A 52420-nucleotide genomic window follows, 5' to 3' on the forward strand; every position below is an offset into this window, starting at 1 on the left:
TCCTCCTCCTCCTCCTCCTCCTCCCCTTCCTGAGGCTCACCCAGTCCTCTCTGGCCTTGTTGGAGCTGGTTTGATTCCTCCACACAAGGTGCCAGGCCTGGGCAGGATGGGGCAGGATGTGGTGGCAGCTGGAAGAGCAAAGAGAAGGAGGGGCCTCCACTGTGTGACCCTGGGCAAGTCACTTGACCCCCACTGCCTACCCTTACCACTCTTCCACCTATAAGTCAATACACAGAAGTTAAGGGTTAAAAATAAAAAAATAAAAATAAAAAGAGGGGCCTCCATCTTGGACTGGCTCCTCATCCCAGGCCTGGCAGGGAATCCTCCCCCCAGTCTGGCACTCTGGCTAGCACCAAGGCCAGCGCCACAGCTCCTCTCCCCTGTTGTTACAAAGTCACANATCCTTAGTTCTGAAGTCCAGACCCAGAAACTTGTTGCCCTCAGCTCAGGGAAAGGAACAGAGATGTCGTCCTCCTCCTCCTCCTCCTCCTCCTCCTCCTCCTCCTCCTCCTCCTCCTCCCCTTCCTGAGGCTCACCCAGTCCTCTCTGGCCTTGTTGGAGCTGGTTTGATTCCTCCACACAAGGTGCCAGGCCTGGGCAGGATGGGGCAGGATGTGGTGGCAGCTGGAAGAGCAAAGAGAAGGAGGGGCCTCCACTGTGTGACCCTGGGCAAGTCACTTGACCCCCACTGCCTACCCTTACCACTCTTCCACCTATAAGTCAATACACAGAAGTTAAGGGTTAAAAATAAAAAAATAAAAATAAAAAGAGGGGCCTCCATCTTGGACTGGCTCCTCATCCCAGGCCTGGCAGGGAATCCTCCCCCCAGTCTGGCACTCTGGCTAGCACCAAGGCCAGCGCCACAGCTCCTCTCCCCTGTTGTTACAAAGTCACATTGGCCAAGTGGTTTCCCCAAAACATTTTTATTTGTTCTTTATTGATCCTCAGAAGAAACAAGTGATTTTGTGCACGTAAAGGTACAGGAATGTGGCTCAGGCTTTACTTAGACAGGGCCCCCTTGACGGCCTGCACGATGGCGTCCTTGTCGATTCCAAACATCTTCAGCAGCTCCGCTGGCTTCCCACTTCTTGGCACGTTGCTGACCGCCAAGCGAGTGACGGTGACGCCCGGCTCGCCCACGACAGCGGCAGCCACGGCTTCTCCTATGCCACCTGGGGAGAACAGGAGGAGGACATGAGCCTAGGTCAGCCAAACAGAACCTGGCAGTCTAGCCACTGCACCACCTAGCGGCAAGGGGCAAGGGGCGAGGACCACCAATTCCGCCTGGCCCCAAAGCTTCTTCTGGCCTTCATTCCTTGCCGCCTCCAGACCCCCACAGAGTGCCCCAGCCTTACCCTCGTAGTAGTGGTCCTCCACGGTCAGAATTCGGCCGTTGGTCGCCCGAGCGCTTTCCAGGATGAGTTTCTTATCCAGGGGCTTGATGGTGAAGGGGTCGACCACCCGGATGCAGATCTTTTCTAGAAACAGACAACCCAAGCAGGTGAATAGTCGCCGGGCACTGCCGCCCCTCTCCCCAGCACCCCCATCCATCCAATCGGCAATCCCAGAAGCCCAGGGAGTGAAGAAGAGCAATCGGGCTGGGGAGGACTGTGTTTCCTTAGAGCCTAGCCAGGAGCCGCCCCAGAAAAGAAGTTTAATGAGTGCTCCTTGGAAGGCCCTGAGGGTACAAGTAGGGCATCTTCCTTCGTGGCATTTCAGGGAGTGCGAGGGATAGGACTGGACTTGAACGCCCCGAGATCAAGTTCTGCCACACACTTAGTAGCTGGACAACCCTGGGCAAGAGTTTCTGTGAGGATCAAATGAGATTATGTATATGGTCTGTATCCCTGCCCAGGGTCTGCCCCAGAGGTGATTAATAGATGCTCACTGGCTGACTTTCCCGCCATCATGAATGCTCACAGAAGTGGAGCTGGTTTGCCCAATACTGTCCTTAGCTGGGAGATCTGTCAGAGCACTGCCATGCCACAGTACCAGGGCTCTGCCCCTGCCCACACCCTTCATTGGCCATATGCAGCCCTGGCCCCAAAAGTCTCAACTCCTCACACTGACACGGGGAAGAGAGGAGGGCACAGGACCAGACAAGGGTTCGAATCCATCCACCGACTAGCAGTGAACTTGAACCTGGGTTCAAGTCAGCTTCTGAGGCCCACTGAGGACCTGGAGCCTCAAGTTAGGAGCTGGTCATACAGCTATTAGTGAGGGACAAACCCGGGCCCTGTACAGTTCCTTCTAATAATTTATTATTTATTTGTTTGCGAGCACGTCTGCGAGGCAATGTATGCTACCACACCATCTTCCACTGATCCTTGTCACCCAGTCCTCTGGTGGGGCTCCTGGCCTGGTCTGACACTCCTGGCTTTGGCCAGGCTCAGTCCTCCAAGCTCAGTTCCCAGTCCCAGCACCTGGCACCCCATTGCTCTTGGAGATGTGAGCTTTCTCCCAGATGCCTTCAAAACTGGGGATCCTCCCAATGTGTTCACCATCCAGGCCCTTAGCTTGTGCTGCCTTGCCTTGGGCACTAGCCGTGGGGGGAGCATCTATGATAGGCCAAAGCTAGAGAATGGCTTCCAGAGAGGGCCCTGGGGCATTCTTACCTTTCTTCAGCTGTTCCGCAGCTGCCAAAGCTTCGTGGAGGGTCACTCCAGCTCCGATGACAGTCACCTGGTCATCCTTGCTCTTCAGGACCACCTGGGAAGCAAGACAATGTCAGGACGAATGTCTGGGGGAGAGGAGGGGGTCAGTTAGAGGCCTCGAGGGGCCTCACTTAGCCACTCCTCGCCATCCCGAGCTCACAGGGCAGGGACTCGGCACTCACCTTGGCTTGGCCAACCTTGAAGTCTTCGTTGTTGTTGTAAATGACTGCATTCTCGGGGCGGCTGGTCCTTATGAAACAGATGCCCTGAGTTGGGGACAAAGAAAGCCTGTCAGAAGGTTGGATTGGCCTGGGCGGTGGGACCCCTGGGGCCTTGGTCCTTCCAGTCTGTGTAACTCTGAGCCCTCACTATAAAATGGGGTGACCAGGACAAAGCGATCTACCCATTGGGCAGAGATGTCTAGAGATATAGAAAGGCATGAAGATCATTGCGGGGTGTCCTCGACTCTGCACCCTGCTTTTCCAATACTCTCCAGGCTAGTTCTGAGAAGCCCCTTTCTGAGGAGGAACCCCTGCATTAACGACAGGTTCCCAAGCTCCCATGGGCTAATCGATGGCCAACCTTGGTGTTAGCAGCCAACTCCACTGCTTTCTCGGTAGACACAGCATCACTTGGGTAAAAGACTGTCCCGTTGGGAATGCTCCGGAACATGGCGAGGTCTTCAAGGGCCATCTGAGAAGGACCATCTTCACCTGGGAAGGAAATGAGGTGCAGTTGGCCCCTGATCCCATTACCCATGCTTAACCATTGTGTGTGTGTGTGTGTGGGGGGGGAAGATGGAAAAATTTCAGAAGATCCTAAATAGTGCCTAAGTTTTTTGTTTTTTTTTCTTTAAACTCTTCACTTCTGTCTTGGAGTCAATACTGTGTTTTGGCTCCAAGGCAGAAGAGTGATAAAAAGGTGGGCAACGGGGGTCAAGTGACTTGCCCAGGGTCACATGGCTGGGAAGTGTCTGAGGCCGGATTCGAACCCAGTCCTGGCTCTCAATCCACTGAGCTACCCAGCTGCCCCCAGTAGCTAAGTTTCAAACTGTCCCCCAAGCAAAGGCTTGGTATAACATGAAGTGTGCCAGAGCAGTATGTGACTCAAACTGTGTCCATGCCATGCTCCCATGTGGAATTTTCCTCCAGTCTGCCTCTACTGATGGGAGCATTATTATAGTGCCCTTGTTTTAAAAAGGCCATATTTACAGGGGCAGCTGGGTGGCTCAGGGGATAGACTCAGACTAGAGACGGAAGGTCCTGGGTTCAAATTTGATCTACAACACTTGCTAGTTATGTGACCCTGGGCAAGTCACATAACACCCCACTGCCACCCCTTATCTTTCTTCTGCCTTGGAACAAAATACACAGAACAAAGTACACAGAAGGTAACAGTTTAGGTAAAAGAAACAAAGACAACCACAAAGGCACAGGACAACCCAGGCTAGCGGCTTACCGATGGACACACCACAGTGGGAGCCACACAGGTTGATGTTGCTTTCTGAAATTGCTGCCATCCGGATCTGGTCAAAGGCCCTGGTGAAGAAGGCAGCAAAGGTACTGCAGAATGGCACGGTCCTGTCCCGGGTGGCGCAGCCCACAGCGATGCTCACCTGGAGGACAGGAGACAAAAGAGCATTCAGTCTACCCCGGCCTACAGAGAACCGGGTGCAGATTCAGCATCCAGCCCCCTTCTCTACCAACTGATCCAGCCAGAAGAATGGACCACACAAGTAGGAGACAAAAGCAGGATTAGACCTCAGGGGTTCTTTACACTGTACCACACTGCCTGGCACAGGAGGGAGAGCAGGGCTATTGGCAAATACCCTTCCCCATTAGGTGTTCCAGGTTCAATTCACCTCAGAACAGCAGGGCAAAGGCTTTGACCTTATTGGGGAGGATGTACTAACACAAAATCTCAAGTCACTGGGAAGTCTAAGCCCCAACCCCAGGGCCAAGCAGCCAAGAAAGATGCTTGAATCATCCAGGCTTTGTGACGGGCTTTAACCGTCCTCCACAGCAAGCCTGGATCTCACTAGAAGGTCACTTCTTTTCTTTCGTTGACTAAGAAATAGATATACTAAAAAACGTAGAAATAAATGGGGCCTTCCCTTCTCTTAAAAAAAAAAAAAAATCAAATCCATACCTTCTGTATGTAATGATCAGATCCAAAGCAAAATAGAGGCAAGGGCTAGGCAGTGAGAGTTAAGTGACTTTGCCCAGGCTCACACAACTAGTAAGTACCCAGAGAACAGATTTGAACCCAGGCCTGGCACTCTATCTACTGTGCTACCCAGCTGCCCCCTACACTTTTCTTCTTAAACTTTTCCAAGGTCTCCCCAAAAGTCATTAGAGTTCATTGAAGTTATCTTAAACAGAATATCATAGAAATGGATGATTCGATATGTATGTACACATGTTCATACATACAAAATGCATACTGTGTCATTTAAAATCACTTGGGATACTTGGAACTACATTTCCCATGATCCCCAATAGGTTTCCTGTTTTGGATGACGTATTCAAGGTGAGGGACTGTTTTAAAATAGGGGGAAGTGACTTGGAATTTCTTCTTTAGCTACCTGAGCGCTCGGGGAGAGAAAAAGGTAAATGGCTGAGGTGAGGTTGGAATAGGTTTCTTACAGGCGCGTGGTCAGTTTATCTCTATCAGCATGGCTTTTATTAAAATACTATTCTTCCTTTTGATCTCGGCCCTCATCATTTTTTGATCATAACAATACATGTATTACTTATGTAGGTTCAAATCCTGGCTCTCTATTTCTTGGGTCATCTGTTTCCCATTCTATAAAAGAATGTGTGTGTATGGGGGGGACGGGGGGAGACACGGCAGCAGCAAGACTAGATATATTTTTCTCTGCCTCATCCAAAGTGATGTTGCCAGTGTCCTCTGATGTTTCTTTTCTTTTTTTAACTCCCTCCCTTCCGTCTTAGAATCAATACAGCATATTGGTGCCTAGGCAGAAGAGGGCCACATTTCTTTTCTTCAGATCATGTCTACACCCTGCTGCTACTCTAATACTGAGGAACCCCCCACTTCCCATTAAGGGACTTACAAAATTCTACCTTTAGCAGGAAATGAGTTAGTGAAGCTCTAAAAGCCTGGCTTGGCTGCTGCTTCTCTCCTTCCCACCTCACTCACTCTGACTTTTCCTTCACCTCCAGCTATTCCTCAGTTTCCCAGACCTTCAGACTATGGAAGGCAACCCCCCCATTCCTCCATCCAATCTCTCCCACAGCCTTTCCCCAGACTTACCATGTTCTGCTCCGCAATGAAACATTCAATGAAGCGGTTAGGATGTTCCTTCTTGAAGAGTTCTGAAAAGGTGGAGTTCTTGGTGTCCCCATCCAGGGCAATCACTTGGTCACTGGCATGCCCCAGTTTGGCTAGGGCCACACCATAGGCTTTACGGGTGGCCATCTGATAGAAGAGAAAGAATCCACAGCGGATTATTGTCATTTAGCCATTCACTATTGGATCTGTTCATGGACACCCACTTTTGGTAACAGAAAAATGTCAAATAGGATGAAAAATGATGCCAGTGTACGTTTCTCCAGCTTGCCTACTGCTTCCTTTGTCTCTGAGATGCTCACAATCAAAAAGGACTCTCAAGACACTAGGAATGGTGATACTAGGCGTTTACATTTGGGTCACATGGCATCTATGAGAGGCAGATGATGGCAGGGACAATTGTTCCCATTGTACATGAAGTCAGGTATAGAAGTGACAACTTGTTGGTGTCCAGTTTTATCCTCTGCTAGACTCCCAGCTTCTAACATTTGTGTCTCCCAAGTGCCTAGCTCAGTGCTAGGGGGGCCTTCCACTATTCATCCATTCATCATTTAAGTGGACACATGGTAGGTAGGAGCCAGCATGCAGGGCCAGGTCTCCTGATGCCAAATTCAGGGTCCTTCCCAATCTCCCAACACGTCCTAGTGCTTCAGTTTCCTTGTTTGGTCAAATGGATAAAATGTCTGTCCTGCCCACATCAGAGGGGTGCAGGTGAGGATCAAGAGAGAAGAAAAGAAAAAGAAGAAAAGACGGAAATGGCAGCTACATCATTCTTCTAAGATCATGACTTACTGTCGTAGGAGAATGAAAACTCCCTAAGGGCAAGGAATATTTCAAGTCTCCAACTGGCACAGAATCAGAGCTTTATCAACAATGACTTGAATTGCCAGTGTCTTTAGCCCTCCTATACTGGGTAATTGTGCCATAGCCACTCTATCTCTAGAAGATGAATGTGTAGATTCGAACCCTGGATTCCCCTCCCGTGAATGAAGCTCCCACTCATACCTTGTCTCCAAGTTTGTAATTTGGAGGAGACGGCATCCGGATGTTGGCGATGTTAACTGCGGGAGCATCTTCTTTGGGGAGTGTTGCTGGAATCTTCTTCTTGCTTTGGATTTGGCTATGGATTTCCTCGATGACCTGTTCCGCCACGTTTTTGGGAAGGGGCTTCCCATGCCAAGATTCCTTGTCTTCCACGCCTGTGGTTATAAAGCCAAGATGAGAGGAACCAGTGAGACAAAGCACAGTGGAGGGTGGGAAGGCTATCAATCTGCCCCCTCCAAGCTCATGGTGAGCGAAGGCAAGCTAAGTAAGTAGCTTGGGTAGACTAACAAGAGCACTGCATTTGGAGGTGTGAGACCTCAACTCTGCTCTTACCAGCCACGTGGCTGGTCAGGACAGGACGGTGGGTCCTGCCTAAGTCAATTCAGCCGAGTTTCAGTTTATCTGTAAAATGGGGGTATTCTTTATGCCTCTTTTGCCAGAATGGGACTTTGTACTGTAAAGCCCCACAGAAAAGTGGGCCATTGTCATCGCCATCCACCAAAACCATCGTTTTTCACTATGGGATCCCAGAGTCAGGAATTTGATGGATGAGAGAGCATTCCACCAGTGCCAGGGGAGGAAGAAGAGATGTAGGTCACAAAGAGCCCTGAGTGCCTGCCTCAGAGAGCCTCCAGAAGGACCAAGGAACCCTCAGACAGACCCACGTGGAGAAGAAGACAGCCCATGACACAGCCAGTCCCCCAAACGGGGCTGCCTTGGGGGCAGCGAAGACAAAAATGAAACATTCTGGGGAGGACCAAGAAAGGCCTCGAACCAGCGAAGGGCTTCATTACTTGAGAAATGAGACCCAACCAAAGATGGGCTTCGATCCACGTGCGACGTGCTCACCAGTGGATGGTGGTGCCACCATGAATGGCAGCCATCCGAAATCATTTTTTAAAATGAGAAAAGAGGATGATGCCATAGGCGTAGCTGCCATAAGGAGCAGAGAATGCAGCCTCCAACTTCCTGGCAGCCAGAGGCCAGGGCAGCTAGGTAGTGCGACGGATAGAGCGCCAGACCAGGAGACAGGAGGACCTGGGTTCCAATCTGGTTTCAAGAGACTCCCTTAGTTGTATAACTCTGGACAAGTCACTTAAACCCATTTGCCTTGTCCTGTTTCTAAGACAGAAAGTAAAGGTTCAAAAAGAAAACTAGAAGAGACCCAAGAGATCAAGGCGTCTCTCCACCCTCATTTTACAAGCATGTGGAGACCAGCAAGGTGACTTGCTCAAGGTCACACAGAGAGTCCACATTGGAACCCAGGTCTTCAGACTCCCAAGCCAGTGTTCCTTCCCAGACTTCCCAGCTCCCACCTGTCCCCACCTGTCCCCACCCCCCCAACAGAACTGGAGAGCTTCCCAAAGGCCATCAACAAACAGTTCATCAAGGAAAAGGCTTCCTTCCGTTGGAAGGGCCATTTTCTTGGTGGAAAATAAAGCCATTTGTCCCAGGTTCCCACAACCTGGCCAGAGATGCCAGCCCAGGGCTGAGCAGGCAAAGTGGGTCCCAGGAAGTCTGGCAGGGCCTGGGAAGCCCAGATGGTACCGATTTCCTAGAGAAGGCCTGGGAAGCTTCAGAAATTGGACAAAGAATGGAAGGAAGGATTGGACGGCTGGAACCCCCCACTGACCTCACCTCTGCCCCCATTCGGCCACCATAGGCAGTCTCTCCCCCCAAAATGTTATCATGGGGGGGGAGGGCGGCCCAGCCTCCAAACCAAGAACTCCCAGCCTGACACATGAAGATGGACCATCTGAATGGATTCAAAGTTCTTGGAGAAAAATCGATCCCCTTATAAAAAGAATAGGGTGACGGGGCAGCTGGGTAGCTCAATGGAGTGAGAGTCAGGCCTAGAGATGGGAGGTCCTAGGTTCAAACCCGGCCTCAGACACTTCCCAGCTGTGTGACCCTGGGCAAGTCACTTGACCCCCATTGCCCACCCTGACCACTCTTCCACCTATAAGACAATACACCGAAGTACAAGGGTTAAAAAAAAAAAAAAAAAAAAAAAAGAATAGGGTGTATGGGTGGGGGGAGGAAACGTGGAGCCCCTTCTCGGTGCCATGGGCTCTGCTGGGGGCGGGGGTGGATGCTGCCCCCAAAAATGCTCTCACAAATGAGAAAGGGAAATGATGTTAGAGCTGTAGCCAAGGAGTCTCAGCTCAGGAATGGCACCTCAGGGCAGGACACTCCCTGCTGGCAAAGGAGCCATTCTCCGACTGACCTTCCTTTTTTAACTCTTACCTAGTCTTAACATCAATCTGAAGACAGGGGAATGGTGAGGTTGCTATGCAACTGGGGTTAAGTGACTTGCCCAGGGTCACACAGCTAGGCAGACTCTTGAGGCTAGATTTGAACCCAAGACCTCCATACACTGAGCCACCTAACTAGCCCTGGGCCTTCACTTTCAAAATTTCCTCCAACCCCTTCACTTTTTTTTTTAACCCTTACCTTCCATCTTGGAGTCAATACTGTGTCTGAGGTCAGATTTGAACCTAGGACCTCCCTCGATCTGAGTTTCTAACAGTCTGTCATCTCATGTCTCTAGGCCTGGCTCTCCATCCACTGAGCTACCCAGTTGCCCCCCCCCCCAAACCCTTCATTTCACAGAAGGAAAACTCCAGATTGGAGGGAAAGCCACAGTCCCACGGCCATTAGCGAGAGTTCAGAGCAGAACTCCAGGGCTCCCGACGCCCAGCCTAGTGCTAGGATGACTCCAGGACGCGTGGCAGCAGTATGTCTGCCCCACAGGAAGCCAGCGCCCAGAGGAACCGCGGCTTCCTGCGGACACCAGGGTGGGCAGAAGGGCGAGACGCTGTCGTCCCTCACCTGAGATCCCTCTGCCCTTGTACGTCTTTGCGATGATAGCCAGCGGCTTATGCTTGCCCTGGTCGAAGGCTTTGCAGAGCTCCTCCACGCTGTGCCCGTCCACCACGATGGCATTCCACCTGAAGGAGCACAAGAGGGCAGAGCCATGATGCCAATCTGGCTGAGTCAGGGCCCCCGACGGAAGCTGGAAGATCAACCTTCTTCCCTCCCTAGAAGCTGCTCAGGGCACTGTCTACTGGAGGGGCCACGCTGAGGCATGTGGGACCAGCTGCCAGCGACTATTCATTCTCTTCTGGCCCCACGAGGGCTTCGAACATCACCACATTGTAAAAGTGAAATTTGGGAAATGTATCAAACTACATTTCCCGCTTCCGGTTCTTTGGGCGTGGGGAGGCCTACGTCGACGCAGAGAGGAGTTTATAATCTCCAGGTTAGGAGGGAGTGGTCTCTTGGCCAGCAGACTCAGGAGGAGAGAGGTAACAAAATGGAGGCGGCAGTTTTGAATGCTTACAAGCGCGTGGTCTAATTATCTATCAGCATGGCTTTAATTAAAATACTAATTTATATTAATATAGCAGCCTTTATCATTTTTAATATTTATAATTTGGCAACCACAGCAGTGGAGAGGAACCTCAGACTAGGGGCTCTCTCAGGGCCTGAGCCCCCCCCTCCATGTTGTCCTCCCTCTAGAGCAGGGTTTTGGCCTACCGCCCCCTTTCCAGAAAAAATAAGACAGCCCCCTGGAAATTAATGCCCCTGTGGCCATCACTGCCCTCCTGGATCGCTGCAGCACCCACCAGGGGGCGATGGCGCCCACTTTGGGAATCACTGCTCTAGACTCGCCAGGGTCCAGAAGGCTCAAATAGGAGGGCCGGACCATGGTAGGGGTGAGGAAAATGGCTCCTAGGAAAGTGGCAGCGAATGTAAAACCTGTACCAGATTGTTGGCCCTCTAGGGAGACAGGGAATCGGTTCCAATTTTTTCTTAAATGCTGGAATCTTTTTACATGTAATTGGAGAAAAATTAAAATTTTCTCAACAGGAAAGTGATGGAATCTATGCCATCTTCCTGAGTTCTCTACAGCCAGCCATGGAAAAGGGGAGGGGGAGGCCCTGGAACATCCTAGCTTCCCGCCCCACAGCCATGCTTCGTCCTTCTCCCAGGAAGTTGGCATGATGACAGCTTCTAAGGGTCAGGCCTTGCCTCTCTCCATGCCCATCATCCCTCTTCCTGAATACCAGACCATCTCTTTGGAGGCTTGGAGTGTTTGAATTGTGACTCGGAGAACCTGCCCCCGCCCCCCAACCCCCAGCAGATGACCCCACGCACCCAAAGGCTTCACATCGCTTCTGGTACACTTCCACTTGGTGCTGCAGTGGGGCAGGGTCGCTCTGGCCCAGCCTGTTAACGTCAAAGATGGCCACCAGGTTGTCCAACTTGTAGAAACCAGCGAAGGCCATGGCTTCCCACACGGAGCCTTCAGACACCTCTCCATCGCCCAGCATGCAGTAGACCCGGTAGCTGAAAAACAAAAGAAGGGGTCCATCATGGGCCCATGTCCAGGGGGAAAAGGAGAAAGAGGATTCCTTTGCGGGTCAATGGAGCCTTCCCCCTCGGAGCCACTCTCGGCCAGGACCGAGCCTTTCATCGCACTTTCCCCACTGAAATCGGAAGTCAGAGGCACGGAACGCTGGCACTCAAAGGGACTCACTAGCCAGAAGAAATCTGGTTCGGATTGTCGAACCCTAGACAGTCTGGTCCTCAGGGACTCTTATCTTGCTGAGGAGGTTATATACCATGGAAGTGGCCAAATACCTATGGAAGACCACAAAGGAGCGGGGAGGGTTGACAGACTTCTAGTGTCTGGAAGAGGGGAGGAGACTGAATAACTGGAAGGGAATCCAGCCATGAGCAGACAAAAGCATGGCGGTGGGAAAGCCCAATGATGTGTGCCTCAGTGTCCAGCTCTATCTCAAACTCATCTCATTTCATAGGTAAGCAGGGCAACAGGTCCCCCAGAGTGGTAAGTAGCCGAATCAAGATTGGACCTCAAGTCCAGTGCCCTTTCTCGAGCAGCACCTGGCCTCATGGGAACTAAGATCGGAGCTCCCAGGGGCCCACGTCTCAAAGGAGGGCACTAGGCTGGATGAGTCTGGGGAGGAGGATCTTCCAGGGGAGAAGCAATGAGAGTTCAATTCAAAGGAACTAAAGCTAGACTCTTCCTTCTGCCCTTGAGGCAACCGAGGAATTGATGGTATGTCTGGCCAGGAACGGGAGGCAGCTCAGCTATTTCCTTCATTCCATGAAGGCCCAAGGACTTAAAGAGGCCCCTTTTCTCCTGCACTCAGCCTGAGACACAATCCTGAGGTCCCCTGCCCAGGGCCACACAATATGGCTCAGATGCAGAACTCAAACCCGGATCTTTGTGGCGCCAAGCCTTTTCTCTAACCACTGGCCAACACTGTTTCTAACAGGCTTGCCAGTAACCAGAAAGAACAAGTCCATTCAGTTTTTCTCCTATTTCTAATACCCAGAACCGGAAGTGCCAGGAGGGGCCTCAGGAGCCTAGGATCGTCCCATCTCCTCATTTTATAGAGGCAGAAACTGAGGCCAAGAAAAACTTGTCTGTGATCAAAAAGTATGTGGAAGAGTGAGGATTGGAACCCAGGCCCCAGGCAAAGGAGCCCTGCTTTGACACTAGCTGGGCACAGCCCATGCTAAGACATAGCCCTTCTAACAGTCACGGTGATTCAGCAACATTGCCAGGCCAGGGTCAGGGACCAGTTTCCTCTTGGGCGTGTTCCTCATTCGAGGGAACTTCAGGGCTCCCATCAGCACTTTCTCTTTTCTCAGTCGCCTGGATCCAGGCTGCAGGCACAAGCCTGAACAGGCAGGAAAAGCCTCTAATCCCCACCAGTGGCCCAGTTGCTACAGGAAACCCTGGGCAACAGCTTGACCTCACTTATCTGGAAGGGCCTCAATTATCCCCAGTCCATTTCCCAAGAATCCTCTTATCTGAAATCAGTTTTCATGCCAACAGCCCATCTCTTGCCTAACAGTGAGTGGCCTTGTCAGTAAGCAGTGAGTGTTTTCAGGGTGAAGAGGGGCTGAAGGAGGACAAGCCTGGCTCTGTCCCTGCTGGGACACCCTGCAGACAGCTGCCAATGCCTCCCCCCACCCCCACCCCAAGGGACCTGGCTCATCCCTGAGGGAGGGCAGACAAAGACAAAGTAGCCTTATGGGGCCTCAGTGACCCTGAAATGCTGTGTGGAACACAGCTTGGCCAGCAGCCCACTGGGCCCCCCTAAATTGGCACTAAAGGGCCCCCTTGAGGAGAAGCCAGCCGGGACTCTCCGAGCTTCTGCTCAATCTAACTCCTGGGCCCGAGTGCCCTCTCCACACGGGCCAGCGGCCCCCACCACCTTCCTTTGAGGCACTCATTCACCCATGGAGTCTAGAAGTGATTCCCAGAGACAGAGCCCGCCCGGGGCAGTTGGCAAGGGTCAAGATGTTCTGTGAAGAGCTCCTGTCTGAACTGAGTCAGCCTCTGGGCCCAGGGGCGATCTCCCATCTGGCCGCTGGCCGCCATTTTGTGCTTGAGAATCAGTGGGCAGACAGGCACACCTTTCTTTCACAGCAGCAGCAGGAGCCCCCAGCCCGATCAGGCCGCCATCTGGCCTCCAGAAGGTCACTCTTCTAGCAGTGGATCAGCGGAGAAGAGCGGCTCACATGCCCAAATCCAGCTGCCAGGTTCTTCGAGTTCCCCTGAACGGACTCAGTTTACATTTATGTTCATTACCGTTCATTGAGCACCTACTATGTGGTGTCCACAGTACTTGCCATGCCCATACACATGGTCCACTACGTTCCCAAACGCAGACACCATTTTTTAGGGTTTGTTAGTTCAGTGGTTGGGACACTCCAGCTTGGCTGACTAAGAAAAGTGCTGAACAGGGAGGGAGTAAGAGATCCCAGGCCTCTGGCCTCTCTAGTTGCTACTTTGGGCAACATCACCATCATCACCATCTCTCCATGCCTCAGTTTCTACACTGGTAAAATATGAAGGGAAGAGAACCAGAGGATGGGTAAGGTCCCTTCCAGCTCCAGTCTTACTATGTACCAAGGATACAAATGCCAAGAATGGAGCAGTGTCCTCCCCCCAAAGAGCTAAAATCCTCACAATCGAGGGCGAGGTCTAATGGTTCATCCTCAAGTTTAATCTCCATTTTTTCCCATAAGCAACCACTCCAGTTAGTCACCTTGCCAAGGATGCCATTGGACAAGAAGAACTCCAGGAGAGTCAAGTGTACCCTGGAAGGATAGGTGGAGCCCAAACACTAGTGAAATAAAACAGCTCCCCAACGGCTGGTGGGAGGGCAGTGGCATCATCATTCAGGAGGCCACATTTTATTGGAAAGTCATTCATCCTCCAATGGAGATGGGAATCTTGGGAGAGTTGCCTGGGGCAGGGAGAAATTCCCTTCCTAGAAATTCCTACACCCAACTAATGGCCCCAGAGGCAGGGCAGGAGCCCAGCTCTTCCTGATCACCCTAGACTGTTTACACTAGGCAGAGAGCATCATGACTCTGCAGTACTTTAAGGTACCTCTTGGTGGCTAGTCATCACTGAATGATCGTCTACTACTGGGAGCCTACACTATAAATGGGATGGCAGAGTCAGGAAGACTCAGGAAGACTCATTATCATTGTTGATGAGTTCAGATACTTCCTAGCTGTGTAAACCTGGGCCAGTCACTTCACCCAGTTTGCCTCAGTTTCCTCATCTGTAAATGAGCTGGACAAAGAGTATCTTTGCCAAGAAAACTGCAAATGGGCTCCTAAAGAATCAGACAGGACTGAACACTATATGCAAGGTTCTATAGGAGATACCTAACATTTCTGGGACTCAGTTTCCTTCTGTATAAGATGAAGGAGTTCGTTGGCTTTGATGGCCTTAAAGTTCCAGAGGGAAGGGACTTGACTTGACAAGTAGCAGAGCTAATATTTTTACAGAGTTCTCAGATTCCAGACATCCATTCCCAAAAGGATCAGTCAAAGGACCATGATAGGAAGTCTAGGATTTCTCTTATAGTTTTTGCTCTTTTGCAATTTGGTTCTAAAGAAGCCTTTCCCAGTGCACAGCCTAAGCAGAGAGACCCCTCCATTCCCTGAGAGTTCCCCAGGCTCTCAAGATGACTTTGGTTGAGACATGACACTGTCGCCAGCCCAGAGAAGGTGACTTTGCTTACTTCTGGCACTGCATCGGTCATGTGCCTCCACTTTTCCAAGGATACCATCCAATGGAAGTTTCCCAGTGACTCTTGTCAGACCGCCAGGGTCTTTACCTCTGGTCGGTCTACAAGCAGAGCCCCAAACAGTGAGGATCCCAGTGGAAAAGAAGAGCCCCCCCCCCCCCGGCATCCCCACCCAGGAGAGCCATCAGCTCTGAGCCTCCCTCTGGAGGGGGAGTCAGTGCTGTTGGCCACCAGGAGGCCACCAGGCTTCACTCGCTCACAGGACTCAGAAGTCTGGGAGCCTCAGGAGATGGGGAGAGAGAGAGGGTCGGAAATCATTTGGGCCTGTTTGCCCAGCAAAGAGACACTGAAGCATTACCTGGCTTTGTCAAAGTATTTGCCCGTGTAGGCCATTCCGCAAGCTGCGCCGAGCCCTTGTCCCAGGGAGCCAGTCGCCACATCGGTAAAGGCTTGTTTCTACAATTAGAAAAGGGAACAGGCAGGTTATCAGCAGGGGTGGCGGCAGTGAGCTGCCTGGGATGGGCTTTGGTTGGAAGTCTTGGCCTAGGAGATGGGTCCTGGCTCCCACCATAGCCAGCAGCTGAGGGAATCTCCTCTATCGCAGGATAAAGGGGCCCCCAAGCAGCGCCACAGGCTCCAAGATGTAGGCTGCTCCAAGGTGGCATTTGGCCTTTGTTTTGTCCAAACCCACGGAGGTAGGAGGAGACTCCCTTCTCCCACCTTCGTTGGACAGCATCTAGTCTGCAACTTGTAGTCCTCACTTCTGTGGGCAGGTCACGGGTGGGACTGGCAACCAAGGCCTCCACTATTCCTTCTTTCCACTCTTCCTTTCTACCTTTCCTTCCTCCCTTCCTTCCCTCCCTCACCTTCATCTTACAATAAACACTGTGGATGAGCTCCAAGACAGAAGAGTGGTAAGGGTAGGCAATGGGGATCAAGTGACTTGCCCAGGGTCACACAGCTGGGAAGTGTCTGAGGCCAGATTTGAACCCAGGACCTTCCGTCTCTAGGCCTGACTCTCAATCCACTGAAACAACCAGCTGCCCCTTAATCATTCTCAAAATGATCCGCCTGAGTTTGTGGGTTCTAAGCCCAAGCCAGCTTGCTTCACTCGTATCTTGGAAGGAGGCCAGAGTGCATCTTGGGAAATGGGGCATTTCACCAGAAGTCACCAGGTTACTCACCACCCACTCCATGCCCTCCTGCCCTACACACTCACTGGCACCGGGTGGCCATCCAGGATGGAGCTGATCTTCCTCAAGTTCAACAGCTCGGCCTCTGGCAGGAAGCCAGCCTCAGCCCAGACCGCGTAGAGGATGGGAGCCGCATGACCCTGGGAGGAACGAGAATGGATGAGCCAAGGAGTGGGAGGGGAGGGAGAGAGAAGGGGAGGAGGAAGAGGAGGGAGGAGGGCTACCCTGGTGGCCCTCCTTTCAGGGGCAGAAGCTCCCTGGGGCTCAGCTAAGGAAGGGCCACCAGGGAAGAGCCTCTTTCATCCCTCTGCACAGGCTGCCAGGGGAAGGCAAGGCCATCCTCAACCTCCAGAGCCTGGGATTTGAACCCCTCCCCATCCACAGAGGCCTCCAGGTCAGCCAAGGAATCACCGCTGGCCCAACAGTCACTGCTGCGTAGGGGAAAGGGGCAGAAAGGAGAATAAAGCCCCCCCTTCACTTGGGAGGGGGCCACAGGCCTCTGGTCCCACTGCATCTGCATCGGAGCGCCCATTGTGAAAATTCTACCCCCCAATGCGAATCAGTAACTCTTCTAGTCTTGAAAACTACCAGGGCTACCAATTTCAGTGACTTGCCCAAGGTCACACAAGCAGGCCATGGCAAGAGGCCAGCCTGAACTCGGGGCTTCCTGGGTCTATTTTCTAACCACAGACCAGAGTCACCTCCTGAGGGTAATGGCCACAGGCAAAGGGACGTGGGAGAGCATCAGACTATGGCGCGCTGCTCTTCAGGGGAGGGGAGGATTGGGGCAGGGTGGGGGGCGCAGAGGCCAAGGGCCAACATGTCAGACACATGGGCCTCGTGGGGCCGCTTCTCACCTTGGAGAGCACAAAGCGGTCATTGCTGGGGTCCCGGGGGTCCTGCGGTTTGTACTTCATGGTGTGGAAGAAGAGGACCGCCATGATCTCGGCCGCGCTGCAGCATGATGTGGGATGGCTGGGGACCGAGAAGGACACGGAGGTCATGGACCTGGCAGCGCTCCCAAGCCGCCCAGCCCAGGGCTGACCCCGACCCTGCCCCCCAGCTGTCCTTGGAAAGCTTTGACCTGGCCAGGATTTAGCTAAGGATGGTGGAGATCACCTGCCTGAGCGCATGGGGGGAGCCCCGGGGACCCTCCAAAGATGGCAGCTAAAGACAGCCCACTCTCAGGCCACCTCTGGGCCCAGAGCCCGGGCGCCCAGGAGGTGCCGTGGGCCGAGGGAAAAGGGGGGAAGCGACCCTACTTCACTCCTCTTTGCAGAGGTGGGGGACTCGGGGAAGAACGGTGTAGTATAGGCTCAGACTCAGTTAAGGCCTGGCTCTGGTGGGGGGACCAGAGTGGAAAATGAAGCCATTACACAGACAGGAGACAGCAGTGAAGAGGCAGAGAGGAGATTCTTACAGACTCCTGGGAGGAGGATGGGGAGGGAGGAGAGATTCAGAAAACCAAGGAAGATGGGGGCAGGATTCTGCCCCCTCCCCCAAGGGGCCAGTGGTCAGGCAGGATGGTGAGAGGCCCAGGGAAATGGGAGCATCTCCTCCCCACCACTACTGAACAACAATTCGATGCCACAACTTCTCCCCCCGGGGCTTGAAGGACATACTGCTGAGCCTGGCAGAACTGGGAGGGAGAACCTCGAAACAGATGAGGAGGATGGGCAAATCCAGGGTCCTCTTCCAGAACGTTCTAGATTTCCTTTCTAGGCTATCCCTCGCTTTGGAGGAGAGGAGGGGCGAGGGAAGGCGACCAGGAAGTAGTAACTTCAAGGGGAAAAAGGCACCATGAAGAGCCTGAGATCCTCCCCTCCCAGGTAGCCACCCTGGACCCAAAGGAGAACCAAGTCCAAGAGCCAGCCGAGGGATGGACAGCAGCAACCTGACCTGAAACAGGGCTTTTTTGTCCTCAGCATCATGCCGGTCTTGAGGATTCCACCAGCACTGCCTGACTCTAATAGAGTCTCCCCAACGTGCCCCCAGACTGCGGCCCATGCCGAGAAGAATCCAGTTTCCAGTATTTCTAACGCCTCTTAGAAGGGATTCTGAGGCCAGATCATTGCAGTTCTCGGGGGCTGTTCTTGGCTAAGACCCAAAGCCTTGTTAGCCACATGGGAATGAGCACGGCACACGGCACACAGGGAGGGCCCCCACTCTCCATGCGTGTTAGCGCTGGGCTGGCTGGCCCACTGGGGGAAATGGCGCTCATTTCCTCCTAAGAGCTTCCATATCTGGGGAAGCCACGTCCTTCCTCAGAACATGTGGAAGGACCTTCCTCTCTCTGGAGGCCCTTCCCCTGGTCTCCCCACAGAATCCCCAACAGCTCAAACAGGTTATTAGTGGGGTGACGCTGTCAACACCAAAGCACATGCGTGTTTAAGGCTGGCACTTCATACTTCACCATGTCCAGGAATTCCTGGTCTTGGGGGGGAAACACTTAACCTGAAAGAGTAAACGCGCATCCCAGTGAAATTCTGTGACTCTAAACTCTAAACCTCCCCCACAATGCACAGAGAACCAAGCAGGAGCCCCCCCACCCTGAGGGGCAAACAAAGTCCTCCATTCCAGGGAATTCCCGAACTTCAAACCAGGTCTAGAACCCTCAGAAATCCAACTCGGCCCACTGAGCTTTCCCTTCACACTGGGGTTTCCTGGAGAGAACAAGCCGGGATGGGGCAGCTGCCTTCAAGGGTTTGAAGCCCCCCTCCAGGATTCTCCTGGGCTCCAGAGGGCAGATCAGGAGCAATGGATGATGGGAGGAAAATCCAGGCTATCCCCAATTAGAACGGGCAGCCTCAGCAAGCAGTGCCGGGCCCCCTCGATGGCAGCCTTTAAGCAGAGACTGGGGGGAGGAGGGGAGAGTAGAAATGGGGCTACCCATCCCCCCAAGTACTTTTCTCCAGCTTTGAGGGTCTTTGTACTTGACATTCCACTGATGGGGAAAGTGTCAGATCCTGCCCATCTGCTTGCCTCCATCTTTCTCCTGGAAAGTCAGGAAGGCAGCAGGTGCGGAGTTCTCCGAGGGAAGGACCATCGATTAAGAGCTGAAAGGGCCTTCGGAGCCCCAAGACCAACCTCCCTCATTTTATAGATGAGGAAATTGGCATAAAGACTTATGGGGGGGGAGGTAGAACGGGGGGGGGGGACACACGACTCACCAAGTCCAGCAAATGTCGGAGGATTTGAATTCAGATCTCTCCTCCATCCACGTGCCTTCATGGAAGGCCTTGTCAAACCCCAGCCAAGAGAAAACCTCTACAAATAACCGGGTACAGGCCGGGACACCCACAATAAGCCCAGAAGGAAGAACGGGACGATATGAATTGTTTCGTGTCCCAGAAACATGAGGCTGAAGCGATGAGGGCGACCCGCGAGAGGGCACGCCTAGGCAGCAGGTTACAGATTTGAACATTTTAGTAGAGTTCTGAGATGGAAAGAAAGGAGCCCAATTCCTTGTTGCTGGACTGGCTCCCATCTCCAAGTCCGCTTCCTCCCTTCCCCAGACAGGAAGGCCTGGATGAACAACAGCCTCGCTCGGATATCTTCCAGATGGCTTTAATCCATCCTGGATTTCACTGGAAAGCTTGCTGAGGAAGGGCAGGCCGGCCGGCCCACTAGGAAGGAGACCCAAGAGCTCCTTCAAACTGGGGGGGGGGGGGAAGCAGAGGACCCAACAGCCGGAGGAAGGCCTAGAAGAAGCCTTGGAGAGCATCGAGTCAGATTCGGAAAGGGAGGCCTTGGCAGCAAAGGGACTCATCCAAGGACATTCAGCCAGCGGACGGCAGGCAGAAGGAACTATCGTATTACTTCATAAGCCGGGAGAGCTCGAAGGAGGAAACTGGGACCAGTTAGCCCACATATCACTTGCACAAGGTATTGCATTGGCATCTGTTCTGCAAATCCGACCCCATTCCCTTAAGCAAGAAAGTAATAGAGGAAACCCTGGGCCTGGCCCAGGGCTGGGGGTTGGGAGGGCCCCAGTAAACCACCCAAAAGAGGGCTATTGGGCTGCTCCCAGCCTGCTCTCTGCAGCTTTACCAAGAGGATCAGGACACAAAATGCAGCTCCTAATCCCCACCCAGCATCTCTCGTTCAAAGAAGGACCTTCGTGCCCCCAGAAGGCCAAGTATTCAAAAGCTAGGAAGGGGCCAGTCTGGGCAGGCAAGACCTTCTGACCCCAAATCCTGAGCACCCATCAGGGTCTCTGTCCGGGGAATGACTAGAACCATTCCCCAGCTGGAGATGATGTGCTCCCAGCAGCACTCCTCCTTCCTCCTCCTTCCTCCTCCTTCCTCCTGCAGTCCTGCTCCAGTCACACAAGGCGGCTGGGAGCTGAAGCTGAGGGCTCCTTTGGGCTCCTTTGGGCTCCACGCGTGACACTCATAAGGCCTCCGTGCTTCGTAGCCGGCCTTTCAGATGGGTTCATGCCAACTGTTCCTCCCAGTCCATTCCCTCGTACACCCTATTCAGATCACCACGGCGTGCTGATGGCTGTTTAAACAAGGCGGTCACTCTGGGGCAGCCACTCTGGGGCAGCCACTCTGGGGCAGCCACTCTGGGGCAGCGTGCTCCAGCCACACGCTCCAAAGGGGCCACCTTTCCCTCACTTGGAGATCCCAGGCTGGGAGCCTCAGGAGCGGCACAAGCTCAGCCACAGACTCACTGGAAGGGCCTCAGAAACCATCTGGCACAGCTCCCTTTATTGTACTTATCAGTAAACTGAGGCTCTCGGCCAGTGCAGTTTCCACAACTCCACCCTCCTCCCTAGCTAGCTAATGCAGGCTCCCAAAGGCAGCCGTAGAGCCAGAGCAGCATTGAACAGGACCCAAATTCGAGTGCTCTGCCTTGTTTAGGGCTCTCTGAGCAGCCTTCCATGGATCAAGACCCTCCTGCAGTTTCAAAGGGAGACAATTAGGCCAGAGGAAGCTGGAGACTCTAAGACACACAGTAAAGAGACCGACGGAGTGGGTTCTCCAGGAGGAGCTGGACAGGCCAGTTTTTTGACAGCGTTTAGAACCCAGCACAACCGGCTCTGAGGAGGTCCGGCCAAGCTTTGCAGAAAGTGAGCTGCTTAACTTCCACAACAGCAATTCTAGAAGGGGTGTGTGAGAGAGAGAAACAAGAGACAGAGACAAGAGAGACAGAGAGAGACAGAGACAAGAGAGACAGAGACAGAGAGACAGAGAGACAGAGACAAGAGACAAAGAGAGACAGAGACAGAGACAGAGAGAGAGACGAGAGAGACAGAGAGACAGAGACAAGAGACAAGAGAGACAGAGACAAGAGACAAGAGACAGAGAGACAGAGACAAGAGACAAGAGACAGAGAGACAGAGACAGAGAAACAGAGAGACAGAGACAAGAGAGACAGAGAGAGACAGAGATAAGAGAGACAGAGACAGAGACAAGAGACAGAAACAAGAGAGACAAGAGAGAGACAGAGACAGAGAGAGACAGAGACAGAGAGACAGAAAGACAGAAATAACTGAATGCTGCTCTTCATCCTCTGCTTCACACAAGTCCACAAACATTCTTGAATCTCACTGTGTCTCTGCCTCTGCCATGGGTGGGGAGCACCCGGGAAAGGATGAGCACATATTAGGCCCAGCCTCTGATGTGACCCTATTTCATCTCAAAAACTCCAAGCCAACAAACATGTACTATGTAGACGCTAAGTAAGAGACTGTGGCTGGGGGAAGAGTCTGGCCTCCACTCAAGAGGCTGGGAGGTCCCAGCCTATGGCTGGCCTCTCAGGACTACAGAAGCCCCCATGGAGTTTCTGCCTTCCACCCTAAAGTGCAAGGAGCCTGGGATACAATAATCCAGACACCCCCCCTCCAAAACAAAAGGCCCACCCTGAAGAAGACGATGGTCTGGTGGGAGGCAGGGAGGCCGCAGCCTTAGTAAACAAGGTAATCTGAGGGCAACAGGCCTATCACCTGGGAACAGGGAGAGCCCCTGGGTAAGGCAGCCCCGGAGCTAAGCTAAACCTCTAAGGTGAAGGTCTGAAGGGGCCGAGCCGGCGTCCTGCAGGCCTGGGGAGCAATTCCCCAAAGCACTGAGGAAGGGTCAGGCTCCCAGAAACAGGCCTCATTGGCTTGACCAAAACCTGTGCAAAGAGGCCAAACTGAACACTGTGTCTGGGCCACTACTGCTCTCACTGCTACTGTGGGGGCAGCTGGTTAGTGGACTTAAAGAGCTAGAAGGAAGCTTATAGGCCAGAGTCTGACCCTCAGGGCAACCGAGAGCCCCCAAAAACAAGAGGCAAAGGCTGGACTCAAAGCCTGGTCCCTCGGCTCCACCCCCGGCTCCTGAGCAGGTTGGCAACAGAACAGAATGGGGTAAACATGTGAAACCTAGAAATGCCATTTTCCCACCCTGAGGCTGGCCGAGCTAAAGCACTAAATGTTTAGTAGGTGCCCACCGCGTGCCCGGCGCGCAGAGGCTGCTCCCAAGCCAAGCCTCAGTGGCTCATCCCCAGGCCCAGCCCACTCGGTATTTGGGGACACTGTTAGCCTTCAGGGAAAGCCAAGAGAAGGATCGCACCACTCGTTGGCCACGTTAAATACAGACTCCAGAAATGGGCAGGGCGAGGCATGGCCCAGGCAGCCGTCCTTCCCTGGATGCAGGGAATTCAGGATGTAGTCCCTGAATGAGGGAGTCGGCCTCAGAGCCCGCCTAGGTGGGCACAACTGTAATGCATGTAACAGCTGGGGATCCCGAGGCTGGGCATTGGCTGCACCCAGATGCTGAGCCCTGCTTGGCACAGAACTCATTTCTCCCCACCCTCTCCCAGCATTTGATCCAAATCAGAGGGAGACGCGGCTACAGAGGGCTACAGAGGACGCCTCTCCATTCCTCTTTTGGGAAAAAAAAAAGCCTAACCCTAAATTCGTCCCGATTTCTAACCCTAACCCTAAATTCGTCCCTAACGTGTCTTACAACATTAGTGAGCAGCGCGGTACCAAGGCCCCTCTGCTCTGCAAAATTCCAAGGTGAGGGGGCAGCTGGGTAGCTCAGTGGATGGAGAGCCAGGCCTAGAGATGGGAGGTCCTGGGTTCAAATCTGGCTCAGACACTTCCCAGCTGTGTGACCCTGGGCAAGTCACTTGACCCCCATGGCCCACCCTGACCACACAGGATTGACTCCAAGAAGGAAGGTGAGGGTTTAAAAAATAATAATAAATTCCAAGGTGAGTTTCCACTCCCCTCAGAACCAGGGCTAGAATCAGGAGGAGCTGCGTTCAAGTGACTTCAGACACTTCCCAGCTGAGTGACCCTGGGCAAGTCACTTAACACCCCCCACCCCCACCCCCCCAGTCTAGCCTTTGCCATTCATTACTTAGTATCAAATCTAAAGTAAAGGCTTAAAAGGAGCTCCGCTTGCTGTCTGTTCTTTTGATTCTGGGCGATCTCGGCATTGGGGTTATTCATGCCAGTTAATAAATAATTATAAAATAAATTTTTACATGTACAAAAGTTATTACTCAAAAAGTTGTCATTAAGTAAATAAATAACGAATGGAATGGATGCCAGTAAACGTTCACTTCAGCACTACAAAACCCAGGCGTGGCTGGCCGAGGCGACAACCGCCCTGCGGTGGGAGTTTACTTTGTACTGACTGGCAGGCCCTCATGTGCCCCTGTTGGATCCCTTAGCAGAAGGGCCCACTGAGGGCAACAGTTTGTCCTCTCCGCAGGAGCCAGTAGAGCCAGGAAGACCCAGATTCAAAGCCTTCACTTCTTGGGGCCCCAGACTGGAGAATGCTGGAGGATCTGGGTTCAAATCCTAGTCCTGGGAGATCTCGGGCAGTGTTTGTAGGTCTCTTTCCTCACCTGCCAAATGAGGGGTGCGGCCTTTCCTCCCAACCCCCCCCCCCACAGCTTACCAGCGTGTTCTATACACAATCTGCAGCCAGCTGGCACAGTGGGGGGAGCACCAGAGACTTCCAGTCCAACCTCTGCCATTCCTTAGCTGGGTAACCTTTGGCAAGTTACTTGCCCTGTTTGCACCTCAGTTTCCTCCTCTGTAAGATAAGGCTTAGGCGAACACCCAGTCCCCAAGTAAGATAACTTTGTTAAAGTGCCTGGCACACAGTAGGTGCTTTATAAATGGTGCCTCTCCACTAAAAAAGCCAAATTTGGGGGGGGTTTAGCTTACAGGAAACCACTAGATCAGACAAAGCAGCTTCTCTGAACAGGTAGCCACAGTACTGGTTAAAAATGAACAGTAATGGGGTGGGTAGCAGGTGTCTCAGTGGATAGAGGCAGGAGGTCCTGGGTTCAAATCTGACTTCAGTCACTTCCTAGCTGGATGACCCTGGACAAGTCACTTGACCCCCACTGCCTAGTCCTTACAGCTGTTCTGCTTTGGAGCCAACACACAGTATTGACTCTAAGACTCAAGGTAAAGGTTAAAAAAAAATACAAGGCAGGGCCGGCCAGTAAACCCCAAATCACCCAGCACAAAGCAGACCAGCCCCCTCCTCTCTGGGGTCGGGGTCCACCCCCTCCCCCACAGGGAAACTCAATTCTCATTCCAGGATGCCACGTGCTCTAAGGACCAGAGCTGGAATTTAGGGCTGGAGGGTCAACATCTTTTTGATGCAAATCGGCTCTCACCAAAAGAATGCCAGGACAGCCTCCCCCCCGAAATCCCAGCCTGAGCCAACAACTCCCAAGCAGGAGCAGACAGCGGAAGGACCAATGCTGGCCGGACTTTGAGCCAAAAGACAGAGTCCAGGAAGTCCCTGCCTCAGTCACTGGCTAGCTCAGTCCTCGGAGAGTTCCTGGGCCCCCAGAGGCAGTAAAATGGCGCTAAGAATGCCCCACTGAGAGGAAAAGCTTGGGGGTCGCAGATCGTCCTACCGCTTCGTTACTGAGTTCACCAAGAAAGTCAGCAGGGAGGCAGAATTGAAACCCAGCTCTTGTGACCCCCCTTCCTTCTCCTTTCCTTCAGAGGGACTGAATAAGGGAAGGAAGGCGGGGGACAACAGGAGTCCTTAAACTTTGGGAAACTGAGGCGGAAATATATATTGAAATAAATTAAGGATTCAAAAAAAGTTCCGTGAGGCCCCGAGGTTCAGTGACTTATCCAAGATCATACAGCTAAAAAGTCCCGGACAACAAATCTCAAACCCAGGTCTTTGAGTGCTTCCTACAGATCGGAGGGGTTTGTGTTTTGTTTTGGTTTTCCTGGGTTCACTTTCAATGGTCTGGGAAAGTGTTTTAACCTTAATTTTAGATTCTCTGGGGATCAGGTGGGGCCCGGCGCAGGCGCTGCCCCACATTCTGCCGCACATCCCTCCCCCCGGAGTTGGTTAGAAATTCTGTGGATAATTCGTTCTGACAGTCGGGCACAAAAAGAGAAAAAAAAGGTTGGAGCCGCGGGGCAGGGAACACATTCCTGGGCCGGTGGGCCAGAGGTTACAGGGCGTCCTCCCTCTCCCTTTTTCTTCCTCTGTTCCCCCAGGGCTCCTTAGAGGCCATGAATAACGGAAAAGGGTGTGAGGAAAAGCCACCTCGAATTAGGAAGCGGAGGCTCCAGGGGTCATTTGGGACTTCTGTGGGCCGGCGGGGGCCCCACTGGAAAGGCCCCCACGCGGCAGACTCAAGCTACAGGAGGACAGACATATTTGGTCCTGGCTATTGAGGGAATTGTTCCTGCTCCAGGGGGAAGGAGAGTTCACGGTGGTGGAATGAAGGAAAATACTTTCTTCCTAGAGTCAATACTATGTATTGGGGTTAAGCAATAGGAGTGAAGTGACTTGCCTAAGGTCACCGGCTAGGAAGTGTCTGAGGCCGCATTTGAACCCAGGACCTCCCCTCTCCAGGCCTGTCTCTCAATCCACTAAGCCATGAAGCTGCCATCTGAAATAAATAGGCTGTAGGCTTGGCTCAGTCCACTGAGTTACCCAGCTGCCCCCCAAGAAGAAGAAAATGAAATTCAGAAAGAAAAAAGGGCTTCAGTTCAACAAATTCTCTCTTCTCTATTTACTCGCCGGTGACTGGCTTTGGAGTGAAAGGGTCGTGGGTTCAAATCCTCCCTCCGTCTGCCTGGGCCTCTTTCCTCACCTGCAACTTTAAGGTTCTTTCCTGCTCTTAGTGTCCCGCCTGGGCCTTTGTATGCACACACACACACACACACACACACACACTCCGCCCCCACCAGCAAACAATATTTCTCAATTACCAGGCGAGTCCCTGGACTCTGGGAGCCTCAGTTTCCTCAGCTGTAAAATGCTGATGTTGTAACTCTAAGGCTGTGAGTGCAATCTGGGGGTGATAGAAAGGGGATGAAAGCAGGCTCTGGGAGGGCCAAACCCGAAAGGTCTCCAGCCACGGCCACGTGGCTGCCCCACCCCCACCTCGTCGGGGTGACCCGGGAAAGCTGACCTGGCCAATCTAAAAGGCTGGAGACAATAGCCATTGCCCACCCCGGGCGGCTCAGGGAACCGGGAGAAGCCGAGAAGAGGCCCAGAAGCCCCAAGACCCAGAAAGAACCTCACGAGTCCCACCAGCCGAGCCCTACCCCCAAGAGGAAAGTGTCCCCGCCTTCAACTTTCCCTCCGGTATGCCCAGGGCCAGCACACAGTAGGGCCACAATAGATGTCTGGAGAGAGCCCCTTAGGAGGGATTTGAACTCGGGCCCTCGGGGTCCAGGCCTAGCTCTCGCACAGAGTTGGTCCAAAGTAAGTTTCGCCACTGATGGGTTGGCTGGCGGCCTCAGCCTCCGGATAGAATTTTCTGCGCCCAGCGTGAGCCCATCCCACGGGCAGCACCAGCCCTACTCGTCCGGCAACTTTCCGGCCCGGGAACGGCCGCTGGCTTTCTGCCTCTTCTCCGCCTCCCACCTCCCGCCCTCATGGAGCGCACCCCCAGCTCGGTCTCCCCCCACCCCGGACTCCCAACTTGCAGGGACCCCGGCTGGGAGCTCGAAGCCCCTGCGCCGAGCCCCAGGGCTGCGGGGAGCCGCCGAGAGGTGGGGTGGAGGGAGGGGAGGGCCGGGCCGGTCCCCGTCCCCATCCCCGCCCCCTCTCTGGCCACCGAGTGCCCGCCGGCAAGCCCAGGTCAACCCACCGTGCCCGGCTACCGCGGGGACTTGGCCCCGGGATGGGCGGAGCCCGCTTCGGGTTCCGGGCGCGGATCGCAGCCTCGAGAGGGCCCCGGAACCCGGAAAGCCCGCTGGGCCAGGCGAGCATGGCCACAAGGGCGCACGCACTGGGACCCGCTTCTCCCTGGACTTGGCCGCCAGCTGCACAGCAGCCGCCCCTCGCTGGCCGGGCCCGCGCCGGGTTCGGCTGCTGCCGGATCCGCGGCCCGCACCTGCAGCCTTCCCCTCCCGGGGCCGGGGTCCCGACGCCCCCTCTCACCCCGACAGCCCCGCGGTCCCGCCGCCGGGAGCCCGCGCCTCCAGGCAGCCCAGCCCTCCTGCGCCGAGCACTGCCGGGAGCCGGGAGCCGGGAGCCCCCTCCGGCGCTCCACACCCCCCACCAGATTCCCAGCCGTACCCCGAGCCGGCGGCCGTGGTGGCCTGGATGGAGTTGATGCGCAGCCGGTTGGCCGTGTCCTTGAGCGCCTGCAGCTTCTGCTGGTCCGGCTTATGGTAATCCTCCATGGCCAAGGTAGGGCACGGCTTCGGGGCAGGGGCAGCAGCGGCGAGAGCGGCAAGAGCGGACAAGGGGCTCGAGGGCTGCAGAAGGAGGAAGAGGAGGACGGCCAGCCCCCGGCGCCCTCTTATGACCGGCCTACCTGCGGGAGGGGCCGCGGCGAGGGGAGGGCCCGGGAGGAGCGGGGGAGGAGCCGGAGGAGCGGAGGGGGCGGGGACAGGGTAGCGCGGGCATCGGGGGTGCCCGCCGTCCAGGCTGCAGCCTTTGCCCTCGGCCTGGCTGGAGACTCGCCAGCACCTTGGACACCAGCCGGGGCTTGTACCCTGGGGGGAACCGCGGCCCCGCTAGGCCAGAGAGTTGTGGGGGGCGCCTGCCTTTAAGTGGCCCCACCGCGGGCTAGGCCAGAGCTGGGGGCCCTGCTCGTTACCCGCCGGGGACCCCGCTACTCCTTCCTTCGCCCCCACCGAGCCTGCTTGCCTCCTTTCCAGTGTACCGGGTGGCAGGAGAGGCGCCGAATTCCGGTGTGGAGCCCCTAGAGCTCCCCCAGGCTAACTCTCTCTCTCTCTCTCTCTCTCTCTCTCTCTCTCTCTCTCTCTCTCTCTCTCTCTCTCCGTTTTCTCTCTCTCGTTTTCTCTCTCTTGTCTCTCTCTCGTTCTCTCTGTCTCTCTGTCTCTGTGTCTCTCTCGTTTTCTCTTTCTCTCTCGTTCTCGCTCTCTCGCTCTCTTTAATGCACTTAATGTGAGTGTCTGTGTCTTTGTGTGTGTGTGTGTGTGTGTGTGTGTGTGTGCGCGCCCAAATCGCTCGGTCTTGCTTTTCCTCCTCTGTTAAATGGGTACATTCGTGCTTGAACCTCTCTCAAGGAATCTGAGAGTCTCCAATGAGACAAGAAAGTCCCGTGGAAAAGAGAACTAAAACTCTCCGACCACGTTAAGCCCTAGTTTTGGGACCCGCCGGCCCAGGACGCGGGGAGAAGTGGAGGAGCCGCCTCGGGTCACTTTGGGAGTCGGCAGCCCGAGGCGGCGGCGGTGGCGCTATTGGAATCTGCTCCCTCATTGGTTAGCTGTGGGAGCTCGGACAGAGCTCTGGGGGCCTCGCATTCCCAGTCCTGTAAAACGAGGACTCGGAGAGCCCAGAACTAGAGAGGCGCCCCCTCCTCCCCCACCCCCCCCACCCCCAATCTCGGGCCGTAGGTAGGGCTGGCTCTCCCGCTTCCGCGGAATGAATAAGCATTCCTGGCCGGCTTCCAGGAGGCGGCGGCCGCGGCCCAGCTGACCCGATCCCAGTTTGCACGGTGCATTTACCAAATTTTCATGGTGGCTTTAGGAGCCGTTGCCGGGGAGGCGGTCCGTGCCAGGGCTCGGCCTTCCTCTGCCAGGCTGTCCCACTTGAATGGCCTCCGAAACAGCCCGGGCTCTCTTTTCTTTTCCTGAGCAGCAGCGGCTGAGCGATTTGCCCCAGGCCTCTCCGGGAGCCCAGAGCAGAGCTGGCACTGGGCCAGTCCCTCCCGCTCCGGCGGGCTGAGTTCTGTGGGCCGGCGATCCCGGAGGTTCGGCCTTCGTGGATTCCTTCCCGGGGTCTAAGGAAGCCGCCGATTTCTGAAGGCATAAACCGGAATACTGAGATGCGTTTCGCTTTCGAGCCTTCCCTTCTGTCTTAGAACGGAGCAGCCAGGCTGGGGGGGAAGCGGGGATTCAGTGACTTCTCCAGGGTCACACAGCTGGGCAGTGTCTTGAACCCGGGACCTCCCATCTCTAAGCCTGACTCCATCCGCTGAGGCACCCAGCTGCCCCCCAAAGAACACATTTTTTAAAAAAATTTTGCCAGCTCTCCTGAACTCTACCCACAAACTCCTGCGGGGGGAGGGGAGTAAGCTCCCTGTCACCGGGATTGGGGGGGGGGAGGGTTTAGGGTCTGTTTTGACCCTCATTTTATAGAGGATGAAACTGATTCAGAGAGGGGTTTAAGAGAGCTGCCAAGCTAGTAAGGGGCACATAGCTAGTCACTGCCTTGGGCACCGGGTCAACTAAGGTGCTGTTGAAGCTCAATCAGGAAACAAGTGTTTGTGACAAAGGTTTGATTTCCAAATATATGAGGAACTGAGCCAAATGTACAAAAAAGCAAGCCATTCCCCCCTCGACAAACAGTCAAGGGACTCGAATAGGCAGTTCTCACAGGAAGAAATCAAAACTACCAATAAGCACAAGAAAAAGCTAAATCTCTCTGGATTAGAGAAATGCAAATTAAAACAATACTGAGGGGCCACCTCACACCTAGCAGAGGGGCCAATATGGCAGCAAAGGAAAGTGGTGAATGTTGAAGGGGATGCGGTAAAATCCGGACACTAATGCATTGCCAGTGGAGTTGCGAATTGGCTCGACCATTCTGGAGGACAATTTGGAACTGTGCCCAAAGGGCGCCAAAAGACTGCCTGCCCTTTGATCCAGCCATACCACCGCTGGGTTTGTACCCCAAAGAGATCATAGGGAAAAAGCCTTGTACAAAAATATTCATAGCTGTCCTCTCTGTGGTGGCAAAAAATTGGAAAATGAGGGGATGCCCTTCGATTGGGGAATGGCTGAACACATTGTGGTATCTGATGGAGATGGAATACTATTGTGCTCAAAGGAATAATGAACTGGAGGAATTCCATGTGAACTGGAAAGACCTCCAGGAATTGATGCAGAGTGAAAGGAGCAGAACCAGAAGAACATTGTACACAGATGGATACATTAAAGCACAATCAAATGTAACTTGACTTCTCTACAAGCAGCAATGCAATGATCCAAGACAATCCAGAGGGACTTGGGAGAAAGAACACTAACCACATCCAGAGAAAGAACTGTGGGAGCGGAAATACAGAAGAAAAACATAGGATTGATCTTGTAGCTCATCATGGATGTGATTAGGGCTTTGATGTTAAAAGATCACTCTATAGCAAATATAAATAACATGGAAATGGGTTTTGAACAATGATACTTGGATAACCCAGTGGAACTGCTTGTCAGCTCCAGGAGAAGGGAGGGAAGGGGGTGGGGGTGGGAAATCATGAATCATGTAACCATGGGAAAATATTCTAAATAATTTTTTTAAAAAAAGAAACAAGTATTTCAGCTCTAACTTAGTGTGCGTTGAATGCTCTGGCAGGTACTAGAGAAACAAACAAAGAACAAACACAATCCCTCTTCACATGGAGCTTCCATTCTCCCAGGGGAGACAACATAATCAGAGAAAAGTGAGATGACAGAAAGTTCTAGACTCCATACATTCACCCACACTTTGATAATAAAAAACGATTCACAGTTCATCATCTCGCATCATTGCTGTTACTGCATACACCATTCTCTTGGTTCTGCTCACTTCACTTTGTATCACTTCATAGAAGTCTCTCCAGGCTTTTTTGCGATCATCTTGTTATTTCTTATGGCACAATAGTATTCCCTTACAAGCATATACCATAGCTTATTTCCCAATTGATGGACACCCCTTTAGTTTCCAGTTCTTTGCCACCACTAAAAGAGCAGCTAGAAATATTTTTGTACAAATAGGTTCTTTTCCCCTATCTTTAATCTCTTTGTAGTACCATGTTGGCAAGCCTAGGGCACATGTGCCTGTGGTGGCTGTTCCCTTCCCCCTTCCATGTGTGCCTGAGGACATTTCTCACATGACCTGCTCCTTTGCCCAGCAGTCCAATGGGAGCACTTCATCCCTCCCCTATCTAGGGTAAGGTGGTGGGACTTACATGCATTGTGAAGGTTGCAGTTTGGGCACTTGGTCTTTAAAAGGTTCACCATCACTATAGTAGTACTATTGTTTTATGGCCTTTTGGGCATGTCCAGATCACTCTCCAGAATGGTTGTAGTAGTCAACAGCTCCACCAACAGTGTATTAGTGTCCCAATTTTTCTACATCCCCTCCAACATTGACTGTTTTCCATTTTTTGTCATGTTTGCCAGTCTGATAGTACTGCAGAGTTGTTTTAATTTGCACTCTCTAATTAGTAATGATTTGGAGCATTTTTTCTTATGACTAAAGTGAGTTTAATTTTTTCATCTGAGAATTGCATGTTCATATTGAGTTCATATTGAGGGATAAAAAATGACCACCCACCCCAAATTACAATTACAAACCTGGAGTCAGAAGGTGAAAGTAGAAGAGACAGAAGTTTATTTCTTTTCCTCATGAGGAAGGCAAATACCCTGGTGGCAAATGCAATGCCTGGGCACAAATACAAACATTATATAGATTCCTGATGTGAGATAACCCTCCCTCCTTTGTCTGACCTCCCTTTGTCTGGAAGTCATGACTTACAATCTAGGCACAAAGCCTACCCCAATCAAAAAATCACTTGGGAGGAGGTAAGAGTAAGAGTATCACCCTAAATTTTCAAGGGTAAAGAGAGATGGGGGCAGCTGGGTAGCTCAGAGCATGGAGAGCCAGGCCTAGAAATGGGAGGTCCTGGGTTCAAATCTGGCCTCAGACACTTCCCAGCTATGTGACCCTGGGCAAGTCACTTGACCCCCATGGCCCACCCTTACCACTCTTCTACCTAGGAGCCAATACACAGAAGTTAAGGGTTTAAAAAAAAAGGGTAAAGAGAGATAAGGAGGCAGCTGGGCTGACCTTGGATAAGGGGACCTCTCATAGTCTCTCAATCTCCCAAGGCACCAGGCTTCTGCCCCCTAAATCTTCTAGGCAAATAGTAATCATGAAGTCCTTGAAACCAAAGGAGAATGGTTTTACACATTCCACTCTTAATTGGGGAGTGTAAGCTAAGTGCTTTGCCTTGAGGAGGACACACTGAATTTTATCACATTCAATAATATCCTTTGACCATTTGTCAATTGTGGCATTCTTTGCAGTCTTAGGAATTCAGTTCTGCCATGGATCTGGAGCTTTCATGTCACTCTCACAAAAGGGGAAAGCTTGAAGGACTCGAGAGATCATTTAGTCCAACACTGAATTTTTTAGAATATTGGTATTTTGGGCCATCTGCCTTCAGACAAAGAATTGATGGGAGGAGTCTGCATTTTTCTTTGTCTTTTTTTTGCTAGAGATCTCTTCTACAAAATGACTAATGAGGAAAGTGTGCTACATGATTACACATGTAAAATCTATATCAAATAGCTTGGCATCTCAGGGAGTAGGAAAAGGGAGAGAGAGAAGATGGGAAGAAGGGAGACAATTTAGAACTCAGACTTTTTAAGAAATGAAGGTTTACACTTCCCAGCTGTGTGTTCCTGGGCAAGTCACTTGACCCCCATTGCCCACCCTTACCACTCTTCCACCCAGAAGCCAATACACAGAAGTTAAGGGTTAAAAAAAAAAAAAAGAAAGAAAAAAAAAGAAAAAAGAAATGAAGGTTAAAATTGTTTTCACATGTAATTGGAAAAAATAAAATATTATTTAAAATATTAGTATTTTTTAAGTATTCATGTCTTTTGCCATCACATCACAGAGCCAGGCCTAGAGACGGGAGGTCCTAGGTTTAAATATGGCCTCAGATACTTCCTAGCTATGTGACCCTGGACAAGTCTCTTAACCCCTATTGCCTAGCCCTTACCTGCTTGTCAGCCTTGGAGCCAATAGATAGTATTGATTCTAAGATGGATGGCAAGGATTTAAAAAAAAAATACTTTGTTAATACATAAAATCAAACACAGGATTACAAAGGAATCCAAGTTTTTTGAAATATCTGTGGAAAAAAAAATGTTTCTGAGTTTCACAGACTTCAGGTCAAGAGCCCTTGATCTCCTACCATCTTTGGTTTGGGATTACACCGAATTACCTTCCTTTATGGTTTTTGCAAATTACATACATACTGTATGTAATTATGTGGGTTCTTCCTCTTTTGCTTTGCATCAGTTCATGCTAATACCCAGGCCCCTCATTTTAGGGGGTAGAAATTTGGCCCTCAGAGAGTTTAAGGGATTTCTTTGAGTTTACACAGAAAGTAAGTAGCTGGCCACCTATGTAAATGCCTAAATAACACACTTGGCTTTCAACATCCACAGCCCAAGGACAAATTCAACAGCCTTTGTGGAGCTCTCCCACAATCTATTATTGTCTAAATGAATTAGTGAATGAATGAATGAATGAATGAAAACTTGTTTTTTTTTAGGTTTATCTTTATTTTATTTTAATAACAAATTTACACATCAGTTTTCTACATGTATATGATTCACGTAGTCTCCCTCCCTTCTTCCCTCTCCTCTCCCAGAGTTGACAATCAATTCAATCTGGGTTATACATGTATTCTCACTCAAAACCTATTTTCGTAGTATTCATTTTTGTAAGAGAATAATCTGGGGGCAGCTGGGTAGCTCAGTGGATTGAGAGCCAGACCTAGAGATGGGAGGTCCTAGGTTCAAATCTGGCCTCAGACACTTCCCAGCTGTGTGACCCTGGGCAAGTCACTTACCCCCCATTGCCTACCCTTACCACTCTTCTGCCTTGGAGCCAATACACAGTATTGACTTCATCACAGAAGGTAAGGGTTTAAAAAAAAAAAAAGAGAATAATCTTATAAAACCAAAACCCCAAATAAAGAAGTGCTAAATCATATGTTTTCTTCTAAAATTCCTACTTGAACAGTTCTTTCTCTGTAGGTGGAGAGCATTCATTGTCGCATGTCCCTCAGAATTGTCCTGGATCATAGTGTTACTGTTAGTAGCAAGGTCTATCACATTTTATCTTTCCACAATATTTCAGTTACGGTGTACAATGTTTTCCTGGTTCTGCTTATTTCACTGCATCAGTTCATGGAGGTCCTTCTGGCTCTTTCTGAAATCATCCTGTTCAGCATTCCTTATAGCTCAATAGTATTCCATCACCATCATAGACCACAATTGGTTCAACCATTCCCCAATTAAGGAACATCCCTTTAGTTTCCAATTCTTTGCCACCACAAAAATTGAAGCTATAAATATTTCTGTACAAACGGGTCCTTTCCCATTTTTTTATCCTTTGGGATATAGACCTATTAGTGGTATGACTGGATCAAAAGGTACACATTCTTTTATAGCCCTTTGGGCATAATTCCAAATTGCCCCCAGAATGGTTTAATCAATTTGCGACTCCACCAGCAATGCATTGGTGTCTCAATTTCGCCAGATTCCCTCCAACATTTATTATTTTCCTTTACTGTCATATTGGCCAATCTGATAGGGGTGAGGGGATTCCTCAAAGTTTTTTTTAATTTGCATTTCTCTCATCAGGGGTGATTTAAAACATTTTTTCATATGATTATTGATAGCTTTGACTTCATTTGAAAACTGCCTATTCATATTCTTTGACCATTTGTCAATTGGGGAATGACTTGGTTTCTTATAAATTTGAGGTAGTTCCTTATATAGTTGAGTAATGAGACCTTTAAAAGAAATTTGTTATAAAATTATTTTCCTAGTTTGTTGCTTCCATTCTAATCTTGGTTGCATTGGCTTTGTTTGTACAAACCCTTTTAAGTTTAATAATCAAAATTATTCATTTTATATCTTGTAATGTCTTTTACCTCTTGTTTGGTCATAAATTCTTCCCTTCCCCATAGATCTAACAGGTAAAATATTCTACATCCCCCTAATTTACTTGGAATATCACTCTTTATGTTTAAATCATGTACCCATTTTGACCTTATCTTGGTATAGGGGGTGAGATATTGATCTAAACCTAATTTTGGCCATTCTATGAAAACTCATTGATTAAGTGCTCAGCACACGTTTTAATGGGAGAGAGGGCACTTAGAGAAAGTCCCACAGTCCTTAGGGGCAAAGTAGCTGGTTGGGACTTTTTTCATTAATGTCCTTTCGCTGATAAAATCCTATCGGTTTCTGACAAGGACCAAGGAGGCTTCGTCAGGGATCTGGGTGCAGAGGCTGCTGGCACGCAATCCTGACGACATCTTGAACGAGGGTAATAATAAGTCCGTTCCTGAGGACTTCCCAGGGCTGCTGTGAGGGACTAGTGAGCCGGGGGCCATGAGTGTGCTTGGAAACGTAAGGGAAAGCACTTCCACGCGCTTTAACGTATAGACTCTAAATGCTTTACAAGCATTAGTCCCAAGACTGCTCAGTGAGCACCCAGTAGCCGGCTACAACGGATGATCTTTTGCCTTTCCGTCGAGCCGGAGAGAAATTCCGATGTTCAGCAGAGGGATCCGGGCCGTAGCACAGGCCTACAATCACCCCCCAAAGCTGTTGCTTCTTTTGCTTCTGTTTCCGCATCAGTAAAATGAGTCCAGCTAGGTTTGATGGAAGGTAGAGCTCGTTAAAACTGTCAGAGAGAGGTGGAGGCGGCGGTGAGGGCGGCCGCGGAGGGAGAGGGAGGCCCCGCTGGCCGCCCAGATCCTGCGGCTCTCGCCTCCACCTCGCTTTCCTCTCCCCTCCATCTTCCAACGGAAGCCACCACCGCAGCCGCCCCTCCTGCGAACCGACGCGAGCAGACTCAGCAATGGGGTGCGTTAGAAGTAAGGAAAGCAAAGATCCAGCTATGAAATATGGAACCCCAAGCAGTACAGAGAATATTAATATAAATGTGGGTCGTTTGGGATCAGAACTTAGCCTAGAGTGCCAGTCATCTTCCGTAAGGGGATCAACTGTTAATTTCTCCAGTTATTCCACGGAACCATATGGAGGTGCTTCCTATTCATCTGTGTTAAGTCCAGATTCGGCTGGCCAAGCAGATGATGTTTCTCTGTTTGTGGCCTTATATGACTATGAAGCTAGAACTGCAGAAGATCTTGGTTTTAGGAAGAATGAAATCATTGAAGTCATCAGTAAAATGGAAGGAGACTGGTGGGAAGCAAGAGCCGTAGCGACAGGAAAGACTGGCTTCATCCCTAGCAATTTCGTAGCTCCCGTCCACTCCATTCAGGCCGAAGACTGGTTTTTCGGCAAACTGAGCAGAAAAGATGCCGAGAGACTCCTTCTGTCTCCTGGGAGGCCACGAGGTATGTTCTTAGTAAGAGAAAGTGAAACCACCAAAGGAGCCTTTTCCCTTTCTGTTCAGGACTGGGATGAGGTCAAGGGGGACCACGTCAAACACTACAAAATTCGGAAAGTGGACAATGGGGGATACTATATCAACACCAGAGCACAGTTTGACACTTTGAAGAAACTAGTCGAATACTACAGAGACTGTGAAGATGGCTTGTGCCATGTGTTAAGCACTGTGTGTCCTCCGGTGAAACCTCAGACTCCAGGTCTGGCCAAAGACGCTTGGGAAATTCCTAGAGAATCTTTAAAGCTAGAAGTGAAGCTAGGACAAGGCTATTTCGGTGAAGTATGGATGGGAACATGGAATGGGAAGATAAAAGTGGCCATCAAAACACTAAAGCCTGGTACCATGATGCCGCAAGCTTTCCTTCAGGAAGCCGAGATCATGAAGAAACTAAGACATGATAAACTGGTCCCATTATATGCTGTTGTTTCCGAGGAACCCATTTATATTGTCACGGAATGGATGACAAAAGGAAGCTTATTGGATTTCCTCAAGAAAGGAGAAGGAAAGCACTTGAAGTTCCCACAACTGATCGATATAGCAGCCCAGGTTGCCGATGGTATGGCATATATCGAAAGAATGAACTACATCCACCGAGATCTTCGAGCGGCTAACATCCTCGTAGGAGATAACCTTATTTGTAAAATAGCAGATTTTGGATTAGCCAGGCTAATTGAGGATGATGAATACACTGCAAGGCAAGGAGCCAAATTTCCAATCAAGTGGACAGCTCCTGAGGCGGCATTATATGGTCGTTTCACAATTAAATCTGATGGTTGGTCATTCGGAGTTCTGCTAACAGAACTTGTAACAAAGGGTAGAGTGCCATATCCAGGGATGGTAAATCGGGAAGTCTTGGAAAAGGTAGCAAAGGGATACAGAATGCCATGTCCTCAGGGCTGCCCAGAATCTCTCCATCAGCTGATGAACCTTTGTTGGAAGAAGGAGCCTGAGGAAAGGCCAACATTTGAATATATTCAGTCCTTCTTAGAAAACTACTTTATTACTACAGAACCACAATACCAGCCATCTGACAATATATAAGTGGCAACCCTACACCACATGTCCAAATTTGCCAGAATGTAAAAGAACTTGTGTAGAGTTCCCCACTTACGAAAAGGAGTCTAAAGAAGAAAATCTTCTCCACTCTGCAGGCTCTTCATGGCAAACTGGCATTCCAGATACACTTGCACAAAACCACTGTTTACTGTTAACTGTGTTAAACTCTAAAGAACCAATGATGCAATTTTCCAATTTATTTCGGGGTCCAAAGAAAGTTTAATTAAGATACTAATGACAGTATGAATGTTGGCATGATAACGAATAGCAACGAGGCTACTATTTGTAAATCCCTTCCTTTCTTTATTTCCCCCAAACTCAGAATTTCCATATTCGAGGAAAACCATTTAGCATGACGTATAAACCTGGGAGATAAGCACAAATGCAAAATGACACTTTCAGTACGATTTTAAACCAAGGAACTTTTGGGTATTGGACCAAACATTTCCAATCCAGTTCTGTAAAATTTTCTCCATAATTTTAATAAAATTTATCATATTTGATAGATAAATCTATAACACTGATTTAATTTTCCTTTAGCATAAGCTAATCCAGGTTTTGGAAAGAAAAAAAAATTAATCTAAATGACATATGACTTGGTTAAATGTTAGATGTCAGGCAATGAAATTGGAAAGTGTAATGCACTGGTAAGACTTATTTTGATGTAACTGGAAAATGGCAGGAGAGATTCTTCTTTTTAATTATGTTTCGACTAGCTCAAATGAGAATAATGAAGTACTAGGAAATGTGCTGATATTTTATCAGATTACGATCATAAAAGCTGACGGTTTGGGACTTGAAATTATAGTCTACACTCTTAGGGAAGAGTTGTTAATCTTTAGTTCTTAAGAAAGAAAACAAGGCCAATCTTTAGAAAGTGCATTTCTAAAAAATGAAATTGGTACTGGGAGATGGAGCTGTGTACTCATGGTGATGGGCGCCACAAATGTCAAATGGCACCAGTTCAGGGTTTTGAATGATTGCACTTTTGCTTTTCTTGAATATATGATGTTTAACAGACAGAAAAAGATGTGTTTAAGAGGAAAATGGGAAAAGAAAATTTGAAAAAATATAGGTAGGGGGACAAAGTGTTTAATGTTGACCTAATATAGTGACAACATGGCTTTTCTGGCATTCAAAATATCCAACACTGTAACTATTTTCTGTGATTTCAGACATAAGTAATGTGACTAAGATCATGGGGCTCTGTGGCTTTATTTTTTTAAATATACATCCAACTCTGTGTTATCACCCTCAAAGTAGTCAACATGGAAGGCTTATAAACCCTTTATTCCAACAATGCTGTCATTACCCAAAACATTTTTGGAACCTTTTTGGAATTGCCTTCAGAACTTATTCTTCTGGGGGGGGGGGCATCTGAGTAGCTCAGTGGACTGAGACAGGAGGTCCCAGGTTCAAATCTGGCCTCAGACACTTCCCAGCTGTCTGACCCTGGCCAAGTCACTGACCCCCATTGCCCACCCTTACCACTCTTCTACCTTGGAGCTAATACACAGTATTGACTTCAAGATGGAAGGTGAGGATCTTAAAAAAAAAAAAAAAAAAAAAAGAACTTATTCTTTTAAATGTTCCCAGTAATTGTTTTTATATTATCTTCTATCTTTTATATTATATTATAATACATTTTATATTATATTATCTTAGATCTTAGTCATTTGTAAATGGATTTGCTTTTTGGAAACAGCCCCAAATTCCAATTAAATATGGTGAACAACCATGGGTGAGAATCAAGTGGGATAACTTTTTAAACCTAACCCTTGGGTTTAGAAAAGAGAGATTTTGACTGTAAGTAATTAAGCTACTTTTCTCATTTGACTTATAAACTGGTTTTGAAGGGGATTCTGTAAAAAAGAGTTTCCCTTCCAATAAATATAGTTTTTGAAGGAGACATCTTTGAAGGTTATCATTTATGTTATTTTTTTAAGCTGCTCTTTGCAGTTATACCTTGTATTAAGCAATAACAACATGGGTCTCTGCAGTTCAGGAATGAAGTTGATTTCATTTAGCTGAATGAATCATGAAAACTTTAATTTATCCTACAGTATCTGCTAAAATTCAATTCATTTAAAAAAATGTGATGGAAAACCTTAATGCAAGTGGGCAATAGAGTTCTGGTACTAAAAATTATGATTTTTCATGTTTATATTACTTACTTAGCACTGAATCCCTCTACCAAATGGATCTTTCTAAAAATAGTGCCATCATATTATTTTCCCTTACCTCCTAGAAACCTGTGATATCAGATTTTTAAGGGGCTTTTTGCAAACTATGAAATTGCAATTTTTCTAAGCATTTAAAAAGGGTAACCAATTATATGTGTATGCCCTAGTGTCGTTAAAGAAAAAAGCCAGAAAATGCTGCTGGTATTCATTAGGTTTTTACTGAATGGAAACAGTTCCTTATAATAACATTTGTATAGTAAAGAAATGAAGTGCTCACTTAATATGTATTCACTTTAAATAGTTATGTATTTTTAAATTTGTTGAGAAAATCAACTTGATACATTTAAAGCTTTTTTTTTCCAACAACTTTTCATCTCTAAAATCTTAATGTGGAATATACCCTAACCAAAAATGAAAGTTGGTACTGTTAATTTGGTTTTCTTTCTTTCCTTTTTTTAATTAGATTTACCAGTACTTTGTCTATTTTATCTGTTTTTTCAAAATACCAGCTTCTAGTCATTTATAAAGTCAATAGTTCTTTTACTTTTGATTTTATTAATTTCTCCTTTGATTTTTAGTATTTCTAATTTAGTTTTCATCTGGGGATTTTTAATTTGTTCATTTTCTAGTTTTTTAAGTTGCATGCCCAATTCATTAATCTCTACCCTCCCTAATTTGTTAATATATGCACTCAGTGATATAAATTTTCCCCTTAGAACTGCTTTGGCTGCATCCCATAGGTTTTGGTAAGATGTCTCATCATTGTCATTGTCTTCAAAGAAATTATTCTTTCTATGATTTGTTCTTTCACTAACTTATTTTGGAGAATCATATTATTTAGTTTCCAATTAGCTTTTGGTTTGCCTCTCCATGTATTTTTACTAATAACTATTTTTATTGCATTATGATCTGAAAAGGTTGCATTTATTATTTCTGCTTTTTTTGCATTTGTTTGCCATGCTTCTATGCCCTATTACATGGTCTATCTTTGTGAATGTTCCATGTGCTGCTGAAAAGAAGGTGTATTCCTTTTTGTCCCTATTTATTTTTCTCCACATATCGATATTAACTCTAATTTTTATAGGATTTCATTCACCTCTCTTATCTCTTTCTTATTTTTTGGGTTGATTTATGAAAAGAGAGTCCTCACCTCTAATGAAAAGGAAATTAAGGCAATCATTAAAAACTATTTTGCCCAATTATATGGTAATAAACATAGCAATCTAGGTGATATGGGTGAATATTTACAAAAATATAAATTGTCTAGATTAACAGCAGAAGAAATAGGATACCTAAATAATCCCATATCAGAAAAAGAAATTGAACAAGCCATCAAAGAACTCGTGAAGGAAAAATCGCCAGGGCCTGATGGATTCACAAGTGAATTCTATTAAACATTCAAAGAACACCTAATCCCAATACTATACAAATTATTTGACATAAAAAGCAGAGAAGGAGTCCTACCAAACTCTTTTTATGACACAAATATGGTACTGATTCCAAGGCCAGGTAGATCAAAAACAGAAAGAAAACTACAGACCAATCTCTCTAATGAACATTGATGCAAAAATCTTAAATAGAATACTAGCAAAAAAGACTTCAGCAAGTGATCACGAGGGTTATCCACCATGATCAGGTGGGATTTATACCAGGAATGCAAGGATGGTTCAACATTAGGAAAACCATCCACATAACTGACTATATCAACAAGCTAACAAAAATCACAAAAATGAAAGTTGGCAGAAAAAATCCCTTTAGCACAATACTTTTTAAAACTAAAAATGGTAGCCTAAAACTCAATATTTTTATAAAATATATTGTAATATTGACTTGTTTGTGGATATACTTGAAAATAAAAGTTTTCCTTGAATGCAAAAAAAAAAAAAACACAAGGAACAAAAAACCCCTGTCAGAGAGCATTTTGCAAATCTGTGGAAGAAGTAGGCCCAAATGTTCAGGGTTGATTCAACAGGCAAAGATGATTGCCAATGCATGCGGAAAACAGGATGGAGGGAAGCTATCCTTGTCCCAGCCGGACCTGCACACACCCAGTGTCAGGTTCATTCACTCTTATTGCTTTGGGGTGATTTGATCCAGTGTGGCTTATGGATTTTGACTTAGACTTTGCATGATTAGGGTATTTCCATCTGCCTTGGTTTCCCTGAGAGAAAGAACATGTGACACTAAAGGAAATCTGGAAGCCAGAGACCAGGAGAGCTGGCTGCATTGGGCGAGGGCCTCTTCGCAGCTTTTGAGTCCTAGATCCCCTGGGATGCTGCCATCCGGTGAAGCCTGTGGACTCTTCTTGGAAGGTGAAACGCATAAAACAAGTGATAAGGGATTGCCAAGGAAACTAAGGTTTCTGAAAATAAAAATCGAGTTGTTTCTCTCCTTCGAGTTCATTCCTGCCCCCCAAAACCTTGGACCCCTTGGGGTAGAGGCGAGTGTAGAAGGTGGGAGGTTCCCAATAAGGTCGGACAATTTCAACTCAGGGTCTGATGGAACAGAGAGGAGGGAGTCCATGGGCCCCCACCCAGGGGAGGGAGCCTTGCTTTAGGAGCCTCCACACCCCACTCCAGCATGTCTGGGCTCTCTGTCTCCAGCAGGTGGGCCAGCTTCGTCATCTTCTATCCCATGGGAGCAGCCTATAAACCATTCCTTAAAAAGTGGAGACGGTTTCGGGGGTGCTCAGAGAGAAGGCATGTCCTCGGTGTCCAGATGAATTGTCCCCCACACAGATCACGTCCTTAAAGTCCTAGTCAATAACCGCTGCTATTATGGGGGGGAGGCAAGTACCGCCTTCTGCTTCTCTGCCTGCCCTGCTCCCCTCACATCTCACCATGGGCCAGCCACATCCCTCTCCTTTCACCTGATGCTTATTACCATTGGCCTTCAGACCATAATCCCACATCTAGAGAATCAAGATTTGAACCCAGTGCAGGATGACTCCCGGTAACTTCAAGTTTCCACTCTTTTCACAATAACACTACAAAGACGGTGGCATCTGAATTGCTGCCCCCAATTTAAAGGGAGAGAAACTGAGATTTTGATAGGCAAAGCCACTGGATCATCTTATAGAGCTAGCCAGCGCCAGAAGAGGGACGGAAGCCCTCGCTGTGGCTCGCCAGAGAGAGCTCCAGCTCTGGATTGAAGTTCTGGACACGGCTTCCAGGCCTGCTCTGCACTTTAATTCCTTGTGGGTTCTTGAGCCAGTCACTCCATTCTGGACCTTGCTCAGCGCCTCCTCTGTAACTGGAGGGGCTGGACCAGCTGATCTCTGAGGTCCTTTGGGCCCTTGCTTCTGGCAGGACAAGGCTAGTGATCAATCTCCTCCTCCCCACTCTCCGGCCCCCTGGGCGCTAGACACAGGGACCCTGAGAGAGGGGGATGCTGGCCTAACTTGTGGAGCTGAGCCAAACAGGGCGACTCTTGGCCCTTCCCTCTTTTCCTGGGGCTCTGCCCTGGCTGAGGCACGCTGGGAAGAAGGCAGATGGGGGCAGGTGGCTGATTTTTTTTTCATTTTGAATACTTTCCCATATTTACATGTTTCGTGTTCTCTCCCTCTCCCCCAAGCCCCCCAGCCTCCCTTAGCCCACGCAGGCGGCTGATTTTTTGAGAGAGCAGCCGTGTGCCTCTCTAGGTAGCCCTGCCACAGTGTCCAATTGTGCACCACCAGAAGGAATCAATTGCCCGGGCAAGTGGTCCCATTGAGATGCTCCCAGAAGTCTCCCTCTTAAAAAACAACAACAACAACAACAACAAACCTCTGCTACTCCTCCAAGGCATCTTTAGACAAAGGAGCTCCCTTTCATTCCCGCCTCCCTTCCCCCAGCCCTACCAACCCGGTCTTCTTTAATGCCTAGTCATCATGGCTTGCAACTTGGGATCCTGGGCTCTGGGGCCCAAAGCCAGGGCTCCACCCAAAGCTGGTGATACCAGGGAAGCCTGCGGGCCATATCTGTGCTCCTTTGCGGGCAGAAAGGGGGAGGAAGAAGCATGTGGAGACATGCAATTCTCTGGCCTCCAAAATGTCCCCAGGTGAGAGAGGGGCCTTGGGATCATGACCTGGGTTCAAATCCAACCTCTGCTTCTATTCGCTCTGCCCTTGGTTAGACAAGCCCCTTTACTCCTCCTCATCTGTAAAATGAAAGGGCTTGACAAGATTCAGTGTTCTTGATCTGGGGTCCATGAACATTAAAAAAAAATTGTTAACTATTTCAATATAATGGGTTATTTTTATAATCCTATATATTTAACTTTATGCATTTAAAAATACTGTGCTGGGAGCAGCGAGGTGGCTCAGTGGGTTAAAAGCCAAGCCTAGAAGTCCTGGGTTCAAATCTAGCCTCAGACACTTCCTAGCTGTGTGACCCTGGGTAAGTCACTTGACCCCCACTGCCTACCCTTATTGCTCTTCTGCCTTGGAACCAACAAACAGTATTGATTCTAAGGTGGAAGGTAAGGGGTTAAAAAGGTATGCTAGGAGGACATCTGGGTAGCTCAGTGGATTGCGAGCCAGGCCTAGAGATGGGAGGTCCTGGGTTCAAATCTGGCCTCAGACACTTCCCAGCTGTGTGACTCTGGGCAAGTCACTTGACCCCCATTGCCTACCCTTACCACCCTTCTGCCTCGGAGCCAATACACAGTATTGACTCCAAGACGGAAAGTGAGGGTTAAAAAAAAAAAAAGTATCCTCAGAAGAGGTCCATGGGCTTCCCCCAACTATCCCCACCCCCCCAGGAGGCCTGCGCCCTAAAAAAGGTTAAGATGAACTTGAATCAATAATAGTCATAGCAGAAATACACCGAGATCTTGAGTCTGCCAAACACTCTACATACTGAAATGATTTGTGGAATTATCAGAACGGGGCGGCCATGTCTGCACCTTTGGGTGCTCCCAGGAAAGACCACATCAGCTGGGGGAAGAAATGCTTCCATCAGACTTTAAACAAGGCACAGAGGCCAAATGGTGGTGCGAAGGGGAGAAGGTGCAGAGGCAGAGGGGCCGGTGGATGGGGAGGGGGGAGAAGGCAGGCAGAGATGGAGAAGAGAACAAGGAGGGGGAAGTCGCTCCTGTAGTGACCATGGATTGGACATGGGAGCACAAGCGAGCAGCGTGGCCCGGCCCGGGGAAGGAAGCAGGCTGGGCTGGGGGAGGGGGGCAGAGTAACTCTTCCATGTGCCACCTGGGGGCTACGTCACTAAAATAGTCATATCACTGCAAAGGCAACAAACGGGTCACTGGTCCGCCTGCACGGGGTGGCTGGTGCCTAGCCGAGGCTGCCAGAGCGCAGCACTGAGCAGCACTCGGAGGACCAGACTGATGGCTGCCCCTGATTTCGCACGCAGGCTCAGGATGGGATTCTAGTTAATGATGTGGTTTGTGAGTGACATTCCTTTGATCTGTGGGCCAGTCTGAAAGCGTCTGACATCCAGGCTCCCCTCTGCAATCTTACTTCCTGCTGTTACGGGGCTACGACGGTGCCCAGGCCGCTGAGCCCCTTACTTTAGCCTGGCTACAAGAAATGTCTTTACTAGAAGGCGACGGGGAGATCCGAAGGACCAGAACAAGATGCGGTTTTACCACACATACATTGGCATTCGCTCGAAGCAATAACTCTGGGAGGTGGGTGTCAACATCTTCATTTTACAGGTGAGGAAACTGAGGCATAGACCGCTGAAGGGGCTCGCCCAGATGTCACATAGGTAACAATATCAGAGGAGGGACTAGAATTCAGGTCTTCCTGACTCCAGGTCCAATGCTGTATCTACTAAGCTAGGCCTAGGCCATATTGCCTCCCCAGACACAGATGATCAAGAGTATGCCAGGAGAGAGAACATCAGACCTGGATTCTACCCAAGTCAGCAGCTAGCACTGCCTTGGAGCCTTTTGATTATGAAATCAATACCCTGAGGGAGCTGGTGGTACAGTGGATAGAGCACTGGGCCTGGAGTCAGTGAGACCTGAATTCAAATCCAGCCTCTGTGTAACCCTTAGTAATTCACTTTGCCTCTATTTGCCTCAATTTCTTCATCTGCAAAATGGAGATAACAATAGCATCTACCTCCCAGGGTTGTTATGAGGATCGAAAGAGATAATATTTGCAAGTGTTTAGCACTGTGCCTGACACATGCTTGTGCTCCACATGTGCCGAGAGAGAATCTGGTGGCTCAGTGGATAGAGAGCCAGGTCTAGAGATGGGAGGTCCTGTGTTCAAATCTGACCTCAGATACTTCCTGTGTGACCCTGGGCAAGTCACTGACCCCCATTCCCTAATCCTTACAGGCTCTTCTACAATAAACAATACAGCAATACACAGTAGTGATTTAAGTGCATTTAGATAGTATTTTGTACCTCACCTCTTCTATACACAGCCCTCAGCCCTGGAGGTGGGCACACCCATCCCTGGGATGGCCTTTTTTTCCAGGCCTCCTTCCTTCTTCCTGACTTCTCTGCAGCCTTGGACACTGGCCCTCCCTCTCTCTTCCCTCGAGGTTACTGGGCCGGTTCTGGTCCGCCTTCTCCTCCTCTCCTTCCTCCCTGATCACTCATCTCCATCCTGGGCTCTCCTCTCTGCGCTGATGACCCTCTACTCGTCCTCCCCTCCCAGACCTCTCTGGGCATCTCCTCCAGCTTTCCACAAGGTGAACTGGGCGTTCAGCAGACGCCTTACCCCGACATGGGATGGCGGGAGGGCCAGGAGACGGGCCAGAGCTTCGGCCCCGCCAGCCCCCTCTCTGAGGACTCTTCAAGGCAGTTGAGGCAGCTTGGGAAGGGCCAAAGCCACTTGGGCATGCTGCGGGCAAAGACTCTGGGAAGCCGTGGTGGGAAGCCCGGCGGCTCCAGCATCTCCCTACCCCTAGCTTGCTACTGGAGGCTGTGCAGAGCTTCCCCTGAGCGAGAGCCCGCGAGTCCCGGGGCTCCCAGTGGGTTTTCTCCCCGATTTCGGTTTTGCTCCCATTGAACCCCCGGCCTTCTTCGCCATGGGCTGTGTGGGGCCATTTGGGAAAGGGGTCGGGCCTTGGCTGGAGGCTTTGGAATCCGCCTCCCCGGTGAGGGTTTGGAGCGGGCATGCCCTAGCTCCGAGAACCCCGGGGGCCCCAAATGCCAGTTTCCCCTCCAGACGGGAATGAAAGTGGAATTTGGGGGGGAGGGGGAGAAGAGGCTGCGCCATCTATTCTGGCCCCTCCCCACCAGGCGCCTTCCCTATAGGGGGGCTCCTCTCGCTTTCCTTCATCCCCGCTCCTATCGCCCAGGGTGGGGCACGGAGGGCCCGGAATCTCCTAGTTGGCCCTTTCCTTTTCGCAGGTGGGGCCAGATTCTTTTTTCCTCCCAGCCCCGGGCGGGCGGCTTCTTTACCCGGACCAGCCCTTTGTGTTTCAAATGGAGCTGCTGGAGTCCACCTCTAAGACCACTTTGAAAGGCCAATAAAAGCCCGGGCTGGGCTCTCGCCTGGGTGGCTCCGCCTTTAGATTTGGATGAATGCGAAGGAGAGTCGGTAGCGATTGTTTTCTGCCGCCCGCAGGGCAAACATCTGGAGGATCCTCTCCGGCCCAGCCTTTTTGGGGGGGGAGGGGAGGGCTTTTCCTCTGCCCAGCCCGGAAATTGCCTTGATTTGGAAACACGTTTTGGGCACCTCCCGGGACCCGATTTCTTTCAAAAGCAAGATTGGGTCTCTCCTCTCGAGAAATTGTCTTCTTCTACATTTCCTTTTTTTCATCGCAGGGGGCAGATCTGCCGCCAGCTCCAATCTCGTCTGTGTTCCTTATACCTGGGGATAGCCCGAAATCCCTTTCTTCTTAAACCTCATCTTCCATCTTAGAATCAATACTGTGGATTGGTTCCGAGGCAGAACTGTAAGGGCTAGGCCATGGGGGTCAAGTGACTTGCCCAGGGTCACCCAGCTAGGAAGGGTGTGAGGTCATATTGGAACTCAGGGCCTTCCATCTCTAGGCCTGGCTCTCTATCCACTGAGCCACCCGGCTGCCCCCTGAAATTCTTTTTTTCCACGTAATACATTTTGCTCCATTGGGAGGCTGGACAGACTTTCTCTGGCTTGGCTTCATCTCGCTGGAGTGCAATCGCTACAGTTAAGGCCTAGACGGATTTCTTCAAAGGCAGAATGTGACAACAGGCGATGCGTGAGAAAGTCAGCAGTGTTGTTTTCGTGGTTTGACTTCTTGCCTTTTGCTCTATTTTTTGTTCTCTTAAGCATGAGCAGCTTAAGCCAAAAGGCCATTTGCTATGAAGGGGGTGTCCCTCGGGGCAGCTGGGTGTTTCAATATAGTGAAAGTTTGGTCTCGAGATGGGAGGTCCTGGGTTCAAATCTAGCCTCGGACACTTCCTAGTTGTGTGACCTTGGGTAAGTCACGTAACCCCCAAGGCCTAGCCCTTACCGCTCTGCCACCTTGGAACTACTGCAGAGTACTGAGGCTAAGACAGAAGAGGGGTTTAAAGGCGCCCAGATACCAAAGGGGGGAGGCAGAAAAGGATCCTAACATCAGACCTGGCTACCGGGCAGAGGGCGGCCAGTTCCGGGAGAGAACGCGAGCATTTCTTCTGCAGCGCCCGGAAATCTCCCGGAGGAATTGGGGGGGGGGCGCCGTCCGCACGTGACCTCGGAACCCAGGCGGCCTCCTCCCGCCATACCCCTCTAGCCCAGAGCTCCACTTCCTCTGGCCCCCCACCGGCCCGTGCTGCGGGATCCCCGGGGCCCCAGAGCGGCACTTTCCCCAGACATAAACCACGTCCCCGGTCAGCCCGAAAAAGCCCCGAGTTCGCAGCGTGTCCAGTCACGCCGCTTAGCTTTTCGTCCGGCCGCTGGTCGGCGCGCGGCGCAGGGACTTCGATGGTACTACAGAAAGAGGGGGCGGGGCAAAGGCGGGCTCGGAGGCTGGGCGTGGTTCCCCTCGTTCCCACTCCGGCCCGGGGCTGGCGCTAGGCAAGACCAATTGATCGTCCATTCCGCTTGGAATGTGGCTGCTGAGTTCTGGGTCTCGGCACTCGCGAGAGCCCGCGGTGGGATTAGGAGGTCACATGAAGTGACGGGAAAGGAGGTCAGCACCGCCCCTCCCCCCTTTGGGTGGGCAGGTAGGAATGTGCCGGCGGGCCGGGAAGAGGTCGCTGGCCTCCGGGAGGCCGGAGCCAATGCACCCGTTAGCCCGGATATTGGAGTGGGCGGGATCGCTCCTAAATGCCTGCGATACTCGGGTCTCCAGGCTGTGCAACTAGGAGGAAAAACCTGGTGCGTTCCTGTGCAGCAGGGGGCGCCGCTGTGCACAGAGCAATACTTATTGGGGCAGCGCTGAGGCAGCTCCAGCCGTTAGAGCGCCGGCCCCGAAGTCGAAAGACTCATCTTTTTGAGTCTGAATCTGGCCTCAGACACTTACTAGCTGTGTGACCCTGGGCAAGTCACTTCATCTTGCTGGCCTCAGTTTCCTCATCTGTAAAATGAGTTGCCATTTTGGCAAACCACTCCAATATCTTTGCCAAGAAAACTCCACACGGTCCCCATTGAAAAATGAACCCAACACATGCAGGCCAAGAATGGGGGACAATTTATCGTGTAGACACTGTTCCAGGACTTGTCCGTGACCCTGACACATTATTTTCAGAGTGCTGACCTCAGGGTTAAAACAAAGACCTCCGAAGACAGGAAATGACCGGATTGAATAATTTCTAGAAAATCCCCCTCCTCTTGGAGGACTGAGTTTGAAAAAGCATAATCAAATCTGAAGAACCCGGGCCCCACTCCCAGCCACCCTGGCCTCTGGCTACTTCTTCTTTTTTTTTTTTAAAACCCTCACCTTCAGTCTTGGAGTCACTACTGTGTATTGGCTCCAAGACAGAAGAGTGGTAAGACTAGGCAATGGGGGTCAAGTGACTTGCCCAGGGTCACACAGCTGGGAAGTGTCTGAGGCCAGATTTGAACCCAGGACCTCCTGTCTCTAGCCCTGACTCTCCATCCACTGAGCTACCCAGCTGCCCCCTCTGGCTACTGCTTCTTAAGCATTTGGGAATCCAAGAAACCTGGCTTTTGCCCTTTCCCAGGTTCTTTTTTTTTTTAATCCTTACCTTCCTCTTAGAATCAATCCTGTGTATTGGTTCTAAGGAAAAAGAGCCCTTAGAGCTAGGGAATAGATAAGTGACTTGTCCAGAGTCACAAAGTTAGGACCAGTCTGAGTCCAAATTGAACTCAGGACCTCCCACCTCCAGACCTAGCTCTCTGTCCAGTCACCCACCGAGCGGCCCTTCTTTTTTCTTTAGTTCAGTGGAAGACCCAGGCTCTATGTGGTTTCCCCAGATTATAATCCCAAGGCTACAGCCTTGTGTGGTTTTCTCACTTATGATCTCTTTGCCTCCTGCTAAAGACTGGCTATTAGAACTATTTTGGTAGTTCTATTTTGTTTAAGGTAGGCACCCCTCATGGAGATGATATTACCAGAGCCATGTGGATGAGGCATCTATTGCTCTCAATGGCTGAGCTAAGACAGGCTCTTCTGGGCTTCAAGGGTCAAAATAATTCACAGGGGCCCGCCTGAGCAAGCTTCAGGCTTTCTCCACGGTGGGCTCCAGGAGCAAAGCAGGACAACAGCCCCATCAGTGATGCTTTGCAGTCCCAGACCCTGATATCCTCAGGTGAGAAGAGATGGAACAATTCAATTCTCCTTGGAGAGGAAGAAATGGTGGGAAGGGAATGGTAGCCCCAGAAGCCTGCCAGATCAGCCCCATCAGGCAGTCATCAGAGAAGCACGTCTGCCTTTTGTGGCAGCTGTGAATGAGATGGACAGACGTATAGCGGCTGCATTGGCAAAGAGAATGCAATTGGTGACAAAGAAAGAAGTTCGAATCTTCCGCTCTGGCTTCTTGAAACCAGAGCAGGGCGGGCCACAGGAGGAGGTTGCTGCCATGCCCTCAAGGATAGTCACGTTAACTTCCTAATGTCTCCTGTGGTCTATTCCACCTGGACTCACTGGAGCTTCCACAGAGATGAGGGTGATGTGGACCAAGTGCTCCCCGGACAGTGGATCTCAAGTTCCCATTGTTTAATGTGGGAAAAACACAGTACTACAGTAGGCAGAAACCCCAAGTCTTTTATCAGGAAAGAGATAGTGTTCAATATTTGGCCACTACAGAGTCAAGCACTTCAAACCACACAGAGCCACTGGCTCTGGCACTCTGGCAGCAGCATCTCTGAGAGGATCACAGCGCTAGATGATACTCCGAAGAACAATAGAACTTGGGGAACTTATTTACCTTTTGGGGAACTAAGGACAGGGCAGTATGATTGACTGGCATTACCATGGCTACAAGGAAAGGAGAGGTCCAGCCTATACTGACAGGATGCAAACAGGCTTGGGCAAGAATACCCCAGAGGCTGAGGGGCCTGGGAGTGCTCTACTTACCATGTACAGGAAAAGGATGTGACCTGCCCAGGTCTTGGTCCTCTTGGGAAGGATCTCTGATAAAATGGGGGAAACTTCTAAGATGAAAAGGGCACTTACCACTTGAATAGGTCGGCTGGCCCCACCTAAGCTGGGACTATCAAGTGCTTTAAGGTCTATTCTTCAGTCTGAAACCTCCCGTGGGGGCAAATACTCATGGGACTGGGGCAGACTTGGGGTCTACAGTTTTCAGGTTGACACCATCATCTCCCAATCTTCTTATGCCAGGTTTTTGGGGGAAATCTCTTGAAAGCCTCTCCATACCTGGGCTACAAGATATTGCAACCAAGAACAATGGAACCCAATACCTGCTCATGTTGACCATTCATGGATAATATGCCGAGAGAGGGAAGACATTCTAGTGAACTGCACAGGAGCCCCAACTGTTCTCCATCTGTGTTGGATCCTGAGGTACTTGATATTGGAGACTCCCCAGTAGCACAAGAGCAGAAGGATAGCTTGAGGCTGGACCTTAGCAAGAGGACAAGAGTGTGTTCTCATTGCATGAGTGGGATGCGGGATGTCTTTGAGGTGCTTCTCACAGAATCTAACTTATCGATTCCAAACCATTCCAAGAAAAGTCAAGGATTCCTCTGCCTATGTTGGAGGATCTCAGAAAGCATCTCAAAGGAATGCAACATCACAGAATGTGGCCATTCTTAGATATCACCCAATAGTGGTTGTGTCTAAGAAATCGGAAAGGGGGTCAGCTGGGTAGCTCAGTGGATGGAGAGCCAAGCCTAGAGATGGGAGGTCCTGGGTTCAAATTTGGCCTCAGACATTTCCTAGCTGCGTGACCCTGGGCAAGTCACTTAACCCCCATGGCCTAGCCCTT

At 50.3% G+C, this 52420-nt stretch overlaps 2 protein-coding genes across 2 annotated transcripts; one reads left to right on the top strand and one right to left on the bottom strand.

Annotated features, from left to right (window-relative positions):
* Nucleotides 1-907: 907 nt before the first annotated feature.
* On the bottom strand, nt 908-28013 carry TKT (transketolase). The gene is made up of 14 exons (XM_044680446.1): nt 27810-28013; nt 17148-17265; nt 16317-16430; nt 15456-15553; nt 11172-11363; nt 9843-9961; nt 6972-7165; nt 5931-6095; nt 4113-4269; nt 3237-3367; nt 2837-2920; nt 2616-2709; nt 1356-1478; nt 908-1172 (listed from the first exon to the last, which is right to left on the bottom strand). The coding sequence occupies exons 1-14, from the start codon at nt 27914-27916 to the stop codon at nt 1000-1002; spliced, it is 1869 nt and encodes a 622-aa protein (XP_044536381.1). The 5' UTR covers nt 27917-28013; the 3' UTR covers nt 908-999.
* Nucleotides 28014-36350: 8337 nt separating this feature from the next.
* On the top strand, nt 36351-37943 carry LOC123230645 (tyrosine-protein kinase Yes-like). The gene has a single exon (XM_044656780.1). The coding sequence runs from the start codon at nt 36351-36353 to the stop codon at nt 37941-37943; it is 1593 nt and encodes a 530-aa protein (XP_044512715.1).
* Nucleotides 37944-52420: the final 14477 nt, after the last annotated feature.

Source organism: Gracilinanus agilis, chromosome 1 (genome assembly GCF_016433145.1).
Source record: "Gracilinanus agilis isolate LMUSP501 chromosome 1, AgileGrace, whole genome shotgun sequence".
In the NCBI taxonomy this organism is placed as follows: domain Eukaryota; kingdom Metazoa; phylum Chordata; class Mammalia; order Didelphimorphia; family Didelphidae; genus Gracilinanus; species Gracilinanus agilis.

Bases quoted from the DNA above. Each gene is read 5' to 3' on its own strand.
- TKT (XM_044680446.1), bottom strand. From the start codon at position 27,916: ATGGAGGATTACCATAAGCCGGACCAGCAGAAGCTGCAGGCGCTCAAG. The intron at 16,431-17,147 runs GTGAGAAGCGGC...CGTTCCTCCCAG, and splicing joins ACCGCTTTGTGCTCTCCAAG to GGTCATGCGGCTCCCATCCT. The intron at 11,364-15,455 runs GTAATGCTTCAG...TTTGTTTTTCAG, and splicing joins AAATACTTTGACAAAGCCAG to CTACCGGGTCTACTGCATGC.
- LOC123230645 (XM_044656780.1), top strand. From the start codon at position 36,351: ATGGGGTGCGTTAGAAGTAAGGAAAGCAAAGATCCAGCTATGAAATAT.